We start from the raw sequence: 72,089 nt of genomic DNA, 5'->3' as shown, positions 1-72,089 counted from the left end.
AAATACACTCATGACAGATATTCATAGCAGTTTGACACCCATGCTTCCACACAGTTAAGCTTCTGTGGAATTATCAAGGTGAAGAGTGGGGCAGAGGGAATAGCTCCACATGAAGGGTGTAAAGAGATGAAACATAGAAATTTATTTTCCTTTATTTTATTTCTTATTATTTAATGGGATAGAGAGAAATTGAGAGGGGAAAAGGGATATCTATATCTATCTATCTATCTATCTATCTATCTATCTATATATATATATATAGAGAGAGAGAGAGAGAGGAACTAAACTCACTAAGGGCCATTCACTTGCCAGAGAACTCTGCAAGTCCAAGCACTTAGAGAGACAAGTCCAGGGAAAGGCCCCTCTGATATACACAGCTGCATTCCCTCCTCAGATCCAGGTGGCATGGAAGGTATCTATTAAAGCCAATTCTGTGCTAGAGTCGACAAATTACTTGTCAAACTTTACAAAAGATATTTGAACACACTAAAGATTGCCCCCCCAAAAAAATTCTAGTGAAGTTTGTAAACCAAGCATGCCCTCTCTATGAACTCCAAACCTCACCAGCTTCTTACTACACTTATAATAAAGGCATCAAAAAATAAAGAATAAAGGCATCGATATTTACCATTCATCTACAGACATATGCCTGCCATGGTCCTTTCTTATCACTCCAGCTATCTCCTCCATATTATGTTATGCTTAAAATGGCTTTTTAAAATGTTCTTTACAGGGAATGGGAGGGTGGGATGGCACGCTAGGTTGACCATGACAGCATAGTGCCTGAAGCTCCAAGGTCCCAGATTTAACTCTCTGAACCACCATCATAAAGCAGAGCTTAGCAGTGCTCTCTCTCTCTCTCTCTCTCTCTCTCTCTCTCTCCCTTTTGTCACTGAGTTATTGCTGGGGCTCAGTGAGGGTACTATGAATTCACTACCATTTTAAGTTAAAAAAATTACTAGGTTGGAAAGAGAAAAATTAAGGGAGGAGGGGGAGGTAGAGAGGGAGAGAAAAAGACACCTGGGGGCCAGGTGGTAGTGCACTTGGTTGAGCACACATGTTACAATGTGCAAGGAACCGGGTTTGAGCCCCCGGTCCCCACCTGCAGGGGGAAAGCTTTGCCAGTGGTGAAGTAGTGTGAAGGTGTCTCTCAGTGTCTTTTCCATTCTATCACCCCTTTCTCTCTCAATTTCTGGCTGTCTCTAACTGATAAATAAATAAAGATAATATTTTTAAAAAGATAGAAACCTGCAGACCTGCTTCAACAGCTAATGAAACTTCCCCCAACAGGTAGTGATAGTAGGGGTGGGGTGTGTGTGTGTGTGAGCAAACAGGGTAAGAACCTGGGTTCTTGCACATGGTATATGTACATTTAACCCACTGTTCCATGGCCCACCCCCAGGAGTTGTTTCTTTTTTTGTATCCTCCTGCTGTGAGTGTGTGATCTTCATTATCTATGTGCTAGCCAAACAGTTTGACCTGTCCTGCCTATTAAGGAGATGTCTTGTGAAATTAATTAATTGATATTTTCATAAATAAAACATTGACTCCTGTACAGGTAACAGAATGGAGAGGCAAAGGTGGCTTGGGGAGACAAGTCTAAAGGAGAAATCATGACCCTTTCTTTGGGTTAGTTTGCTGCTTATAGGCACAAATTACTGTGCATGACCTGAGATCTAGTCGAGAGGTAAAATAGAATTAACAATGGATTCCGTTCAAGAGGGAGCTGGGAAATTCTTCTTCTTCTAGCGTTTGCCCTTCTTCCGTAGCCAGTCAACAGCATCAGGTTGAGCCTGATGTAAAGTTTCGAGACCTCCTTTGAATCTGGAGAGGTGGCAGTCGTTGACTATGTGGGTCATAGTCTGTCTGGAGCCGCAGGGGCAGTTCGGGTCGTCTCTGGCTCCCCCAGCGCACTGGCCATGGCCTGTTCGATAGTGATTGAGGAGGGTCCAATCATAACGTGCTAGGTCAAAGCCGGGTTGACGCTTGCAGGGGTCTGTGATGAGGTGTTTGTTCTTTACCTCAGCTGACTGACTGCCAACTCTGTTTCCAAGAGTCTGGAACAGAGAAGTTCAGTGTAGGCGTAGGGGACCAGATTGGGTGACGAGAAGTCAAGCGTTGGACAGGGTGGGCGAAGATATCCGCGTATATTGCGGATATCTTCGCCCACCCTGTCCAACGCTGGGAAATAATGCAGGGGAACTTTCAGAGTTGTGGGTAAAGTAGTGCTGGCAGGGTATTGGTTACATCTGAGTTAATACTTGTTCAGTGAGTGAGAAAAAGGTAGTTACAGTGACAATGCTTTACAGTTGTAAAAGATTTAAGCCTCACGTGTACGGTATTGTTAGGGCAGGGCTTCTTATTTTGCCTTCTTTACAGATAAAGAAAAGGAAGTTGACCCTCTCACAGTTCTGCCTTTATCAATCTAGAGACTGATCAAAGACAAAAGATAAGGTAGAAAATAGGGGACTCCGGGAGTCGGGATGTAGCGCAGCGGGTTAAGCGCAGATGGCGCTAAGCTCAAGGACCAGCGTCAGGATCCCGGTTTGAGCCCCCGGCTCGGGTACAAAGATGGTGTGAGTTAGGCCCAAAGATGGCAAGAGTGTGAGGACAGGACAATCTCTTTGTTCCACTCACATTTAAGAGATGGTGAAGTAGTGGGTGTGCCTCTGTCTGCCAAAGCCAAGGCTTGGGCAGTTAGGCACCTACTTAAGTGCACACATTGCCATTCATAAGGACCTGGGTTCAACCCCTGCTCCCCACCTGTGGGGGGGGCACTTCAGGATGAGTGAAGCAGGTTTGCAAGTGTCCATCTTTCTCCCTCTCTATTTCCCCCTTCCTTCTCAATTTCTCTGTCTAGTCAAATAAAATAGGGGGGAAAATAGCCATCAGGAGTGATGGATTCATAGTGCCAACATCAAGTTCCATCAGTAATACTGGTGGCCAAAACAAACAAACAAACAAACAAAAAACCACAACAAAACAAAAACCAAACCCAAAATAAGCCTCAACCAACCAGGGCAACATTAAACTGCATTTCCAATCAAACCAGGCTTGTTTTTTTTCTCTCCACTTTCAGTAAAAAAAAAAAAGGGGGGGGCAACTAGTCAGATTGACATCCGAAACTGTAAAGGAAATCTATGTCAAGAGACTGAAAGGTAAGCCACAGGACAGGAGAAAAAGACTTTAAATAGTACCTCTGATAAAGGATTATTACTCAAAATACAGAAAGCTGAACAACAGAAAAATGAAAAAGCCAATTCTCAAAGGGACAAAAGACCATTCTATGTTAACGACTGAAAGACCTGCCATTTAAACTGAACAAGGAGATTCTTCTCAGGTAGTCCCATAAATGAAAAGAAATAATTGCATGTTCCAATAACAGATGATGAGCATTAAGAATGACATTAGCAGTTCTCCTTACAGTGGTCGTCAGACTGTCACCTACCTCCACATTAGAATATACTCTGTGTTGGAATTTCAGTGAACACCAGTATCTGGGTTTCTTTCAATCCAGACCAATTATATCAGAATATCTGGTGACTAGAAATAGATATCCATGTTTCCTTAATCTCCATAATTAGAGGAGAGGACTTAAAAGGAGCTGGAAGCCCAATGTCCTAAGGCAGAGGGAGATGACACTTGACTGCTGGTTGAGGTGTGCTCACATGTATTTGGGAGAGATGTGACCTTGTACACTGATTCAACAACTGTCTTGTTCAACATTTCTCAAAAAAACAAACACTAAATTTAAAAAATAAAACAGCCAGATACATTTTCCCCTTTAAATAGAGACAAAGAGAAATTGGGACGGGGGGCTGGGGAGATAGAGGGAGAGAATGAGAGACACCTGAAGCACTGCTTTACTGCTTGTGAAGACTCCTCTCCGCAGGGGTAGGGACTGGAAGCTTGAGCCCCTATTCTTGCACTGGTGGTGTGTGCATTCTACTAGGATGCACTACCCACCTGGCTCTCCTGAAAAGTCACAGTTTAAAGGCAGAGGAAGGTCAGAGCGAGAGGAGCTATGACCTAGGGAAGAGATTAGAGAGTGAAAGGTTGGAAGATATGACACATCTGAATTTGAAGCTGGAGGAAGGAGTCATGGGTAAAGAAGTGAAGATAGCCTCAGAGCTGAACAAGTCAAGGGAACAGAGTTCTCCCCTCCCCTACACCCACCTCCTGCCCCTCCCCTGAGCACTCTGAAGAAATATAACTTCCACACACATTATACTATGCAAGGACCTGGGTTCAAGTCCCTCATACCCACCTGCAGGGGGGAAAGCTTCAAAAACAGTGTAATTCTGCAAGTGTGTCTCTCTCTTACACTCTCACCCACTTTTGTCTCAGTTTTTCTCTGTCTCTATCAAACACACACACACACAAATAAAAATCAAGGACTTTTTTTTTAAAAAGAAATACTACTTTATAGTACGATCTAGAGGGGGTTGAATTCTTATATGGAAAACTGGGGAAAGTTATGCATATACAAACTACTGTATTTTACAGACAGCTGTAAACCACTAATCCCTCAACAGAGAAATAAAAAAAAGAAATACTACTTTAAGAGTTTTGACATCCAACACTGAAAGATAATGTATCTGTGTTGCTTTGTTTGTTTAAAATATTTAATTAATTAATTTTAATGAAGCTAGATAGGTAAGTAAGCAGATAGATGGATGGACACATCAGTGGTGATAGATAGATAGATAGATAGATAGATAGATAGATAGATAGATAGATAGATTATAGATAGATTCTAGAGCACTGCTCAGTCCTGTTAGGCTGTTAGGTGCTGGGGATTGAATTTGGGACCTCAGAGCCCTCAGGAATGAAAGTCATTTGTATAACCATTATGCTATTTCTCCAGTCCAAATATGTGTTGCTTTAAACCAAACGTACACACCATCACCACCGCTACCACACAATAAACAATTGGATGATAGAAATGGACAACTATTGCCAGAATGGGTATACAGAAACGATGCTTATCTAACAGATTCCTTCCTTCCTCCCTCTCATGCTCCCTTCCTCCCTTCTTCCTTTCCTCTCTTTTGATCTAAGCCCAGGCCTCCTCATGCGTGCATTTCACCACTCTGGGCAATGAAGAGAGACGGAGAGAGGAAGAAGTCCCACAGCATGGAGGATCCTTTGATGTCATGGCAGCCCATGTGGTGCTGGAACTCAAACCTAGACTGTGCACAGGGCAAGGCATGTGCCCTACTGGTGAGCTATCGCTCCAGCCCCCTGCTAACCTCTTAGTCTCAGGTTATTAACCTATAGTTAATACCATCACTGCCAGTAGAAGTTCCTCCTCCTCTATGTTCCCAACTGTCCTCTCAACCTCTTCTTCTAGTGCCTCTGGGAAACGTCACAGGTGCTTCAAGTTTTCTGAAAACATGAGAGTGTAAATCAACAAAGATGTAAAGTACTCACTGAACTCCTTTGTCTGAAAAAAATCTGTTTTATATATGAAATTTCAGGGAGTCCCCCCACTCCTAGTTTTTTTGTTTGTTTAAGATTTATTTATTTTTACTAAAGGGAGGCACAGTGACCAGAGCACTGTTCAACTCTGCCTTATGGTGGTGCTGGGGCTTCAACCTGTGGCCCCTGTAACTAACCTCAGGCATAAGATTCAGGTGTGCTTCTGTGGGAATGTCACACACCAGATAGGACAGAAAGAAAAAATGTTGGAGAGGATAAAAAAAAGTATAGGCAGGCCCCATTTTCTTCTTAAATTTAATTTTTTATTGGGGAACAGTTAGAAGACATGTATCATCTCAGTTACATTATTGTGGTCTCTTTCACCTCTCTTGGCCAGCCTCTGTGCCTTCTCTGTCTCTATTAGGAAAAAAAAATGTTTGACTTTTTTGGTGCCATTTGAATATAAAGGCATATATGTTCAATATTGCAATGCTCAATTATTTTCTGAAACATATTAATATCATGCCCACTAGAGTGTGTAGATGTTTCTTTTCAAAAAAATATTTATTTATTTATTTATTCCCTTTTGTTGCCCTTGTTGTTGTATTGTTGTAGTTATTATTGTTGTCATAATTGTTGGATAGGACAGAGAGAAATGGAGAGAGGAGGGAAGATAGAAAGGGGGAGAGAAAGACACCTGCAGACTTGCTTTACCGCCTGTGAAGCAACCCCCCTGAAGGTGGGGAGCCGGGGGCTCAAACCAGGATCCTTATGCTGGTCCTTGTGCTTTGCGCCTCCTGCGCTTAACCCGCTGCGCTACAGCCCGACTCCCAGATGTTTCTTTTAATACACATATTATCTACAACTGAGCATACTTACCCATCTCTTAACAAAGTTTCAGTCGATGATAAAGTGCATATACATAACTGTGGCTCCAATAGGCACCACTCCATAGCCTAGGTTTGCACTAGGCTATACCACACAGTTTTGTGTAATTATATTCTGTGGTGTTTGCACAAAGCGAAAACCACCTAGTATCACGCTCCTTTGTTTGTTTGTTTGTCATCACTGTGGCTTTGCCACTCTGGACTAACTTTTTCAGAGAGAGAGAGAGAGAGAAGCACCTAAGCTTCCTCCAATGTGGTAGGGGCCATACTTGAACTTGGATTTCTCTCACGGAAAGGAGGCACACTACCCAGATGAGCTATTTTGCTAGTTCCAAACACTTTTCTTAAACTTCATTTTCATCATCAAATGGTGTATGACTGGATTGTCAGATTTTTTTTTTTTTGCCTATCCAGTGGACATTATTTATTGTAGCCTTATTTATATCTCTCTGATTTTAAAATGATTTGGGATGTGTTTTCACCATCTGTATTTTCTATTCTGTGGAATACTGACTCATTAATTTGAGTGATTTGTTGACTGGATTATGTGGCTATTTCTTACTGGTTTATAGCTTTTATATTTATAGATACAAACAAGTTTTAATTACATATGTTGTAAATAACTTATGTTAGAAAGTTCTTATGCCTGTCTTTCCACTTTCTTCATCATGGCTTATGCAAAGTTCAACTGTCATAAAATTAAACCATCCTATCTTGTGTTACTATCTATATCTCCTTAAAAATAAGTCTGTACCTTTAGAAATGAAAGTTTACATCTGAAATACATTCTCCCACTTTTTATTCTAAGGATTAAGAATTTTTTTTCACCATATCAAATTCTTAATTCATCCAGGAACGACTTTTTATGTTGTTTGTACATTAGAATTTTGATATGATTTTCTTGATTTATTTACTATGAAAAAATTACTTGTCCTAGAACCATTATTAATAAGTCCCCTAATTCCTTCAGTTAGTCTGAAAACTATTTTGGTTCCTATACATTTGTCAATATGTTTCAGAATTCTGTATGAATTCATTGGACATTGTGTTCACCTCAGTACGAATACCACAGTGTTTAATCACTACATTTTCTAATAACTGAAAAAAGAACAAATCTTTCAACCTTATTATTTTGTTATTTGTAGCCCTTTTAATTTACACATGAATTTTAAAACCAATCTGTCAATTTCCACTCAAGATATTGCTGAGATTGTTTTATTGAAATTGCATTGTAAATCAGTTTGAGGGAGAGTCGATATTTTTATATTACTGAGTTTCTGTCAAAATTTACAGTCAAATTTTATCCTCTCCTCCATAATACTGTTAGGCATTTGGTGATATTTATATCAACATACCTGTAAATACTTTTTGCTTGCTGCTGAGACTTTTATTTTTTAATGTTCTTTTTCTAATGCTTTGTGGATAATAAATATATAGAAGTACATACAATTTCTGCATATTGTTTATTAACCATGCACACAGATAAACTCATTATTTCAAGTACCTTTTCAATAAATTATTTGAGTTTTCTGTAGAGTAATCATTGTCTCTGAAAATGTTAGCAGCTTTGCTTCCTATTTCTAATCTACTTAGTGACATTCCACTTTCTTAAGTTCAATACCTGGCATCTGATAAGCCAGAGTGATGCTCTGACTTCTTCATAAACAAATAAGTCTTTTAAAAAAAGCATTTGTAAAAGGATGAAAAGGAATCCATAAGACTATGGTAGATGGGTATAAATACTTTGGGGGTTGGTGAGGTGTGAAGAGATGTGAAGCTGTACCCCTCAAATATATAAAGCATTGTAAAATAATGTTACCTCAATAAAAATTTAAAAGATAGATAAATTTAAAAGATAGATGAATGCATGAATGACTATTTCCAGGAGGTTAAAAAAAGATACTATGGACCAGGTGGTGGTACACCTGGTTGAGCATATTCATGACCATGCAAAAGGACACAGGTTTGAGCTCCTGCTCTGCACCTGTAGGGGAAAGCCTCAAGATCAGGGCTAGCAGGTCTGCAGGTATCTTTCTCTCTCCCTCTCAATCTTTTCTCCCCCTTTGTCTACCCCTCCCATTTCAATTTCACTGTCTTTTCAAATAAAATAGAAAGAAAAAGATGGCCACCTAGAGTGGCAGATACATAGTTCTAGCACCAACCCCCAGATATAACCCTGGTGGCAATAGAAGAAATAAAGAGAGAAAGAAAGAAGAGATATATATATATATATATAAAGAGAGAGAGAGGATGGAAGGAAGGATGAATGAATTGGTAATCTGTGGCTTCATGTGCTAATAATGATATATAAAATGTCATTATCGTATATTCTTAATCAAATACTTATAAAGAATGAGGTATTGGGTGACTGTGTTTGGTACCTACATCAAGACTGACTGCTCCTAAGTGCACTGGAAAAACATAAGAAAATATGGGAATTGGGTGGTAGCACAGTGGGTTAAGTGCACATGGCATGAAGCGCAAGGAATGGAGTAAGCATCCCAGTTCGAGCCCCAGGCTCCCCACAGGCAGGAGAGTCGCTTCACAGGTGGTGAAGCAGGTCTGCAGGTGTCTCTCTTTCTCTCCCCCTCTCTGTCTTCCCCTCCTCTCTTAATTTCTCTCTGTCTTAACAATGATGACATCAATAACAACAATAATAACTACAACAACAATAAAAAAACAAGGGCAACAAAAGGGGAAATAAATTTTAAAAAATAAAGAAAGAAGAAAAATATAACAAAATCTAAGGATGAGATTAGGGCTTTTAGTTCCCAGATAAAACTCAGAATAAATTAACAGAATGTATTTATCATCCTGAAAAAAATCTGAATGTCTTATTGCTTAAGAGGTGTGATTTCTGAAAACCAGACTCAGAGTCCTACCCTACAAAGCAAGTTGAACTTTCACTGGTGTACCATACATTGAAATCTTTGCATTTGTTGACAATGTCCTGAGCTTCAAAAAGTGGAAAGGGGACATCAGGAATATCCTGATGAAGCTGGGTATCTTGAACCTTGAAATTCTTCTGGTGTGCTTTGCTGGTAGAAACAGTCCTTCCACACCTATCTCAAGAGGTTAGTTTTGCTTTGCCCAAGAAAACTGGAATGGTCTTTCCCAAGAGAGCTGCCTTGCATGATACTGTTGATTCTTCTAAGCCACCCATGCCCCCAACACACACACACACACACACACACACACACACACACACACACACACACACACACACACACACACACACCTTTGTTTCTAGATACAAATTCCTATTCCAGCCAGCCCTAAAAAGTGACCCACTCGGGCATGTAGCACATTCCAAAAAAAAAAAAAAAAGTTTTTTCTAATTTACACATTCCTCCCCATCCTGACAACTGGGTGATACAGATTGGAATACATATTAGAAAAAAACTTAAATTGAATCAAGTCAGATTCACTGAGATGGCTTACTATGTTAGGATTGTAGATTCAATGTTATAGCTAGCAAGGCTACAAAGGAGTCTCACAGTTTTCAAGGCTAACAGAAATATGGACCAAAAACTGACCATCACTAAATGAAATTAAAATGTATTAGTACATTCTAATCTGGTTAGTTTCCAGTCACAATTATGGTATGTAAGCCCTGCTCAATCAGTGTGAGAGATACAAGTGACATGCATTTATATATGTATATGCATATGCATATGCATATGTATATGTATATGTATATGTAATTTAGACAAATCAAGAGTGGAAGAGGAACTAGGGAAAGACACCTGCAGCCCTGCTTCACCACTTATAAAGCTTACCCCTGCAGGTGAGGACCAGGGGCTTGAACCACAGTCCTTGTGCCTTTAACATGTGCACTCAACTAGGTGTGCCAACACCTAGCCCTAAGTGACATGTCTTTCACAAGAACTACATAACATAAACTGTGAGGGACACCCAGCCATGACTCAGACTGAATCTTACCATTGTTATTCCCTAGTGATCAGTTTGAACACTGACGTACCTAGGACTGTTCAGTCTCACTGTCAGGAGCTAAAACTTTTTTTTTCTTCCAGGGTTATTGCTGGGGCTCAGTGCCTACACTATGAATCCATTGCTCCTGGAGGCCATTTTTTTCCATACTGTTGCCCTTGTTGCCGCTGTTATTGTTGCTGCTGGATAGGACAGAGAGAAACCAAGAGAGGAGGGGAAGACAGAGAGGGGGAGAGAAAGACAGACACCAGCAGACCTGCCTCACTGCTGGTAAAGCGACCCCCTGCAGGTGGCTCGAACTGGGATTCTTACACTGGTCCTGTGCTTTGTCCCATGTGTGCTTAACCCACCATGCTACCACCCAACCCCCAGGAACTAAAACTTCTTAAGAAATCTACATAATATATTACAATGTGTGCATATATACTTACATATGATTGGTCCTATTTGTCCGGAGAAGTCTGATTAAAGGGGCCTTTATAAAAGTGATTAGGGTTCAGTGAGATTATATGTATATGTCCTGATCCTACATGATTCATGGCTTATAAGGACAGAGACACCAGAAGGTGAATGTACAAGGGAAAAGCCACATGAAAACCCAGCAAGAAGATGCCCTCTGGTGCCAAAGAGACAACTCACTGGGCAGGGTACATATTCATGAATCAGGTTCAAGTATCAGCACCACATGGGAGATACCATGATACCAGAGGAAGGTCTCCCCCACCTCAATGAATAAGTTGGCCTACAAGTAGTAAACTTGAACATGTGAGAGACTTCAGCTTCTCAAAAAAAAAAAAAAGAAGAAGAAGAAGAAAAAGGAGAAAAGAGAAGAAGAAAGGAAAGAGAAGGTGGTCTGAGAGGTGGTGCAGTGGATGGGACATAGGACTCTCAAGTGTGAGGTCCTAAGTTCAGTCCCCAGCAGCACATGTACCAGAGTGATGTCTGGTTCTTTCTCTCTCTCCTATCACTTCTCATGAATCAATAAATAAAATCTTAAAAAAAAAAAAGAGGGGCCAGGTGGTGGCACACCTGGTTAAGCACACACACTGCAGTATACAAGGACCCAGGTTCAAGCCCCTGGTCCCCATCTGCAGGGGGAAGGCTTTATGAGTGGTGAAGCAGGGCTGCAGATGTCTCTCTGTCTCTCTCCCTCTCTATATCCCCCTCTCCTCTCAATTTCTGTCCGTCTTTATCCAATAATTAATTAATTTTTTAAAAGCATTTAAAAAAAAGAAAGGAAGGAAGAAAGGAAGGAAGGATGGAAGGAAGGAAAGAGAAGAAGTAGTCACTGGCAAATCAACAGAGGGTTCCAGGAGAAGCCAAACCCATCAACACTAAAATAATAAGTAAAATAAGTTTCTGTTGTTTAAGCCTCTCAGTCTGTGGCATTTTGTTATAATAGTTCCAGCAAACTAATTGCAGGCACTTACTCTGCATTTCTTGCATTTTCCTTGACATTGATCTGTTGCTCTTTTCTTCGTGGAAGATTTAACTCATCCCTCAAAGTCCACTCAAATGTCACCTCATCTGTGAAACTTTTCCTAATTCCCTTCATCCCCATATTACAACAGAATTCTCTGTAGTGCTTCTTACATTTTGTGTCAGCATCTGTCTCTTGTCCTAGATTGTGAACTCTTTAATAGAGCAACTTTATAAACTCTGTCTCTGAACTGCCAGTGCCTGACGGATGAATGGATGGGTAGAGATGTGAATAGCTGTAAGGAATGAAATGTGGCTTCCTCTTAAATTGTCTTAACTCCCTGCTGCCCTCTGCAGGCTACTGATTCTCTGCATCTGAAGCTGGTGCTGGAATGCTCTGGGTAACACTCTTATCTCTTCTGGGCTTCTCTCACCTGAATCATTTTCCACCTCACCCAAAGTTTTCTCCTTTAAGTTTTTTATAACCATATTCTACTCTTCTTGTTACATCATTTATCATCTTCCTGGTCACCCCTCTCATGTATCAAGAGTTTTTATACCAAGACCCCAACCCTTGTAACTTCCCATCCTTTTTTAATCTTGCCTCGGAAACTTACTACTGGACCAACAAGGCAACTCACCGGGAGGGTGCCTGGGAGAAGCATCAGTGCTGTGGTGTCTTTCCTGCGTTCCTTTTTTCTGTCTCTTTCTATCTGGAAAGAAAAAATAGCCTAGGTTAAAAATCCCCAACAACAGCAAAGAAAGAAAAAGAGAAGGAAAAAAAAAAAGAAGAAGAAAGAAGGGAAGGGAATTGGAAAAGGGAGAAGTAGATGGAGAGAAGAGAGGACAGAGAGGAGAGGGGAGAGGGAAGGAGAGGTCTGGGAAGACAGCATAGTGTTTCTGCAAAAGACTTTCATGCCCCAGGTTCAACCCTCAGCACCACCATAAGCCAGAGCTAAGCAATGCTCTGGCCTCTCAATCTCTCTCTCTCTGAATCTTTCATTAAAATAAAAATTTTAAATGGTCAAAAATGAAAGAAAGAGAGAGGGAGGCAAAGAAGGAAGGAAGGAAGGAAGGAAAAGAAAAGAAAGAAGCACCTTACTTGGTCACATTCGAACTTCACCCCCCCCACACACACACGTTTTATCTCTAGACACACTGAGTAATAATGACCCTCCCCCTCAAGATGTCTCAGTCCCTTGACCTCTGCCTCCGTTGCCTTAATATGCTATGCAGTTTGAGATGGAAAGATTGCCCTGCATTGCCTGGGAAAACTCAGTGGAATCACAGGGAGTTTTATGAGAGGCAGGCAGGAGGGTAAGGAGGGGAGAGGAAGGGGTGACAGCAGGAGCAGAGGTTGCTATAATGTAGGTCACATGAAAGAGGATACAGAGCCTCTGGAATATGGAAAGGTCAAGAACACGGGCATTCCCTTACAGCCCCCTGAAGAAGCAACCCTGCCAGATAACCTTGACTTCTGGCTCCCAGGATAGTAAGATAACACATCTGTATTCCTGTACACCACTGAGTCTAGGACTTGGCAGAGCAGCACTGGGAAACTACCATCAGCTCCAACAGAATAGCCGTTACCAAAGCATTTGTTCTCACTCACCTACTCTCTCCCAGTTCACAGTCTTAGCTTCCTTTCCTTCCCCAGCCACCTAGACAGAGCGAAGTGCAACTTTGAGAGCTCTATTCTCAGGATGCCAAGGCCCGACCCCTTCACTTCATCTACCTTGACAGGTCAAGCTGCACCAGCCAAGCTCCTGCTGTCTGGTCCCTGACACGGAGGACAGCACACAGCTTACAGGGGAAAGGGCTCAGTGATAAGTACAAGAACCAGTGAAAACTCAGGACACCTGACCTAGTCTAGGCCTCTGTTTATTCTTTCACACAACCTTCATTATCAACTCCTCTTTCTATCTTCTTTTTCCTTCCCTTCCCTTCCCTTCCCTTCCCTCCCCTCCCCTCCCTTTCCCTTCTCTTTTTTTTTTAATATTTATTTTATTTATTTATTCCCTTTTGTTGCCCTTGTTGTTTTATTGTTGTAGTTATTATTGTTGTTGTCGTTGTTGGATAGGTCAGAGAGAAATGGAGAGAGGAGGGGAAGACAGACAGGAGGAGAGAAAGATAGACACCTGCAGACCTGCTTCACCGCCTGTGAAGCGACTCCCCTGCAGGTGGGGAGCCAGGGTTCGAACCGGGATCCTTATGCCGGTCCTTGTGCTTTGCGCCACCTGAGCTTAACCCGCTGCGCTACAGCCTGACTCCCTTCTCTCTCTTTCTTTATTATTTAATAAAGACATAGAGAAATCAAGAGGGAAAGGAAGGATAGAGAAGGACACACACACACACCTGCAGCACTGCTTCACCACACATGAGGCTTTTCTCCTGAAGGTGGGGGCTGAGGGCTTAAACCTGGGTCCTTGAGCATTGTAACACATATGCTTTACTGGGTGCTCCCTGCCTTCTATTTCTCACAGCAATGGCTTCCAATCTGTCTCTCTTTTCAGGTCAAATACCCTCACCCCGTTTCCTTAGTGAGTCTCCTGGACTTCTGTTTGTTTATTTGTTATGTTTCTGAGAGGGATATATGTATATAAATATATCCCTTTCAAAAACATATCTATCACTCATTAAAATAAATTTTAAGAAATGAGCAAAAATAAAGGTAAGAAGAAAGGAAGGGTATAAACACACACACACAAATGAAAGGGGATTTAAGCCATTTTCCCTCCTTTCTTCTTTTCTTCTTTTTTACTCAGAGCACTGCTCAGCTCTGTCTTATGGTGGTGCGGGGACTGAACCTAGGACTTTGGAGTCTCAAGCATGAGCCTGTTTGCATAACATTTATGCTATCTCTCTCTGTCTCTTTCTGTCTCTCTCTCTCCCCCCCACCTGTGTATTCATAGCAACAGTATTTAGAAGATGGAAAAATGAGAGAAAAAAACATATTCAAAAAGTTTGACCCATTTTCTTAAAATCACAGGTGACAGTTAAGCCACAGCTATCTGTGTCAGCATGTTTTAATCTGAAAACACAATGACCAGTGAACGGTAGCAACTGCTTGGTACTATCCTTATAAAATAAGGGGGGAAAACCTATGCACATTAGATAGATGGGGAGTCATGATATATTCGTCTAGAATACTTTTTTTTTTTCTTTAAACACAGGAGTAGTGCGCAGTTGCCACTATCCATCTTAGAGATGCTTTTATTTTTTTAAAACACAAGCAAGGCAAAATAGTAAAGTCAATAACCTAGGTGATAGGAATGCCACAGTTTATGTGCCAAGATGAGAGAGGGATAGTATCAGAGGGCATGTACTCAGACAATCTGGGAGAGGGAACTAAGTCTCTTGCTGAGGTCCCCTTTGCTCTCACTGTTCCAGCCTGTGTCTCAAAGCCCCTACAAGACCTCCCCTCTCTCCTTCCCCTGCTCTCTCTGCCCTGCCTTCCCTTTATGCACCTGACTTCCTTTTCACTTCCCAACCTGAGGAGTTAACTCCCTGGGAAGGCTTTCTGGGCACACCCCACCCCCATTCCCCCAGCTGACCATCCCTTTTTGTGTGTGTCCCCACATTACTGTACCTCTGTTCTTCTGTTTACTACAACTGTTCTGTTACAAGATGCTGGATTATACATGAATGTTTAATTACATACCTCTCACTATGTGCGTCTTTCCTTAATGAGACTGCGAGGCCCCTGGAGGCCAATTACAACGGCTCTTCTCTCTTATTATCCCCGGATATCCTGCAGTATGTTTGCAATTTTTGGAGGAACCATAAACAGGAGAGTAGGAAGCTCCTGGTTTGAGTTGTGATCTGGCTGTCAGCCCCCTACCACCACAGAGAGGCACCCTCAGCAGCAGCAGCATCAGACACCCCCTGCCCCGTGATGAATCTGTTTGGAGACTGAGGCCTCCCCCAGACCCCAGGATGGAGCTCACATTGCTCAAGGTGAAAAGTGCCCTGGCAGGTTCATCTGAGAGTCCTGCTTCATCAAGTCCACTTCAGAATCAAGTGGACACCCCTGGCTACCTCCGTGCTCCAGACCATCTGGTCAGGTGGCAGAATGCCCACTCACAAGGGCAGCTTCTCCCTGCCCTAGACAGTTCCAGGTTACATTGCCTGGTAAACTTTCTCTCTGAACTGAGATCTTCAAAACCGTCACTTGTCCCTCCCTCATTCACTCCTCCAGCTTTGTCCTCAGCCATTTGGCGGGTGCCTATGTGTCCAGAGCACCACTCTGTGCTTATAACTGCCACCCCTAGAAGAGCAGAGTGTTCATTTTGGTGGGTAAAAAAAGACGGGAAAGAAGCAATATTCATGGGGGTCGGGCGGTAGCGCAGCGGGTTAAGTGCACATGACGCAAAGCGCAAGGACCAGCAGAAGGATCCCAATTCGAGCCTCCAGCTCCCCACTTGCAGGAGAGTTGCTTCACAAGTGGTGAAGCAGGTCTGCAGGTGTCTATCTTTCTCTCCCCCTGTCTTCACCTCCTCTCTCCATTTCTCTCTGTCCTAATCAACAATGAATGACACCAACAACAACAGTAATGACCACAACAAGGCTACAGCAACAAGGGCAACAAAAGGGGGCAAAAATGATGTCCAGGAGCAGTGGATTCATGGTGCAGCCACTGAGCCCCAGCAATAACCCTGGAGGAAAATATATATATATACACACACATATATATATATATGAAGCAATATTCACTAGTCATTCACAACTTAAGACCCATTTCTGTGGGAATGAAAATAGCAGTGAGGTCAACTGTGTCCTAAAAACATTGGCCAGCAGTCATTCCTCAAGGATGTGTCCAGTCATATTCCTGGGCATGATGATCCTAAATCATAGGTTCAGGGGTGGCTGTGGTGCAATTGGTTGAGGGCTTGAATTCAAGACCCCAGCTCCCATCTACAGGGAGGAAGCTTTATGAGTGGTAAAGCAGTGCTATAGGTGTATTCTTTTCTCTCTCCTTAACTATCTCTTGTTCCCTCTCAATTTCCTGTCCTATCAAGTTAAATAAACAAAAAAAAAAAAAGAAGAAGAAAGAAAAAGAAAAAACTGCCACTGGAAATAGTGGATTCATTGCAAAGGTACTGAGCCCAAGCAGCAACTCTAGTGGCAATAAAAACAATTAATTTTTTTTTAAAAGTTATAGGTTGATGTGAACTACATTCCACAGCAAAATTATGGTCTTGTTTATACTCTAAAAAAATCACTGACCCAATAGTATAAACAGAAAGAAGAGGATAAAATCCAACAGTTTTGGAACAGTTTGGAACAGTTTTGGGTTGGAGTTTACCTGGAAGTTCCTGGTAACAGATATTTAGAAGAGGTGTGCAATTGCATCTCTAAAACCCAATGTTAAAAATTTATAATAGAGATGGGAGTGGTAGCAACCTGTTTGAGCACACCTGTTACAATGCACAAGGACCCGAGTTCAAGCCCCCAGTCCCCACTGCAGGGGGAGAGCTCACAAGTGCTGAAGTTGTGTTGCAGGTGTCTCTCTGTCTCTCTCTCTTCCCCATAGTTTCAGGCTATCTCTATCCAATAACTAAAGATTTAAAAAAATTTAAAAACCTTTAAAAAATTGATAATAGGGGACAGGTGGTGGCATACCCAACTGAACACACATGTTACCATGTGCAAAGACCTGAGTTCAAGCCCCTGGTCTCTCACCTGCAAGGAGGGAAGCCTTCATGAGTAGTGAAACAGTGCTGCAGGTGCCTTTCTTTTTCTCTCCCTCCCTATCTCTCCCCTCTCCATTTCTTTCTGTCCTGTCAAATCAAATCTAAAGAAAAAGTGATGGTGATGCTGCTGCTGCTGATAATGATAATAATAATAATAATAATAATAATAATAATAGGCAATTAATGCTATAATCATTAAAGGGTGCCTGAGTTCACAGAGAATGCTGAGCAACCAGGAGTCGCTCTGGCCAAATGATAGACATTCGGTATCAACATGACCAAGAGGGCTGCAGTGTATACAGATCTCCAAGGGAACAACATGGGGAAGGAAGCTGACACGCTCTTAGCCATGGTCGGTGCTGGTGACAGATGCCCTGTCTTCCTGTAAGTAACCCTGCCCGTGTTCACAACGAAGGCGAAATTCACTAAAACCAAACACCAGGAGGTATGCTTCAAAATAAACGCATTAGAGGATTATCTGAAAACACAGCTGTTCCTTGACATTCTACATATATATATATATATATATATATATATATATATATATATATATATATATATATTTGGGGAGGGGAGAGGAAGAGATGGAAGATGATTGAAAGAAACAATCACTCTTGAGGATTTAACATAAAGGCTACTTTCTTTATGGAGCTGCCACCCTCCCTCAACTGTTACACCCGCTCGTCGGCTTTCCTTCCCCTGAACCCCTAAAGGATTCTGCATTTGCTATGTTGGTACTGACTAACATGACGAGAAACCCACTCTCGACCTCAACATTCGTTCTCCAAATAAACCCCAGGGCTTCTATTCCTCCACACCACCACCACAGTGGCTGAATAAAGCAGATGTGCAAAAGATTCAGCTGCTTGTACAATGCCACCAGTCGATGACCCCAAATCACAAATATGATTTTGCCGTGCAGGGTATGAAATTTAAATCAATCTCGACATCGCTTTATACCTTGTAATCTGCAATTCCTGAGAGACAATGCCCAATATACTGTGGATTAAAGGTGGCAGCGGGCCCCTGTGGGAAATGAGGTAGATATTTAAAGGTATCAGGTCCTGGGAAACATGCCCACGTAGGATTAAAACAAACTAGATTTCTGGGGGCCTGTTTAAGCAGTAAAGGCTACGCTGCAAACTCTATTTACTACAAATAATTAGAGCTGGGAATGTGGGTCCCCGAAGGGCTAACATTGGTGAGCATGCGCACTGCGTTTACCCAAAAACCGGAGACCCGGTGGATTGGTGCTGCCGCAGCCGCTGCTCACCACCAGGGGACGCCGGGCAACGCCGCATCACTGGATATGCGACCGCTTTCCCAGAATGCCTCGCTCCGCGCACGTCGACCCGGAAGCTGTCGCCGGCGGCCGGCCGGGGCCGGCAGCCCTGACAAGCTGGGCTGCTGAGGGGCAGCGGCCGCCTCGGCCAGGCTGAGGGTTTCTCCCAGGCGGGCGGGCGTGCGGGGGAGAAACTCCTGTTTCACCGCGCATCCCGCTTCGTCTGCCCCCCCCCCCCGGCGCTGTGTGGCCGGGTCCTGCCGCGCCCGATCGCCGGCGTCTGTAAGTGTTGGATGAGGGGGGAATCCCCTCCGCAAGGCCGGCACAGCCCTTCAGAGGCAGCGAAGTGGCTCTGGACGCGGGCGGGATGGAGGCCGCTCGGCAGCTTTGAGAGCAGCTTCGGGGCGACGCGGAGCCGCCGGGGTCGTTCTGCAACACTCGTAGAACTTGCAGGGCCCTGGAGGGCACCTCGGATTTCCCTCATATCCGGGGCACAGTCCATGCCCCGTCCCCTACCTCGGAAATAAAGTGGACGGAGGGGACGGGAGGTCTGACTTGGGCGCCATGAAGGCAGAGACGGCGACCTCCTCGGAGACGCCGGGGGCGTCGAGCTGTGGCCTCCTGAGCCAGCTGAATAACCGGAAGCTGGTGGTGGCCGGGGTCGTGCTGGGGTGGCTCCTGATCCTTCACTTCCTGGTCAACGTGTGGCTCCTGTGCCTTCTGTCCGCGTCGCTGATGGTGCTGGGAGGATGGCTGGGCACCGGCGCCATTGTGGGGACTAAGGGCCGGCTGCACCTGGAACGCTTCATCCCCGTGGCCCACTGTCCCCCGAACCCGGAGGCGGAAAGACAGCTGGAGCAGGAGATCAACCGCACCATCCAGATGGTTATTCGGGACTTTGTGTCTTCTTGGTACCGCTCAGTGAGCCAGGAGCCGGCCTTCGAGGAGGAGATGGAGGCGGCCATGCGCGGCCTGACGCAGGAGCTCCGCAGGAGGATGGGTAAGGTGGACAGAGCCGGGCTCACCCAGAAGGTGCTGACGCTCTGCGGCTGCCACTTGCAGAGCTACATCCAGGCCAAGGAGGCCATGGCAGAGAAGCACAGTGGTGTCTCGAACCCTGCCAAGCTCTGGGAAGCTTACTGCCAGATCACCAGCCCACACCCCGCCATGCAAAGCCCCAGTACTGAAGTCAGCTATACACGTGCCATTGTCGATGTGCTGCTTCACGGTCTGGTGCCAAAGCCCCACTTGGAGACACGGACAGGACGCCATGTAGTGGTGGAACTCATTACCTGCAATGTCATCCTACCGCTGATCAACAAGCTGTCAGATCCCGACTGGATCCACCTTATACTCGTGGCCATATTTTCCAAGAATAGGGGTCATGCAGCAGTCGTGGCTAAGCCACTCTGCCCCACCACTGCCCCGGAACAGCGCTCAGAGCCAGCTTCTCTGCCGCTGTCTGGCGAGGGCCGCAGCCCACCAGAAGCAAGAGCCCCTTCCTCAGCAGTGGCAGCCGCCCCCGTCCTTCTACATTACAGTGACCCCGAAGGGCCTTCACGCCCCTCCCTAGTGGTTGAAGGAAACCATGAGACTATCGAGGGAGATTCAGGAAGGGTTTCTGAAGAAAGAAAAGTAGAAAACAGCTCAGCTCACTTCCTACAGCCAGCTTCCAGAGGCCCCTTGTTCTTATGTGAAGATACAGAACTGGAATCTCCACTATCAGAACTGAGCAAAGAAACCATCATGCTCATGACCCCAGGCAGCTTCCTCTCAGAAAAGGTTCAGGATGCCCTGTGTGCCCTAGAAAGTTCTCAGACCGAGTCTAAGTACAGTGAGAGATCTGAGGGGATCAGAGGAACAGAAGTCGAGGAGGCACCAAGAATAGAGACAGAAACGAACTTGCTGGACTCCATGCTGCTTCCCTGCCCAGAGATTCAGATTGACACCACAGACACGGAAATAGAACAAGAGGATGTTACCTCTCTTCCAGCTTTCCTGCCAAGTCCAGAAACAACTTGTCCAGCACGACCCTCATCCTTAGAGAAAGATCTCACTGATAGTGTCAGCTCCCTAGATCCTAGTCTGTCACAAGTTCTGCTTTCCTCCTCTCTACCTGATCCACCTGGCCCTCCACCTGGTCCTCTCAATTCTGCCACCTTCAGCTTTGAGCCTTTAAGCAGTCCAGATGGCCCAGTTGTGATCCAAAACCTTCGTATTACTGGCACTATCACTGCTCGAGAACATAGTGGCACTGGGTTCCACCCCTACACCCTCTACACAGTGAAGGTAACAGGATTAGAACTCTCTGGGCTGAAGATGGTTTAAAGAACAGTGTTGATGAACTAGTGCTTTTAAGGAGAGAACTTACTCATAGGTTTTTTTTTTTTTTTCTGTTCAACAGGCATGTCAGTCTCTTTTTAATTTATGTATTATTGGATAGAGACAGAAAGAAATTGAGAGGGGAGGAGGTGTCAGGGAGAGAGACAGAAAGACACCTGCAGCCCTCCTTCATCACTCCTGAAGCATTCTCCCTGCATGTGGGGGCCTGGATCCTTGCACACTGTAATATATGTGCTTAACCAGGTGTGCCACTGCCTGGTCCGGCATCTCAATCTCTATGTGACTGGTCTGCAGCTTATCTATAAAGAGAATAGTTGCATCCATTAACCACATAAGCAATCCTAGAATCTCAGGGCCCTGAAAAAGCCGAGGGTTTTATTTTTCAGTGCCTTCCAAATCTGGCTGTATTTCAAAATCACTGGAGCTATTTTATAAATATACAGATTCTGATAAGAATGTGATGGATTCCAGCACTACATACATCTTTTTAAATACAACTCTCAGGGCCCTGGCAGTGGCACACCCCGTTAAACCCACTCGTTATCATACTCAAGGACCTGAGTTCAAGCCTCCCAGTTCCCACCTGCAGGGATGAGGGGGGACGTATCATGAGTTAAGAGGCAGTGATAAGGTGTCTCTCCTACTCAGTAAAAGAAAAAAAGGGGGGGCGGTGGAATGTCTGCTGGGAGAAGTGGATTTGTAGTATGGACACCAAGCCCCAGAAATAACTTTGAATTCAGAAAACAAACAAACAAACAAAACTGTGCAGGCAGCCTGTCCTAGAACCAATTAATAGGGAGCTGTTGGAAGCAACACCAACCATTCAACCATCTGATAAATGCACCTCCTCCATTGCTGAGAATTTGGAACTTAGTACATTCTGAGGTATGTGTGTGTGTGTGTGTGTGTGTGTGTGTGTGTGTAGATAACTGGCCTCCCTAAAACAAAATGTAAATAATAGTAGTGTCTGAAAAAGAAAAAAAAAAAGAACAAGAAAACAAGTTTAGAAAATATTTCTAGACAGATATTTATACATTGGGTTTTACTTTCTCATCCTAAATCCAAAAAAACTACCCACACAGTCTAAGTACTGTACTCTCCCAGGCTATCCTATCCATGAGAGCGAGAACTTTCCTGATCTGATTAGCACAGTTGTAGCATAGAGCTAATATTTGGAAAGATCCCAACATTTTCAAGTAGAGCTGAATGGTAATAATCAGAAGCATGCATATGCATACACATATATGTACCCATTGTAACGTAGACAAGTTTTATTTTATTATTTTTTAAATATTTTTATCTATTATTGGATAGAGGCAGAGAGAAATTGAGAGGGGGGAGAGGTAGAAAGGGAGAGACAGAGACACCTGCAGCCCTGCTTCACCACTCTTGAAGCTTCCCCTTGCAGGTAGGGACCAGGAGCTTGAATCTGGGTCCTTGTGCACTGTAGTGTGTGAGCTCAACCAGGTGTGCCACCGCCCGGCCCCTGTAGACAAGTTTTAAAAGTACAAAAGTTTGGTCACAGAACACTCAGTTTAATTTGGAAGGATTGATAAAACATGGCAACCATTTGTTTGGATTTTTATTTTGTTGTTCTCCTGTTCATAGGATTGGCATCTTTCTTGCATCTAAGAATTAACTTCTGGCTGTAAACCATTAATCCCCCAATAAAGAAATTAAAAAAAAATAAAAATTTATGGGGCCAGCAAATTGCTCACTTGGATAGTGCATAAACCAGGTTTCTGCCCAGCCTCCACTGCATCAGAGGAAGCTTTGGTGGTATTTCTTCACTCTCACTTCTCTGCCTGTCTGTCTCTGTCTTTACAAGGAAAAAGAAAAAGAAAAACAGTGTTGATTTCTGCACCTTTTATTTTCTATTTATGACATAGTCCAACACCGAACATACATTCTTTTCACTAGCAGTACAATTAAAGTTGATGGATAAAATTTTTAAGTTCATAGTCTTTCACCCACTATTTACTTATTGTTGCTGAATGTTGACACTTGCTACTCACCCCCAAGTAAACATTTGGAGAACAAAGGTGACAAGATATTATAGCTAAGTTTGTATAATTTGAGATTGGATTTTGAACGTTCATGGGGGCATATTATAGTGATGATCTGAAATTGTTTATTACACTTTCTGATAGTAAAATATAGTTATGTAAAATAGTTATGTAGTAGATGTGAACGTATCAGTATTGACTAGTGTTCTTTAAACAACAGTTATTCCACAGAAAACATCATAACTCCTAGGTGTTCCAAATTTGAGATCTGTAGCCTGAATTCCAACTCTGTCTCTCACCCAGAACTTTCCTTCTGACCTACCAGCTTGAAGGACCACTTTGCACAAGTCAATTATCATAAATACTTCTTCTTGGCTCTGGCAGACTTTAGAATACCAGCCTCAAGCCCAAGCCCTATCATTAAGGAAATCATTTTCTTCTATCACTTGCTATAATATAAATCCTTGAACCACAACAAATCTTGCTTCTTCTGGAAGGAACACATATATGGTTCTTCAATAGCATTTCATTATGTCTTAACTCCTTTGCCCCCAAATCTTCCCCCTTGTAAGTTGTAACTTTCCTGCTATCTGGAGTGCTCACTGTGGTGAAAGCATATAGTGAAGATTATCCTTTCTCATATACTAGTCCTCCAGACAAATGAATAGAGCAAGTCGTCTTTTACAGTGTCTCCAATATTCACATGACTTTTAATCTCATACTTAGTACTTAGGGGAAAAAAAAAAAAGAAATCAGTTCAATTCTAAGAGGAACAGTCTTCCCAAAGCAAGATAATAAAACACATCCATGTCCTTGTAATACCCCCCATGCAAACAAATGGTTTTTGTACATTGGATGTTTTGGATTATTCTCCCCTTGTGCCTCCAAAGTAATAAGGTCACTAGATGAGTACAATGACAAAATGTTTATCCCCTTAAAATATTCCCCTCTATAACTTAGGGGGAGAAGAGCTGGTGTCATTTTTGTTCCTGTTCTGTTTTGTTTTCTACTCTTGAGTTTTGAAAAAAATAGTGATACCACCCTCCTTGTAAGTAAAGGAGGTATATGCAGAAGAGGACTTCAAGAAGGAAGAAATTGTTTAGAGCAGTCAAAATCATTGTTCAGTTTCTGGACTACCTGTGTTGGGAAATGCATCTTATACCTAAAATCAGGCACTTTGGAAATTTGATATTTTCATTGTCACGTAGTGTAATACTCAGAGATCATAGTTTGAGGAGCAGAAAGGGGGCATCTCCCTCCCTGTGTCTCTACACTTCTTCTAGACTGTGAGCTTTGGAACTGATTCCTAAATCAATGTGTTCTTTCCACAGTATGAGACCGCACTCGACAGTGAGAATAGCAGTGGCGTGCAGCAGTTGGCCTACCACACTGTAAATCGCCGCTACCGCGAGTTCTTGAACCTGCAGACCCGTCTTGAAGAAAAATCAGATCTCCGAAAGTTCATCAAAAGTCCGAAGTTGCCCCAGTCCCACACTGCTTACTTGTTTTTTCATGTATTTAGCCACCCTGTTCTGAGGCCTGTCTGATTGTGAGGAGAAGTAGAGGAGGGAAACAGAATCAAAAGGTCTTTTGCTCCCCTGGTATGCTTTCAGGAGTTTGAGGTTTTAGAACTGGACAGCACTGGCTACATTCTTTCAGTAGTACTCTTGTGTTGCTGTGTGCTTTGTTTGTGATTATATCTAGTTTGTTTAAGAGAGAAACTTTTACATATCCAGAAAACCTTTACACCTTTCCTTTTTATTTTTATCTTTTTATTGCCACCGGGGTTATCACTGGGGCTCAGTGCCAACACAAAAAATCCATTGCTCCCAGCGGCCATTTTTTTTTCTTCTTTATTTATTTATTTTTTTTAGGACAGAGAGAAATTGAGAAGGTGGGAGGTCGAGAGGGAGCGAGAAAGACATCTGCAGACCTGCTTCACCACTTGTGAAGCTTCCTCCTCTGCAGGTGGGGAGTGGCATCTTGAACCTGGATCCTTGCACATTATAATGTGTAAACTCTGCTGACTGTGCCACTGCTCAGTCCCCTCCACCTTTTTCCCCCCTCCCTTTGTTGCTCTTGTAGCCTTGTGGTTATTGTTGTTGATGATGTCATTCGTTGTTGAATAGGACAGAGAGAAATGGAGAGAGGAGGGGAAGACAGAGACGGGGAGAGAAAGATAGACACCTGCAGACCTGCTTCACTGCCTGTGAAGCGGCTCCCCTGTAGGTGGGGAGCCGGGGGCTCAAACCGGGATCCTTAAGCTGGTCCTTGCTCTTTGCGCCACCTGCACTTAACCAGCTGCACTACTGCCCGACCCCCCACCTTTTCTTTTAACAGCTAGATTTTCTTTTTCTTTTGGAATGTGCTGTTAAGACACCACCAAGATAGGGTAACAGTAAGGATATATAATAAAAATTTACTCTTAAAAAAACATTTCAAACCTAAGCAGATACTCTGTTTTATAGCTAGTGCTAATAATCACTCAAATGAACATTTTAGAAGTTTGGGCGTAAATTGTAGGTTTTCATTATACATTTTCTCTCTTATAGCAATAGTTAATACCAAGTCAGGCTTAAAAATATATACCAGATTCTCTAGTAAGTAATGTATATTTGCTGACTCATTTAATTCTCTTAAGTTTAAGAGATAGGTGTTATTATTATCTCATTATTCCCATTTTACAGGAAAGACACAAAGATTAAGCAACTTATTCCAAGGTTATTATATAGTAAGAATTGGAACCAAAACTTAAATTTGGATAGTAGTACTTAAGAGCACTCATTTACAACCACAATGGTGTAAGGTCTCTTACACTTTAATATTTGGTATGAGTTTAAGTTATTTAGTGGGTATATTGAGAACTCTGGAAAAAAAAATAATTTAAAAATATTCCATGGAAATGCATTCACCAGTTCTGAATTCATTGCATATATGACCATTTTAATATGAGGTAACTCCCTTGAGTAGTAATCATATAAACTTTTTTTTTTTCTTTTTAAGATGTGAAGGGTCCTAAAAAACTCTTTCCAGATCTTCCATTTGGAAACATGGATAGTGATAGAGTGGAAGCCCGCAAGAGTCTCTTGGAATCATTCCTAAAGGTCAGTATCTGTATGCTTTGACTCTGCCATCACTCAGGTCACCAAATAACCAAGCCAAAGTGGAATGATCTAGGAACTAGAATTTTTCTTTGAAACCAAGATGTCTTCTGTCTTTCGCAGCAACTCTGTGCCATTCCTGAGATTGCTAATAGTGAGGAGATGCAGGAGTTCCTCGCTCTGAACACAGATGCTCGCATTGCCTTTGTCAAGAAGCCATTCATGGTCTCCAGAATAGACAAGGTACAGCATTATTATTTTTTTTTTCCATAAAAATGCAGGAAATGCTTGAAAAACAAGGGTGGTGATGGTGGGTAGAGCCCGCACAGAGACCATTATTGCCATGTAAGTTGCTGAATTATTATGGCCAACTCTGAGGAAATAATGCCCTGACACTATAAGCATGCACAGATCTCTTGAGGACATCACGATAATGTCATTCTAGTGGGAGAATTTAAGGAAAGATTTGTACCTTCATACATAGGTCTTGGGGTGGGGGGGTGCGCTAAAGCTGTTCCCTGTGTAGATCACATAGAGAAGAGCCTCAAGACGGAGTTAAATTGGGTTTAGATTGGTATAGTGACTCTTTCCTGGGGAATAGTGTGGGAATGAGTTACACTGTCTTCAAGTGGGTATCTGAGAACCTTTGGAGCCATTTGTGTTAGCATATTGGTGCCTGTAAACAGTGACTACAAACTGGTTTTAGGACCTTCTGGACAAAAACATCAGGTTTGTGTTTTAGCCAAGAGTTGACATGTTCTGAAAAGTTAGAAGACACTTAAATGGCAGAAAAATTACTTCCCTCTTCTAATGTGTATTTCATGGAATAAAGTTACAGAGCTCTATTTTCTGTGATACAAGTGAGAAGATATTCACTACTATTAGGAAAAAAAAAAACCCTGCCAACTGATCATAGATTAACTAGATAGAATTCCCAGAAGTCAAGGCAGGTCTGCTCAGTAGTGATTTGTTTCAGTATCTGTTTTGTCTTTATCTGTTTAGAGTCATGTTCTATCCCATTTGTAGAATGAGATAGATAAAAAATAAAAATAAAATAAAAAAACCTTCCCCTTGGGGCTTAGTGATGGCACAAATGGCACATATTACCATGTTCAAGGATCCAGATTCAAGCCCCTGGTCCCCAACTATGGGCAGGGGGGGGTGGGGGCAGAGTATATCAGCAGTGAAGCAGTGCTACAAGTTTCTCTCTACCTCCCCCTTCCTTCCAATTTCTCCCTATAAATAAATGAAAAATAAAAGATCCCTGCCCACAGACTAGAGAGATTAGGAGACTAGAGAGCAACTTATATTTTCCAAACTACATTATCTACACTGATTCCATCCTGTATGCAAGTAACATAGTTCTTTGTATAGTTTGTTACCACCTAGCCGTTTCTAAACATACTGAGTCATTTCAGCCTTGTCTTGAGTGTGCTGATTGTGTCCCTTTGAAAGGGTTCACACAAAAATGACTTAAAACAGCACCGGCTGTTGGCTTCTGCTTTGGATCAGCAATGTTAATTAGCAAAAAGCACCAGAGGAGAAGCAAATGTTTCCTTCCACTTCTTTACTGCTTTAGATGTTCATTTGTACATTCTCCTTCTTAGGAAATATCTTTATGACACTACTTCATTCTGAGAAATTGAGATAGTTCTTATTCTTCCATGGGGATTGCTTTATTTGGTCTTTTTGTAGAGAGAAGTTTATATTAACTCAAGACTCCTTAATTTTGACCTGAGCAATTTTTTGGTTTCCTTTCTATATTTAAGAAGCCTGTGTAAGTTACTCGAGCATGTTTATATGAATTATAGACTATAATTTTTATTTTTTATTACCACCTTCACGAGTTATTTTCTCTGTATATTTCCCTTTGTATTATTTTCTCTTTACTTACCATTAGGAAAATAAAAACCACTCTTTTATATAAAAAGAAAGAAATGTATGATGAAAGAGTATTTCACCCGCTTACAGACCTCCCAGAGTCTCATTTCCCCACATATTTATCCTGGCGTTTCTCCCCATGCCATTGTTGTCATAATGGTAAGAAAGGAGGTTTTAAGGGGAATATAGAATAATGACAGACAGTGTCACTAGATCATTGGCTAGTATCTGACTGTCCTGAAGGATCAGACATTACTATCTGGCCTAGCTGTCTACACATCCTAGTTACTTGCCAAACAATTACTTGTTGAATGGTTTCTGTCTGACTCTGTACCGATAACCTCTGCAGATGGTGGTGAGTGCTATCGTGGACACTTTGAAGACAGCATTTCCTCGCTCTGAGCCCCAGAGCCCTACGGAGGAGCTGAGTGAAACTGAAACAGAAAAATCACAGACAGAAAGCAAGAAGACTAGCAAGTGAGAAATACTTCTATCACATAGGGACCCTCCCAAACTCTCAGATGGATCCCAGCCCTCAGCCAAAATCCATCTTCACTTTCAAGCTCTAGAAGAGAGGAGGCATGGCATACACACCAGAGTGTATTTAGAGATAGACCCCCCAAGCCCAATATTCCACCTAGTGGAGCCTGAGCATCTTTCTAGACAGCCCAGATAAATGCACTGGGAACCAGAGCCCAGAATGACCGAGGGAATTTTCATAAGAAGGAAAATTCCAAAATATGGATGTTCTCATTTTCTGTTTTCTTGGAAAATTGACATGGTTCTTCCCTGTTTGGAGTGAAGGCTTGTGATTGATTTCAGTTTGCCATGATTTCTGGAAGTCTTAGCTCAGGAATTGCGTGTGCTAGCAGTAAACAGGAAAAAGCCAGAATGGACACCTGCAGATCTATTTTCGTAACTGGTTGTTGCTACTCCCCAGATGTTCCCTAGCAGCATAGAAAGCCAATATGTGGGAGGGAAGGCACCACCCTTACCAGAAACTTCATCTGTTTCTGGGCCATTGTGAAATGAGAGAGAATGTATGCCCCAAGAAGACCAGAGGGCAAGAAGGAGTAAGGGGTATCTGTACCTGTCTGATTTACAATTTCTGTCTTTGTACTCATGTTTCATGGACCAGCAATAGCAGACTCATAGTTCTTACCCCATATATATTTCTTTTTTCTTTTTTTTAAAAATTTTAAATATCTATTTATACCCTTTTGTTGCCCTTGTTTTTTTTTGTTGTTGTTGTTATTGCTATTGTAGTTATTATTGTTGTTGATGTCATTGTTGTTGGATAGGACAGAGAGAAATGGAGAGAGGAGGGGAAGACAGAGAGGGGGAGAGAATGACAGATACCTGCAGACCTGCTTCACCATCTGTGAAGCGACTCCCCTCCAGGTGGAGAGCCGGGGGCACAAACCGGGGTCCTTGCGCTTTGCACCACCACTTAACCCACTGTGCTACCACCCGACTCCCAGTCCATATATATTTCTACAGTTCATTCATTACAAGAAAGGAGGGAAAGGAAGAGAGAAGGCACCAGACCACTACTCATCTCTGGCATAAAGTGGTACCAGTGAATGGCCTATCATTCTCTGGGGCCCCAGGCAGCAAATTGGTCCTCTAGCAGGTTGAGCCGTCGCCTTAGCCCTCTGTTGCTGGACCTTGTACATGCACAGTTCCACTGGTCCTGGGCCTATTTTATTGTATTAGTTTCAGAGAAACAGGAGAGAGAAAAAAAGGAGAGAGAAACAGACGAGGATTGACAGAACACAGCACTACTCCCCCTCCCATGGAGCTTCACCCAGAGCCATGATGAGCCCATGTGGCGCTGGAATTATAATTGAGGGCTTCATGTACAGTAAGTCATGTACCCTATTGGGTGAGCTATCTCCCAGCTGCCAGACATTGATCCTAGCACTCATAATCTTTTCCCAGTGATAAGCAATTGGTTTTATTTGGAACATTAAGAGAATAAATGTATGTACAAGAAGTGTCCCACTAACAATAGAGAAACTTTTGACTCTGCCATTTGTCTATTTAATTTTCAAAACCCTTGAGTCTATAGCTATGAGGATGTAGCTGTGAGAGGCTGATTTGTAGTTGTCATTGCAAGAGCCCCCCTCACCCCCCCATCACAAATGCAATGTAGACATTGCCTGCCACAAAAGTTGTACTATATATTAGAAATGCCTAGCTGGCCACTGACCATAGAAAGCTCCCAAAATATGTATGGGTAGTTTTGTTTTAAGGGATTAGTACTTTTGAGCCCTTTGTCTGAGAATCAAGACCATGAGTTACATTTTGTATCCTTTCTTTGCTTCTGTATTAGGTCCAGACTGAGGTTCTCATCAAGTAAAATTGCCCCATCATTGAGTATGACTGAAGCACATGCGAAGATTCTCTACTGTTTTCAAGAGAGCAATGTGGTAAGAAGTTCTCTCAGGATCGGTAGCTGGGATATTGCCTCTGAAGGTATAGGCAGTGGAGACATTATCCAGAATCAGAAAGAACTCAGTGCCTTCCTAAAAGATTTAGCCAACATCTGTAGCTCTACTTTTTATTCTTAAAGAAGTCTCTCTGAGTGTTTCATAATCTCTGCCAGTCTGGGTTGGCAGATTGGCTTGTCAAGTGTCATTGGTTTGGGCTAATGGATAACAGAATTAGAAGGAAGTCTTGGGCCAAGGAAATAACGTAGTGTTTATATAGACTTTCCATGGCTGAGGCTCTGGGCTCCATTGTTCAGTTCCCGGAACTGCCATAAGCCAGAGTTTGGCAGAGAGAAAGAGAAAAGAAAAGCCAGTTCCTGGAAAAGTGTGAATGACTTAGAAGTACCTGTCATAAGTGAGAATCCATCAGCACTGTTTATTTTCCTTGCAACTTGGGTTAACTTTTTTTTTTAATTTAAGATGTTTACAGAGGTGGTTGGGTTCTACACTCATCATACTCTTACAGGGCAGGAATGGGGAAAGCCTGATGTGCTGCAGGTGCTCTCCTGCTTTCTGCATTCTTTATGTGACTGTGCCACTGACTCTTTCTTCAGGAGACAGAAGTCTTATCCATGTCTGGAATGGAATCCTTTATTGAAAAACAGACTAAGTCACTAGCAATACGGCCGACAGATATCCCAGCAAAAGATCCTGAACAGATCCCCCAACCATGTGAGGATTTTCCAGATGCAGGCCTCAAAAGTGATGATCCAGGTAAGTGACAAGATATCTGCTCCCACAGAAAAGGGAGCCAAGGGCTTGTGGTAGTTGGGATTTGTCTCTTTAATTTCTCTTTGAAGCAAGCCATGCATTAAGACAACACAGTTCTGGGGGCTGGTGGTGGTGCACCTGGATGAGTGCACATGTTACAGTGTGCAAGGACCCAGGTTCAAAGCCCTGGTCCCCACCTGTAGAGAGAAAGCTTCATGAGTGGCAAAGCAGGGCTGCAGGTGACTCTCTGTCTCCCCTTGTGATTTCTCTCTGTTTCTATCCAATAATAAATAAAGGTAATAAAAGATGTTTTTTTAAAAAAAGAATACAACACAGTTCCCAGAACTGCACTGAACAGAGGAGCAGGCACAAAACCAGGAAATTACAGTCCATTAATATTAAACATTCAGGCTTATAATTTCATTTTGTTTTTCTATAATGTGACATTTTTTGTCACCAGGGTTGTTGCTAGGACTCAGTGCCTGCACAACAAATCCTTTGCTCTAAGTGGCCTTCTTTTCTTTTTATGAAAGAGACAGAGAAATTAAGAAGGGAAAAAAAAGAGAAGGAGAGGGAGTCGGGCTGTAGCGCAGCGGGTTAAGCGCAGGTGGCACAAAGCACAAGGACCGGCATAAGGATCCCGGTTCGAACCCCGGCTCCCCACCTGCAGGGGAGTCGCTTCACAGGCGGTGAAGCAGGTCTGCAGGTGTCTGTCTTTCTCTCCTCCTGTCTGTCTTCCCCTCCTCTCTCCATTTCTCTCTGTCCTATCCAACAACGACAACAACAATAATAACCACAACAATGAAACAAGAGCAAAAAAAGGGAATAAATAAATAAAATAAATATTTAAAAAAAAGAGAGAGAAGGAGAATGAAAGACACCTGTAACACTGCTCCGCCACTTATGAAGCTTCACCCCTGCCGGTGGAGACAGGGGCCTTGATCCTGGGTACTTAAGCATGGTAAGAGGTGCCCTTTACCCAGTGTACCACCACTGATATCCAGATTTAGTGTATGTTTGAACTATTCCTTTTATCTAGAAGCTTTCTTCCATTAGCACCCGTGGTACCACTCACCTGCTTTTCTTTTGGCCTTTTATGACCCCTTTTCTTTTTCCTTTTTCTCTTTTCTTTTTAATTTTTTATTTATAAAAAAAAATTAACTAAACCATAGGATAAGAGGGGTACAATTCCACACAATTCCCACCAACAGATCTCCATATCCCATCCCTTCCCCTGGTAGCTTTCTTATTCTTTAACCCTCTGGGAGTATGGACTCAAGGTCATTGTGGGTTGCAGAAGGTGGAAGGTCTGGCTTCTGTAATTGCTTCCCTGCTGAACATGGGTGTTGACAGGTCGATCCATACTCCCAGCCTGTCTCTCTCTTTCCCTAGTGGGGAAGGGCTCAAGGGAAGCGGAGCACCAGGACACATTGGTGGGGTTGTCTGTCCAGAGAAGTCTGTTTGGCATCATGCTATCAGCTGGAACTTGGTGGTTGAAAAGAGAGTTAGCATACAAAACCAAACAAATTGTTGAACAATCATGGACCTAAAGGCTGGAATAGTGCAGATGAAGAGTTGGGGGGGTCCTCCATTTTGTAGATAGCTAGTAGGCATATTTTAGTTATATTCCAAAAGGCCTGTTGCTATACTAGTTTTTTTTTTTCCTTTTTCTTTTTTTCCCGTGAGCCAGAAATCTGATATGCAGGTAGATCCAAGTTATTATATGGGGAGATGATGTCATGGCTGGAAAAAGGACCAGAAAGCTGGATCAGGGAAGAAAGTAGCTCCCTAATATGGGGAAGGGGTATAAATATTGTTGACTGTAGACCCCATCAAGTTGATGTGATCTGTAAACCCCATATTGAGCTTAGGAGCCTGTGTGACCTCAGCATCCCTATAGATCTGAGCTCACATTCTGTGATCATGAGTAGGAACATTCCAAGCTGCCCCAATGTTGGCCCATCTTCCTCAGGTGTAGCATAGAATATGTTGTCCAGCCTCCCTTCAGAGGATGGTACATTCTCTACCATTATTGATCTGAGTTGAGTGCAAGGTCCTATGGGGGCTCACAAAGGGATATGACCCCTTTTCTGTGTCCTTTATTGACTCCAAAACTTTAGTTTTGACTTTCTATTCTGACTTGTATATTCTCCCTACGTCATCTCATTCATAGTACGGGACTCAGCTGTAACACGTGTTTTGATGATGCCTAAATATGAAATAGATCATCTCTACTTGCCTGCTGGAAATCTATACTTTGAGATACCATAATACAACTCATTTTTCCCCTGGACTATTTCTTCTGTTTTATTTACTTCCAAAGCAGATGGCACTACCCATTTACCAAGTTAAAACAGGGACAAGATCTACACTCTCATTACTTATAAACATTTAAGTCATAGCAGGGTTTCATCTCCAATATATATATATTCTACAGAGTGGAATGTGTGAGTCCTGGATATTAAAAGTATTGCTGAGCTAGAATTTATAAGAAGAAAATTTTCATTAGAAGAAAGCTTTTCAGTTTCACTAGGGTAGAAGCCTCGACTGAAAATAAATGATCAAAAAATCTTGATTTCAGAAGGAAAAATGATTTCACCTTTACTCCTTGGGTACCCAAGAATAGTCATCTGAGTTCTTCCTTACGAACCCTGTCAGAAAAAATGAAGTTTATAGCACCATTTCTTCATATATGCCTCACCGGTTAAGTAAGGACAGTATGAAGATAGTGAAGTATTGGGGGACAGTGGCGGCACATGTTCCCACCATGTGCAAGGATAAGGATCTGAGCCCCACTTTCCACCTGCACGGAGGACACTTCACGAGAGGTGAAGCAGGTCTCCTAGTGTCTATCTTTCTTTCTCCCTCTCTATTCTGTCCAATTAAAAAAAAAAAAGAAAAAGAAAATATGGTCACAGGGAGCAGTGGATTCACCAAACCCCAGAGATAACCCTGGTGGTGGTGGAAAAAAAAAGTATAAGAAACTGTATAAACAGTGGAAAGATAAAGTAAAACCTGTACATTTTGATGATCATATTGTTAAAGGAGTAATTTGTACCTAATTCCTTCTTCTCATCCTGAGAGAATCAGAATGTTTATAGGATAGAATATTGAACTTTTTTTTCCCCATAAGAACTCTGCCCTATTGCTGTACTTCTTTCTGCTATGACTAACTATTGCCACATGATGGCGCCTCTTAAATGCTAAACCTGAGCAAACACAGCAGTTACCACTTGCAGGCTTTCCAAGACCCTTACTGGATTCCTACAGCTGCCTACAGTACTGAGCCTGATATATGCTGCATCTCCTATAAACGCCTGTAATCAGTTTCAACTTAGAAATTAGGTACCATATTAACAATAGTAATAAATCAGATTATAACAAACTACACTCTTAGTAAGAGTTGTGTTGACTATCAACTTTCCCCCAAATTTTCTTTTTTTTTTTTTTTTCCAAATACTTACATATTGGAAGAGAGAGAAAGCCAGACCATCACTCTGGCATATGCAATGCCAGGGATTGAACTCAGGACCTCATGCATGCAAGTCATGCACTCTACTGCTGGGCCACCTCTCTGGCTGCCCAGATTGTTGTTTGTAATATTTCTGGACCACATCTGACTTTGGGCAATTGAAACCATGGAAAGTAAAATTGTGGCAAAGAAGTGACTACTATAGTAGAATTGAGTTGTACTGTAATAGAACTGAGACTCAAGAGAATGCTATTTCCTAAAAGAACTGAATATCCCATTTGGGAGCAAATAGTTAGAAAGTACATGCCACACTATTCCCATGGCTTCTTGAAGCACATTGAGAGAAAAGAAAATACATATTGGATAGAATTTAGAGGAAAGTACAGTTCAGTTCTAGCAGACTTATCTAAATCTAAACTCATTCATGTGCTAAAGAGCCTTAAGGAAGAAGAGCTTGAACAAACCAACTTAGAGATTGTCCATTTGATCCTAGACTAACAAAATTGTATTGATAATTGGCTATAATATTAACCACAAATGTATCACTAGCCAGGATTATGTCTAGGAATATATATATCTGGGAAATCTCCCAGGAAACAGGTCAAAGGTGAGATGGGACCCCTATGAACAGTAATAGAGAGCAGGTGCCTTCATTTATGGCCTTTTCAGTCTTTAAACAACAACAACAACAACAAATCAGTAATTATGAGAGTAGTGTAGCAGTGGTGTGATGCTCTTCCTGGCACCACATGTAATCTCAAAAATTAAACTGATGCCTCTTGGATCCCAATCCAGTAGCTTTGTGTAATGGAGATGATTTCAAAGCAATTTTTTATATTTTTGACAGGAGGATGTGAAGCCCAGATCTGCCCACCACATTTCCATTCTAGATGATAGTTTGTGGAGGCGAGTGGAATAGAAGGATAAAGTGAAATATCAGAATGGAAGAGGCTTGCCCTTGCCAGTTCTAGTTAGTCACTAGTTGGAAGCACTTACTCAGAACAAAACATTTTTAGCTCCCTGGGGAAATACACAAGAATCAGAAATTTAGGTAGGCAAAATAATTTTATGCAGTATTTTTTTTTGAAAAATGAAAATTAAATTTAAAAAAATGAAAATAGTTTCTAATTGATTAAGAGACATAGAAGAACTATATGGCCAGGGAAAATAGCATTACTAGTAGTGCACCAGACTTATATGCCAGAGATCCCAGGTTCAATCCCTAGCATTACCATATGCCATAGATAAGCAGTTCTCTTATTTCTCCCCCCACAAATAATAAACAGATTTTTTATAGAAGATGAGAAAAATTATTTAAAATGGCAGAGCCTATAGCTAAACATGTTAAATATCTCTTGAATGATTACAAAAGTGCAAAAAGATTTATCTAAATATAGAGAAAAATCCAGTGCATTGAAATCTTTTCCTCAAGTATGGGTTGTTTCTGAGTTACTTTTGATGCCTTTTCATTCTCCAGGATCAGAGACAGAGTTAGCTGACACTGCCCTGGATCTGCTCCTCTTGCTGCTAATGGAACAGTGGACATGGCTGTGTACAGAAAGCATGCAGAAAATTCTTCATCTCGTATTTGGGACTCTAATTCAGAGGTAAGACAACTCTGTTCTCCATATTAAAATCTCACATTGGGCAGGGACTGTAATATGAATTTGCATTAGATAGAACTTACTTAATGCAGACTTCAGATGTGATGCTGAATATTGCATTAGATAGAAAGTGTAGAATCCAGGGAACTATTACAGTAGTTCAGAGATGAGGAGTCCCTGGAGAGTGGCAGATAGCTTTCACTAATCACCTTGTTATCTAGAGTTTGAGTTATCTTGAGTCTGCTTCTGTAAGACTTCTGACATGCTTCTGAGGTGAAGTCACTGCTGGTGACTTTAAAATACTTCAGCTGAACTCTTTGTACTTCAGGATTAGTTCTCTACCTAGTATTACCCCCAAGTCTAATACCTTTCACCTTGTCACAGTGACAGCTCTCTTATTTGACACTTTATAGTCACTATGGTTATAAACATTGAGAAAGCATCAGTGCTCTCGAAATAAAGATTGTTTTCTCCATAAGGGCTGTCAGTATGCACAACTGAAGAAGTTCTTGCTGACCAAGAGTGTAAGGAATAGAAACATACTTGAATTTAAAATTTTGTATTTCTCTATTCAAGCTTTATGATTCCAACATCACTTGAGCAACCTGAAAGATATGGACACAAATGGACATATCTGACATCCTAACCATGAAGCTAATGCAAGTTTGGCTAAGCTGAGGGAAACCAGAAATAGTGTATCTGAACCAGATTGACATGCATGGTGCTTGATCTTTGGCCACTCTTGTTTTGATCTCTCTTTTGTGGGACATTCTGACAGATCTCAAAGTAAGAAATCCAATCCTCCCCTCTTCTCTCCAAATATTGATAGGTCCCTCCAAAAGTAACAACTTTTGCTTAAAAAAGTGAATTGTGTATTTGCACCAGTGTGTTGCAGAAACAAAATGGTGTATCTGTTGGTTGTATTCTACATTAGAATATCCCTTAATAAAAAGAAGTTGAAATTCCTTTTCCACCCTCAAAGTTACAGAGCATCAGAGAATAATAATAAACTTTAGTCATAAAGGGAATAAATAAATGAAAGAAGATAATACACATTGATACTTGCTGAGTGTTCGCAGTAAGCTAGTATCTGGCCTCTGTGCTGTTTGCATTGTGTTTCCTCACAGCAACCAAGAGAGGTTGGTAGCCCCATTTTACAGAATAAGTAAATAGAGCTTGTCAAGGCCAGCTGTCATACCCAGCATCATAGTTAGTAATACACCTGCAGTTCTAAGCTGAATATATGCAACTTTAAAGTAAATGTGTTTTTTTTCTACATGCTGTAGCCTTAAGATTGGTGTCTTGGTGAAAACTCAAAGAAAATACTAATACGTTTCTGTGCGTTTAGGCCTTTCCCCTTTGTCTCACCCTCATTAGCACTGCCATGAGAGTGCTTTTTCTGAAAAGCAAATATAAACATATATTCTGAACTTAATAGCCTTTAGTGGTACCCGATTGCCTACAAAAGTGATTTTTCCAATATGTCTCCCAGAGTTCTAGGGTTCCACAGAGGTGCTTCAGAAGCCAATTTAGAAGCTAAGGGGAAAACTGAATGAACCATGAGCCAATCAAAGCAGTTCCATTTTATCAGTTTAATAGACTGGGGATCTAGGTAAGACGTTGTTTGCAAAAGGGTTCCACTGTATTTGAAATGTATATGTGCATATTCATTTATTAGCATTTCAGTTCCTTACAAGATCTGATCCCAGCCTTATTTTCCTTCCTCTCCCATGTTATCTCTCAATTTGGAAAGTAAAAATAAAGCATTCTTTTATATAAAAAGAAGGAAATTTAAGATGAACAGGTATTTCACCAGCTTGCAGACTGGCTAGGTTTTTATTTGTCTCACATATTTGTCTTGGTATTGTTCATTATAACTCTGTGAGGAAGGAGATTTTAATGGAAATATAGGAAAATAAGTCAGTGCTACTAAGTCACTGGCTAATATCTGGATAATGCTAATGGATGAGACTCCACTAGTTAGCCTCGCTGTTAAGATCCTAGTTATGGCAAAACAGCTACTCTTTAAATTGGTTTCTGTCTGAACCTGCATCTCTGACACTCCATTATGTCCTGAACACTATATAGATCATCTTCCCTCAGGCCTTGGCTCAATCTCTTGTCTCTGCCTGAAATGTCTTTCTGAAATCATTCTGCTACTACCTACCTGCCTATGTAGCTAACCCCCTCCAAATTAAAAAATATATATATATGACAATAACTGGAGATATTTTGGTTGTCACAACTAGGAAGGAGGATGAGAAATTATGTCTTCTAGTAGGTGAAACAATTGCTGCTAACAGTCTTATACAACACAGAGGATAGAGGAGTGCCCCCAAACAACAATGAATGACCCTACCTGAAATAGAAATTGTTCCAAGGTTGAGAAACTGTCTTAAACTGTCAGTTCTTTAAGGATCAGCAATGACTTTGTTTCCCCAACAGCTTCCAAGGGCCTGGGACATGGAAGGTACCAATTACATAAAAAAGAAACGAATAAGCATTTCCTTCCTTTTTACTTTTATACTTGAAGGTATTATTCAATCACTTGCACATGTTTCTATCTAAGCTTTCATTTCTCTTCTTCCTCTACTGGACTTCTCTTTGCTAGCCTTCCAATTACTTTCCAAAGATGGGAAGGTCTTAGAACTAGCTATTACGTAATAATCACTTACCCCTTTCTTAGTTAATTTACACAGTGAATTAGTTTCAAAGTATAAAACTACACAGTAAAAACAGAAAAGCACATCTGAGTCGAGAAATTTTAAAATTGAGGTTCATAGGGGTCGGGCAGTAGTGCAGTGTGTTAAGCACAGGTGGCACAAAGTGTAGGACTGGCATAAGGATCTTGGTTCGAGCCCCGGCTCCCCACCTGCAGGAGGGTCGCTTCACAAGCGGTGAAGCAGGTCTGCAGGTGTCTGTCTTTCTTTCCCCCTCTCTTCCCCTCCTCTCCATTTCTCTCTGTCCTATCCAACAACAACAACAACAATAATAACTACAACAATAAAAGTACAAGGGCTGAGCTGTTTCCTGGCTCTAATCCAGATGCTTTGTAGCATTCATCCCATTTTTTCTAATTCACTATTCATCTGAGGAGTTGTCTTTATTCTTTTATTGAAAAACTAATAAAAATAATTATTAAAATCATTGAGTAACCTCAGTACTTAGTAGTGAACAAAGTAGACATGGTACCTACTTTCCTATATTTTACATCTGAATGGGAATAAGGGAAGAGAAGTGAGGGCCATACTCGGAATCATAGAGTGAGAACATGCTAGAGTTCAAAGTCAAGTACAGGTATCCCAAAGCCCAAGTCTCTCTGCACTAATTTGATACCTCTATTAAGCTATATTTAATCTCTCTGAGGTTTGGTTTCCTCATGTAAACAGTAATGATAGTCATAACCCTCCCCTGGAAAGTGCATGCCTTTATCCTCCATAGTTCGGATTCCCGTCCCGGCACTGTATGGCAGTGCCATAGCACTATGGGTCACTTCGGCGATGTGCTGTCTTTCCTTTCTGTGTTGCTGTTGTTCTCTATATGTCTGAAGTCAAAGAATGGAAAAAAGACTGGGAGCTATGAAATCACACATATGCAAGGCCCTGACACTGCCAAAAAAAAAAAAAGAAGAAAAGAAAAAGTGTTGTTTTGCTCTTTAGAAAAAGAAATGGAAAAAAGCAGGGTCAGTAAAATAGCTCACTTGGATAGTGTGTTGCTTTGTCATGTGCACACCTGACTCCCACCACAATACTGTGATGTCTCTCTCTATCTCTCTCTCTGCCTCTGTCTCTAGCTTTAAAAAAATACATATATATGTGTGTAAATATATATATATTTCTAATTCCACCAGCTAACAATCCCAAATTTGCTCCACTTTTTATGTATTTGGGATGCTTGATTCATACTATTTTCTTCCTATAGCTACAACTATCCCTATTTTGGCTTTTTTTAAAAATATATTTTTTTAAATATTTATTTTTATTTATTTTCCCTTTTGTTGCCCTTCTTGTTTTATTGTTGTTGATGTCATCATTGTTGGATAGGACAGAGAGAAATGGACAGAGGGGGGGAAGACAGGGGGAGAGAAAAGAGACACCTGCAGACCTGCTTCACCGCCTGTAAAGTGACTCCCCTGCAGGTGGGCAGCTGGGGGCTCGAACCGGGATCCTTACACCAGTCCTTGTGCTTTGTGCCATGTGCGCTTAACCCGCTGTGCTACCGCCTGACTACCAGGATTATATATTTTATGAGAAATAACCAGAGCATTACATGGACATATACAGTGCCCCAGGGTTCCTTCTTGGGAACTCATGTTCAAATCCCCTGTTCTACTGCTGAGCCACCTCCCTGACCACAGGAATAAGTGAGTATTTGGAGAAATAATAGCAATTCACCCTCCAAAGGTTGCAAGAATCTTATGCCTATGGGCCATGGTCTTATGCCAGCATGGTGTATATCCAAAAGACAATCCTTATTTGAGGTTGCAGAATGTAGACACTGCTAATCTATCAGCTTTGGGGTACTTACTATCTAGCAAACTTTTGTTGCGATCCCACATTATGTAAACACTTTGTTGAACACACTACTAGCACAGTATAAAATTTAATCTCCTTAGAAACCCTTTGAAAGAGGTATTATGATCCCCATTTCAAAGATGGGGGAACTAAGGCTTATAAAGACTTGTGAGTTGTTTGATCTATATCATAGAGCTAATCAGTAGCACAGATAGAATTTGAGCCCAAGAATTTTTCTGATTTTTAGCTATGATCCCTCTCTAACTCTCAGGATCAGACTTCCCCCTGTGATTAAGGGGATATAAACTACACTGAAAGCCATTGATTCATGCTCCAAAAGATTATGTCTGCTTGTAAAATGCAGTCTGCATCTCTCTCTCTCTCTCTCTCTCTCTATATATATATATATATATATATATTTTTTTTTTTTTTTTTGGCATACAGGATTATCACTGGGACTCGGTGCCTGCAGTACAAAGCCACTGCTCCTGGAGGCCTTTCCCCCTCCCCTTTTGTTGCCCTTGTTGTTTATTGTTGTTGTTATTGCTGTCGTTTTTTGGATAGGACAGAGAGAAATCAAGAGAGGAAGGGAAGACAGGGAGAGAAAGAGAGACACCTACAGACCTGTTTCACTGCTTGTAAAGTGACCCCACACACACACTGCAGGTGGAGAGCTGGGGGCTTGAACCCAGTTCCTTAATGCCAGTCCTTGTGCTTCACACCATGTGCATTTAACCCACTGAGCTACCGCCCGGACCCCTGTATCTCCGTGTATTGACATGTGTACTCTCATAAAATACAGAGGGCACTAGAGTATCCTAAAGTAAGCTCATGGCATTTGTCCCCTTGTATTTTTTTAAATTATTTATTTAAAAAAGGAGACATTAACAAAACCGTAGGATAGGAGGGGTACAACTCCACACAATTCCCGCCACCACATCTCCATATCCCATCCCCTCCCCTGAAAGCTTTCCCATTCTTTATCCCTCTGGGAGTATGGACCCAAGGTCATTGTAGGTTGCAGAAGGTGGAAGGTCTGGCTTCTGTAATTGCTTCCCCGCTGAACATGGGCGTTGAAGGTCGATCCATACTCCCAGCCTGCCTCTCTCTTTTCCATAGTAGGGGGGTCTCTGGGGAAGCGGAGCTCCAGGACGCATTGGTGAGGTCGTCTGTATGGAAGTCTGGTCGGCATCATGCTGGCATCTGGAACCTGGTGGCTGAAAAGAGAGTTAACATACAAAGCCAAACAATTTGTTGAACATTTATGGACCTAAAGGCTGGAATAGTGGAGAGGAAGTGTTGGGGGGTACTCACTACAGACTATTGTGTACTTTTGCTTTCAGGTATATATTTTGCCCTAGTTTATGGATACATGTGAACATATGCTCTATCTCATGGGATCTGGTCTATATCTAGGTTTTGGGACTTCGTTAGGAAGTGAACCGCCTGGAATGGAATTAGAGAATACTATGAAAGGAAAGGTCTCACGCGAGTAATGAAGCTGAAGGGTTGTCATTTCACACCTGAAGTCTCTGGACACAGTCTGAAGTGAAGCATGCTGAGGTGGCACTCATTGCATTAATTAGGTTGGGATCGGCAGATGCAATGTTATTTGATATGAATTGAGAGAAGCATGCAGGAAAGTGCCCCCCACCCTAAGGTTCCAGGATTGGGGGAAATATAGGCTCTGTAGTGGAGATGTGAGGTTCCTGCTGTCTTAGGGTTCAAGAAGACAATAGATAGTTATTATTATCATCACATTATTTGGTAATTGGGTTAACTTTGAAAAGTCCCTTTGTTAGGATTTGATATATATATAATATATAAAATAAATATATATATTTATTTTAAGAGATTTATGCAGTGCAACAGATTTGGCTCTGTTTGCTTTAGTAAGTAAATACACTGAAATTTCATCTCTCTCCAAAGCTACAGCCCTCCCCCTCCACTACTTCTGCTGCAAGTGTTGTGATGTGCCCCCAACCAAGTCCAGTGTTGCCCTGCGACTGTCACCATTAGTGCTACCTAGGAAGCGTATGCTCACTTTCTCTCTCCCGACCACAAGTATCTGAACAGTGTCCTTTAATTCTGTGTTTTAAAAGAAGATAATTCATTTTGCTATCATAGGTAACTACTGCTACTTCTTTTATTATGCTAACACTGCAATTTGGACATCAGGAACAGTACAGCCATCTGGGTTTAGATGCATCTTTTGCTGAAACTCTCATCTTCCCAGCTGCTTCCAGCATAATCATCTCTAAGAAGAGAAGTTAATTTTTTTTCTGCTTCCAGCTTGATCCCTTAAAAAACCAATATACATAGTTGGCTTGGTAGCCAGGGACTTCTGCCAAATCATAGTTCAAGTGTAAGCTCTCTCACTCTTTTCTTTCCCTCTCTCCCACCCAAACCCCCCTCATCTCTCTCTAGCCTACAAAGAAAAAAAGAAAAGAAACTCAACTTCATGACCTCTCCTAATCCAAAACTGGAAAAGTTCTGATCTGAGCCAGGCTTCATAAATCTCCCTTGATTGTTGCTGGTGTGGGGAGGAGCATGGGGGAGGCTGAAGACAAGCTAGATGCCCAAAAAAGGCATAGTTAAGTCAAAGAGAAGTCTTGCACGCATGTGTGCCTGACCTCGTATGTCAGCTTCTGTGCTGGGAACATCCAATTATGTAAGAAGGAGAACTCCTTATTTGGAATTAGAGACAAAGGGAGGGGAGGAGGGTTTGGGGGTTAGCCAAGGAGTAAATCCAGCTTGTGCTAACTACTCATGTCTGAAATCAGAAGAAATCTGACAGTATTCTACTTTTATGAGAATCAAGTTTAAGAAATTAGACAAGTACTCAGATGTAGGCTGAGCTAGAGGGGAAGAGGAGAGATGTACTGTGCTTCATTGATGATGAAGGGCTTTGGGTAGGAGATCCAGCCAAAGTAAGGGGTGAGATTATTATGGAGACCTGATGTTGAGTAGAGGAATGAGAAGACGCTGGACTGGTTCCCTGGCTGGATTCTCAGAGCGATGCCAAGATAAAAATATGAGCCAGGCTAGCAGTAGAGTACACAAATGCCACGTCCTGTGGCTCTGCCCTCCACATGGCCCCTAAGATGACATCAGATTCTGTGTCAAAAGGGCAGCAGACATATTCCTGGCATCAGAAGGTGTGTCTGTGTGTGAGTAGTGAAAAGCAGGTTCTGTGATCTATGGGCAAATGAGAGTAGAAAAATGTGAAGTCAGGAAAGTATATAAAGAGGAAGAAGAAAATAATGATAGAAATTTAAGCAAGCGATGGACCCAGAAGAAAAATCACTGTCAATTTCAGGATCTTCTATCAGCCCATGGGATACTTTTTAGTCTAGTGCTCTCCCAATGAGATATTTCGGCACGGGCAATGGGATACTTTTCTTAGAAAAGAAGACTTTCTAAAAACCATCTTCCATAAAAAAGGTCAGGAGAATGTATATAGACAGCTTGACCCTTAGAGACTGCTGTGCTATGAAGTAAGAGGGTATACCCTCCTGAAAAGACAGGGATGCCTAGATGACCATGAACTCTTTGTCTCTTGTCTCCACTGTTCTTATAGGTCACTTCTCAATCTTAGGTGTTCTCTGCATGGAGTTCATTCAAGGACCTTTTTCTTGGTTTACATGTCTAAGTAGCAGATAGATAAAGGGTCCTTTTGAAAGTAGTTTTATCATCCAGGAAATTTCAGGCCTACCACAAAAGAGCACAGGTAATTACAGCAAAACAGAGCTGGAATTTATTAAAATACTAACACTACCAGGTCAACAGCCTGTATGTACTGATATGCAGTGCAGTTCTGTGAGATAGTCATACATTTCCATATTTTGCAAGTGAGGAAAATGATTTAAATCATCTCAAAATCAGAGAGCCTGCAAGTGCTAATCCTAAAATTCTACATATGTTATCTTTTTTTATATTTATTTTATTTATTTATTCTCTTTTGTTGCCCTTGTTGTTTTATTGTTGTAGTTATTATTGTTGTTGTCGTTGTTGGATAGGACAGAGAGAAATGGAGAGAGGAGGGTAAGACAGAGAGGAGGAGAGAAAGACAGACACCTGCAGACCTGCTTCACTGCCTGTGAAGCGACTCCCCTGCAGGTGGGGAGCCGGGGTTCGAACTGGGATCCTTATGCCGGTCCTTGTGCTTTGCGCCACCTGCGCTTAACCCTCTGCGCTACAGCCTGACTCCCTGTTATCCCAACACACACACACACACACACACGCAGAGTCTACTAATCTCATGCATATATGACAGCTAATTAAACACTTTCCTATATACAAATTTTGATCTTATTTTTACATACTCTGGAATCAGAGGTTGTACAATTTCAGTCGAGTATCTCCATTTTACATTCTGTCCCCAATGAAGGAAAGATTATCAGAATTAAGATTTAGAGTTTTATGGCAAACAGATTATTTTTGTTTCCTTTGCTCCATAAAGTTTCTTTCAATTAAACTTTAGTACCTCATGGTATCTTCTACCTGATCTCTTTCTGTGTATAGCTTCTGTGGAAAAATGCATGTCTGGGTAGGGGAAACAACATAATAGTTATGCAGAAGACTTTCGTGCCTGAAGCTCCGAGGTCCCAGATCCAGTCCCTAGCACCACCATAAACCCAAACTGAGGAGTACTCTGGTCTTTCTCTTTTTATATCTCTCATTAAAATAAAATATTTAAGGGAGTCGGGCTGTAGCGCAGTGGGTTAAGCGCAGGTGGCACAAAGCACAAGGACCAGCATAAGGATCCCGGTTCGAACCCCGGCTCCCCACCTGCAGGGGAGTCGCTTCACAGGCGGTGAAGCAGGTCTGCAGGTGTCTATCTTTCTCTCCTCCTGTCTGTCTTCCCCTCCTCTCTCCATTTCTCTCTGTCCTATCCAACAACGACAACAACAATAATAACTACAACAATAAAAAAACAAGGGCAACAAAAGGGAATAAATAAATAAAATAAATAAAAAATAAAATAAAATATTTAAAAGTGAAAAAAAATTCATACTTACAAGAATCCCAGAAGCAAAATCGTCTAAACACAAATCTTAGATCTTTCTACCAAGTTATTTCCTGACCTTTTAACTGTTGACTTAGGATGTTATCATTTGCTCAGATTGTATTGTGCTTCTGAAGGGAAAGGCGAACTACTTATGTCATGCCTCTTCATTAGACCTCAACAAAGGAGAGCTACTGACTTCAAGAAACTGGACCAGTGTAGGCTGTAGTAGCCTGCTCTTGTATGACTGGCCTCCCTATTATATATCTTAGCAGTCACTTACTCTATTATTCATCTTAGTATAAAGACTTCATACTTTGCCTGTGTCGAATTTCTTCTTGAATACAAGTAGGTGTCAGCTGGTTTGCTACTTGCTATGTTGGTTTGTTTTTTATACTTGTTCTTGGTGGGTGCTCTTAAGTTCTTAGACCCTCAAATGAGAGAGAGTCAGACATTGTAGCAGTTAAAATAGAGCACTGTGATGTATTTAAACCTCAACATATTCTCCAAGTCAAGCTCCTGATATCTCTTGCCTATTGGTAATTGCAATTAGGAGCCTTTAGAGCTTAGATTTCTGAGGACAGTTTCTGACAATAATCACCTTGAGGTCAGGGTGTATGTCTTATTTACTATTCTGTTTGTAGACGCCTAGCTAAATACATGGAAGACACTGATTTCGAATGAAGGAGCATCATATGCCATTTCAGTTGAATCAGTCTCTCTGCTTATCACTAGTTATGGCTTAGGGGGAGGCATAATGTGAACCAAATCTCTTAAATCCTTCTTCCACAGCTCTTTAGCTGGGCAGTACCAATTTCCAGAGCTATGTTTGAGCCTGAGTAAGTAAACTTTTTCGGGCCCTTTAGACCATCTGCCATCCTATAGACACTTTATTTTCCAAAAGGACCATCGCCTCTTCTGTTGTGGGCCTCTCATAGGACAACTAGAAGCTTGTCTTCTCTAGAAACATCTTCTGCTATTGTGCCTTCTTAGCCTCTTTCCTCCCATAAGGAGAATTAAGACTATGGACTTTGAACTTAGGCAAATCCGAATCCTGATTCTGCTTTGGGGCTCAGCAAGTTAGAGTAAGTTAGTTAACCTCCTTCTGCCCAATGGGAATAGCAATATCCAATAATAACTCATACAGTTGTTAGAACATAAGAGAGAGGGAGTCGGGTGGTAGCGCAGCGGGTTAAGCACACGTGGCGCAAAGCGCAAGGGCCGATTTAAGGGTCCTGGTTTGAGCCCCCGGCTCCCTGCCTGCAGGGGTTTGCTTCACAAGCGGTGAAGCAGGTCTGCAGGTATCTTTCTCTCCCCCTCTGTCTTCCCCTCTTGTCTCCATTTCTCTCTGTCCTATCCAACAACCACTACAACAATAAAACAACAAGGGCACCAAAAGGGAATAAATAAATTTAAAAGAAAAGAACATAAGAGAAAATGAATGTTTCTTGATGCTTATCTGGCACATGGTAGCACTCAGTGCAAATGAGTTCCCATTCACCTTTATGAGCTCTCACTTCCATTTCCTTGACTACTTTTGCCTGCTAAGAAACTAGCATTTCTGTTTAATTTGTGTGCATAATACATTTGGGAGCAGGTCTTTATAATGAACTTGCTTGGTGCTCTATTAATAACCAGCAGGAAGTCTTTTCTGCATCCATCAAATCAGGACCTCTTCCATTAATTATATCATCTATCTGTACACTCCATTCTGGAATTCTCATCTGTACTCATGTGCTGCTTGATGGTGGGGATACATTCTGAGCAATCCGTCACTAGGTGATTCTGTCCTTGTACAAACTTCAGAGTGTGATATCACAAACCTAGAATCTGTAGACTATACCACTAGGCTGTACAGTGTGGCCTGTTGGAACCATATTTATATATGTCTGTGACTCATTGGAGACTGAAATGACATCGTAAGCACTTGACTGTACTCACTTAGAATCTTTCAAGAGCAGAAATTCAGTCTTCTGAAAAAGGTCCCCCTAGCCTTCTTCCTTTGCTCTCTGAGAAACTAGCTTTATTAAGTTCTCGTTATAGTGACCTCTTTACAAATCATTTTTAAAGCTGTGTGACATACATGCATACTTGTTGCTAGCTCTGGGGATTTAGTCTAGCACTGTTTCTACTCAGATGTAACCCTTAGGAATCAAAAATAGTGAATTGTTTGAAGTCAAATGGAATGGTCTAGGATTCTTGGGATAAATGTTACATAGGCTTCACAGAGGAAAGTAGCTGTTTAAAACTAGACATGGTAAGATGGAAATATACTGGATTAGGATAAAGATTATCCCACTATCTAGAACATTTTTAAAGAAGAAAAGGAGCTATATAAAAATTAATCATTAAACATTTAAAAATATTTTGAATATTTCTCACTCAGCCCCTTTCTGAATATATATGAATATGTATGTATACACAACAGTGAGAAGGGGTAAGGAGTAGAGAACGCCTTCCGTTTTGCCAACAGACTATGGAAAGCCAGTTTATTATTATTTAGTCCCCTGGATTATTACTGGAATTACTTCACTGGGCACCAGATGGCGCTGTAGGTTAAATAATACCCGTTCACCTTTCTAGAGGGAAGAAGCTGTTTATTTTCCAATGTTATAGGTCCTTGTCTTGTCAGTGATGGTTAACAAAAATGTTGACTGCCTTTTATGATTCAGGGGCTACTTACCTGCCCTCCCCTCAGTAGACAAGCCTAGTTTCTTTGATCTCCTGTTCTTCTCTCTGTTCTGAGTGGTTGTCAATGTACACTTGCTTCTCTGCCAGAAGTTGCTACTTTTGATGCATTCTGTGCTCAAGGATTCAGTGCAGAAGGGATTTCTTTGAGAACAGTTTTTGAGTTTGAAGCCCAGACTGACCAGAGAGTCTACAGTGATGAAGCCAGCTGGACATCTGAAGTCGAAAAATCTGCCTGTACTCTAGGAGTTGGTTGGTCCTATAGCAGGCTAAAAGGGAGAGATTGTCATGCTAGTGGGACCGATAAGTGGGAATCTTATCAACCTATTATATAACTTAAGGCATTGCCTATTGCCTTCAGCCCCAGCTAGAGATTGTTTGGCCCTTTTTTTCATCAACTTACTGTTGAGATGCATTAGTTGAGGCTTTAATTTGCTCTTTCCCTCTGTCTTTGAACATAAGCTTCACCAAGTTACCTATGAAGGAAGAGATCTCTTCGGTAATAGAGCAGGGGAGGAGTAGGGGTGAATTGGTGAGAAGTATATTTTAGTCTAACACTGATGGCACCATATGTTTCTTGGAGACATTTAGCTCTCCCACAATAAATAGATCGTGTTTATAAACGCAATATGCTTGTTGTGTAAATGTGGTTTGAGATAAAGTCCCTCATCCAACTCTTCCACTGACTTTTTAATCACCAGTCCTTGACATGTGGAGATCAGGGTTACCTCTGCTCTCTCATAGCTTTACTGTTAGAACAAGATTTCTGTTGGTAAAACTCAGCATATAGACAAGAATCTGGATACAAATACTTCCAGGTAGCCCTTCTACCCCACCGTGAGTTCATTGATTATACTCTTCCTTCTTCCTCCTATTCCTCTCAGCATTTATCCTGACAGCTCCTTTTCATCTTTAGCCTTTGTTCACTTCAACTATAGTGGTTGTTTTCCCACTTTCTCCCAACTATTCACACAGCATAATTTAGAACCCTAGTATGTGTGGTTATTTAAGTAGATCCCCAACTCTTTCAAATCACGACTGAGCATACATTACAACCTATAACCTCTAGGGGCTGGTTAGTGGCACACCTGGTAGAGCACACACATTACCATGCTCCAGGATCCTGGTTCAAGCCCCTAGTCAGTCCCCTCCTGCAGTGGACAAGCTTCACAGGCAATGGAGCAGTGCTGCAGGTATTTCTTCCTTTCTCTGTCTCTGTCTCTCACTCTCAAGCTCTATCAAAAAAAAAAAAGCCTCTGGGAATGGTGGAGTTATGTAAGCACTGAGCCCCAGTGATAACCCTTATGGCAAAATAAATCAGTTTATATATCTGTAGGACTTGGAGCCAACCCTATGTATTTAAATTGAGCACACACTTCTATTCCTCTAGCCCTGCTCTCTGTCTTCTGCTGCCATCATGGTTTACATCCAGAGCAGAGCTTGAGGAAACTGCTAAAGATCTTGTTGTGGAGACCATGAAATCCCTACCTTTTGCCATCCTTTGTGTCTTGTCTTTCTCCTTGATACTCCTGCTGTTTCGCTCCTTCTCCATATATATATTTACCAGTGGAATGGGTGGCCTTTTTAAATTGCCTGCCCTTTTTCCACCTGCCTCCCAATGAAGGAGTCAGGGTAACTACCTAGTGACCAAGATGAAGCCAGGCTTGCCAACCACATTGATCCAGTGAAAGAAGGGGGATGAGGGGGGGGGGGGCAGACATTTTTGGATCCTGTAGTCTCTACAGTTTAAGCTTCGTTGCTTAGTCTTTGTAGAGGCCTACGTTTTTGGAAAGATTCTGAAATGCAATCTTCAAATGGCCCATAATTTCATGGGGTCCTTCCTATATCTTTTTAAACAACTAACTCTCTTCACTCCCCTCCCCTACCCTCCCTCCCTTCCTTTCCCTTCTCTCTCTTCTGATATTTACTTCTCAACTTTCCAGCAGGAGAATGGGCTTATGAAAGGGAAAACTGAAGCCAAGACTCATTCAAGAGGCTGAGGAAACTGTTGGTTGTAAGAAAGCTATCCTGCTCCTGCTTTTTTATAGGGCAGACAACTCTTTGTCAGTCATCTAAAAAAGCGTAACTTTGATTTGCCTAGCTATAGTCTATCAGGCCTGATTTTTCAGTGCTGGATTCTGCTGCATTGGTTAGCAATTTTATATGGGGCTGAAAAAGGTTGATCTCAGGGATTCAGAGGGGCTCAAGATTTGTGTCCTAAGTTTTCAAGTTGGAACTGTAAGGGTGTCGCAGTACTCAAATCTGGAGCAGATTTCCAGAGTCCTCCTTTTGTAGTAAGTTTTGTTTTCCCCATGAGCCAAGAACCCCCAAAAGTTCCCCTCTCCTTCTATCCTCATTTGTAAGAAATGTAATCTTTGTTTTGGTCTTTCTCTCTCTTTTTTTTTTTTCCTCAAACATTTTACTACCTTCTTTTCTTCTTACTAATTTTCAAGTGATATGTTGGAATCAGTTTGATGCCGCTCCATCCATCAGGGCCACTTCCCAAAATACATGTGTGATTCAGTCTTCATTTCCCCTTCACTTTTGTTTGATTTTCAGTCTCTTCTATTCCTGGGCCTATTTCCCAGGAAAACTGACAGAAACATAGAGTGCTAGTGACTGTCTCTCTTCTCTAGGATTTGCAGAGCATGCCGGTATAAAGCACGAGTAACCCATCCTCTTGCCTTCCATCTCTCTTCCCTGTCAGAGAAACATATAACCAAGTGAAAATTGCCCACTTGATGCTTTTTGCCAAGTGAATTCTTAATTTTAGTTCAGCTGACTTACTAGCCGTGTATACGTCACATCAAATCTACCCTACGGCTGGTATATATTAACACATTGTTTAATTTTAATTTTAGCCTAAACAAAAGATCGTTAGGAAAATCAGTCTTCCAGATGTTTATATAAATACATACAAATGCCAAATACAAAGGGGTGTTTTGTTCGCTCTACTTTTAGATGTTCTTATTAACGAGTTAGCATTGTTTTATGAAATCATCAGGCCTCAGAAATACTTTCATACCCAAACTGGGTGCATGTGAGTCACCACACACATACCCACCAAAGTTCTGTGTCCCTCCCCATCTTCTCCTCCTCCAACATCTTACTCCTCACATTGTATGTCCCTTGCTATTATTATTTACTGTGTTATCTTCCTCCTCCCGAGTACCAGTAATGAAGAGCTCACTGTTCTGCTCTTTTGCTCCTTTAAATACTGGGAAGTTTGGTTTCTACACGATCACTAAGAAGCATTCATCTGGAGATGAACAATTTTTTTTTCCCTTAAAAAAAAATAAATAAATGTAGTTGGTCCTGACATTTATCTCTGGAAGTTTCTGAAGCGAAGTATCAACTAGGTGGTTTGTGAAAAGTGAGGAAGAGAAATAGTGAGCCCTAGATAGAAGTCTGTGTGCCCTGTCTGATTAGCGTAGTTTTTCTCTTTAGTAGTATTATTAGACCATTAAACAGAGAGAATGCAGTGATAACTTTCTTGTATAAGGCTTTCAACAAGCTTTTGCCGTGTGCACATCTGTTTGAACACAAGACCTGAACTATACTTTTCAGTAATTTGTGCCAGTTTAAAGTACAGTTGAGGCCTTGTGTATACACAGGCAGTGTTCTACTGGTAGGCATTTTTCTTCAGGTAAGGAAACTTAAGTCATTTGTGCCAGTTGGACATTGCTCACTCCTTCTTTGTATTTTTTTGTTTTTCAGATAGAAACTAGAGGCAGAGAGAGTGAGCAGAACCACACCACTGAATCTTCCTCCAGTGCTGTGAGGACCAGGCTGATACCTGGATTGTGCGCACGGCAGAGCAGCACACTCTCCAAATGAGCCGTTGGCTTATCAGAAAAGGCATGATGCCTTTTTGCATAGAACTAGACAGAAAAATAAGTCATGACTTTTCTTGCAACCCAATATTTTGCTCGCCCTAATGCTCATGTCCTTATCATGTTTGTTCGCCTTTGCTGATGCCTCCAGGTTTACCACTGGGGCTTAGCGCTGTCACAAGTTCATTGCTCAAAGCAGCCATATATATATATATTTTTTTTTTCTTTTTAATTTCCTTTCAATAGAGAATGAGAAACAGGGAAAGAATGAGGGGCCGGGTGCTGGTGCACCTGGCTGAGCACTATGTTACAAAGTGCCAGGACCCAGATCGAGCCCTTGATACTCTCCTGCAGGGGGAAAGCTTTGTGAATGGTGAAGTAGTGCTGCTGGTGTCTCTCTTTCTCCCCATCTCCCCCTACTCTCTCGATTTCTGACTGTCTCTATTTAGTAAATAAGTATAATTTAAAATTAAAAGAGAGGGAGAGAAAGAGAGAGGGAATGAGAAGGACAGACATTGCAGTTGCTGCACAGCTCCCTCACCTGAGAAGCTTCCCGCTCCCCAACAGGCACTGCCATGTGGTCCTTACAGTGAGCCACCTAACCCCTCCCTCATCACCTCCACCCACCCATACAGTTTTTATCAGTAAGTTTGTAAGTAAGGAAATCTCACTGGTGTGATTGATGCCAGGGATGAGACATAAGACCGAGATTGTACAAAATTTAGCAAGTTTAAAATCAAAGGCACAAAAACAACAAGATGAAATTAACAAAAGCAGATCATTTAAGATTGGAATTTAGATTTTTCTAAAAACATTGCCCACGTACAAAAGAGGAAGATCAGGTTATAGGGTCATATGGGGTGTGTGTGTGTGTGTGTGTGTGTGTGTGTGTGTGTGTAGATATATTAGATATATGTACGAGGATTTAGGGTTCTAGTTGATGGCAAAAACTATGAGTCAGTGCTTTGAAGTGTGTGTTCCTTACAAGCCAGTACAGTCTTTGTATTAACAGAAGTACAGTGTTTAGATCAAGGAAGAGTCTAATCCTCCACATTCTTGGTTGACCAGGACATATCTGGAAGTTGTGTTTGGTTCCTGGTACTTCATTTCAAGGGAAAATAGTAAAGCCGCACACAGCCAAGGGGTGGAACCAGGATAGAGAATTCATTTCACTACTTCACTTCTTAGACATGTATTATATAGTTTTTTAATGAGTTAAAAATGAGTTAATAGTTTTTTATAGCTTATAAGGCTGGCAGAATTAAGGATGTTTTCCTAATTGTGAAGAGCTGAGTTGAAGTATGCAGAGTGCTGTCTTTGGGAAGAGATATTTCACCGTAGCACTTCAGTACCTCCTGTTAGCTCCAGAGGATCCACGTGGAGTCAATGATCAGAACTTACAAGGAGGCTATTTTGGTGCCTATATGTATCTATAACTTCCAGAATTAAGCAAATTCTTCAGGTCCACATTCTGCTCCCCCACCCCCATCTTTCACTTGATAGGACAGAAAGGAATTGAGAGGAGAGGAACGAAGATAGGGAGAAAGAGAGCCGCCTGCCCCCCTGCAAGGTAGGGACCAGGAACCTGAACCCAGATCCTTGCACATAGTAATGTCTATACTCAGCCAGGTGTGTCACCACCCAGCCCACCCACCAACCCCCCACCCCTGCCCTATCACATTCCAGATTGACAGCAGAGCTAAAATAAAAGCCCAACTTTCCGGATTGAGAGGCAGACCCCTTAGCTATGCCATAACACTACATGGGCCTGGGGTTGACTTTGAGAGGAAGTAATACTATGATAACCTCTACATCTCCTTCCAGCTCTAAATACATATGTTCCCATAGATCTCTTGTTAAGAAGTGCTCACTTTTGGTTCTTGGTGTGAGAAGTATGAATTGGTGAGAGTGGAAAAAGATAAATTCTTGGGGCCAGCTGGTGGCACACCTGGTTGAACGTACATGTTACAAGGACCCAAGTTTGAGCCCCCTGTTTCCACCTGCAGGGAGAAAGCTTAGTGAGTGGTAAAACAGTGTTGCAGGTGTCTCTCTGTCTGTCTCCCTCCCTACCTCCCCCTTCCCTCTAGATTTCTGGCTGTCTCTATCCAATAAGTAAAGATAAAGGCTTTTTTAAAAAAGTAAAAAAAAGAAAAAGATAACCTCTCAGGTTCAGCAGGTGATTTCTTTTAACTCCCTCTCTTGATTAAAAATGCTACCATTCTCAATATATTGTTTGAAACGTCATGCCACATTTTACATTCTAATACATCATGACTTTTCCAATAACCCCATAAATATACTGGCTCTCTATATATAACTTGTACATTACTAACTTAAAGAAAAACTGTCCATGTAAAAGAATGGAACTCAGGCTCTTAAACTATGATATTATGCTGTTAGTATATTTAGTCTTCCCTGAAATCACATGTGGGTTCATGATTTAAACTATGGGGGAAAAAAAGAATTGTTTAGACATCGTAGTGCTTATTTAAAGAAAGAAACAAAAGTTTCTCTCCCTTGAAATTTGTTTCCTCTTCATTCTTCTCCCAACACAGGGCAGGAAAGGTTAGTGACATCAGAGGGCAACTTGCTGAACTTTCTCAGACGCAGCTGAGTACATGGGTTTGGGTAGTTATGGAGTATGAAGGCCAGGAACCTCCCCTTTGCAGGCAGAAGGACTGAGGGCTTGGACCTGAGTCCTTACACATGGTAGCATATGTACTCTACCAGGTGCAGCATCTATCGGGCCTCTGTTTTTTCTAGTCTATAATTTATTTAGATATTTGTAAATGTCACCAAGTGCAAAACTGATTACCTGGCCTCTTCTGGCATTCAAGCCCACAATTGAAAAAAAGACTGCCAGAACCAACAGTTTTATTTTTTTAATTTTATTTATATATTTTTTATTTAAGAAAGGATAAATTAACAAAACCACAGGGTAGGAAGGGTGCAACTCCACACAATTCCCACCACCCAATCTCCATATCCCATCCCCTCCCCTGATAGCTTTCCCATTCTCTATCCCTCTGGGAGCATGGACCCAGGGTCTTTGTGGGTTGCAGAAGGTGGAAGGTTGGCTTCTGTAATTACTTCCTCGCTGAACATGGGCATTGACTGGTTGATCCATATTTCCAGTCTGCCTCTCTCTTTCCCTAGTAGGTTGGGTCTCTGGGGAAGCGGAGCTCCAGGACACATTGGTGGGGTCTTTAGTCCAGGGAAGCCTGGCCGGCGTCCTGATGACATCTGGAACCTGGTGACTGAAAAGAGAGTTAACATACAAAGCCAAACAAATTGTTGAGCAATCATGGACCCAAAGCTTGGAATAGTGGAGAGGAAGTGTTAGGGGGATACTCACTGCAAACTCTAGTGTACTTCTGCTTTCAGGTATATATTTTGCAGTAGTTTATGGATACGTGTGAACATATGCTCTCTCTTACAGAAACTGGTGTATATCTAGGTTTTGGGACTTTGTTAGAAAGTGAACCACCTGAAATGGAATTAGAGTATACTATGAAAGGAAAGGTCTCACCCGAGTAATGAAGCTGAAGGGTTGTCATTCCATACATGAAGTCTCTGGACACAGTCTGAAGTGAAGCATGTTGAGGTGGCAATCGTTGTGTTGGTCAGGTTGTGATCGGCAGATGCAATATTATTTGATATGGATTGGGAGAGGCATACGGGAAAGTGGGCCCTATCCAAGGGTTCCAGGACTGGGGGAAGTAGAGGCTCTATAGTGGAGATGTGAGGTTCCTGCTGTCTTAGGGTTCCAAAAGACAATCGATAGTTAATGTTATCATCACATTATTTGGTAATTGGGTTAACTTTGAAAAGTCCTTTTGTTAGGGTTTGCTGTACAGTATCCAGTATCTTGTATATAGCTGTGCTATTGGTTGCTTCTGAAGAACCAACAGTTTTAAATGATGGTGTCCCACGTACCCCGAGTCTAACATGATTGCCAACTTGGGTTGATTTTTGTTCGTCAGTGGACAGACAGCAGAGTCTGGAAACATTTTTTGATTGTCACATGACAGTCCTCAACAACAAAGAATTAGCAGTCCAGAACAGCACAGCATTAGTGCCAAGGTTAGAAAGCCCTGTAAAGAAAAACAAAATGAGTTAAGCTTCTACTCTGCTGTAGTTCTAGTTAGAATGATGGAGGCTTTACCCTAATCTTTTTCTTTTTTAAAAAACCTTTTTCTTTGAACTGTATTTAGTATGTTAAGATAAACCCAGTGGATAAAAAGAGTACAAGGAAAAAGTCTGTGGTGTTCTTTCATAGACAACACCAGGTATTTTTGTTACACTACTCTTTTTGCCCTTATGAACATTTTTTTTAATGTTATGATTTCATCTTTCTTCTCTGTTACTCCCAAAAAAACACACTTACTTGAGGCCCCTCCTTAGCTATAGCAGCTCTCATGGGCAAGAGCTCAAGGGAATTTAACTATTTAGATAAACTATGTTCCTTAAAGCTTTCTCCCCTTCCTGGTGAGATTTGATTCTGTTGTTTGACCTTTTGCTAACTTTGAAGTACCATCTTAAGCTCTAGTTTTAAACTATCTCCTTTTTAGTCACAGCTTCATTCCTCTATCTGCAGCTATTTCAGGTCAGGTTCCTCTGAACATGGAACTAGACGTGCGCTCCCTATGTAATGGAGTGCCCTAATCTCCACAACCACCCTCCTTCCATGTCTGGCATCAGAGAAGCTCTTAGATGTCTCAGTGTCAATCTGGTTTTTTTTTTTTCTCCTTTTATTGGCTATTCTTGGGTTCCCTAATCAGACTTTCATGTGCTCTGAATCATTTTAAGATGGACTGACAGAATAGACTTGGTTTGACTTTATTTTACTTTATTTTCCTCCTCATTTGGGTAAAAAGTAAGATGATAGAAGCACGCCTTTCAAAATCAAATATGAGGACTTGGAATCATAGTGGAAAATAGAATAAAACCTATCCTGTTTGAGACAGTTCTCCCCCATGTTTATTTCAGCTCCTTTACCTCATGTGTCTCATATTACGTAAACAGTAGTATTTGTATTTAGCAAATGATTTCATTTATAGTAGTCAAGAGAGGTGTGTGTACCCACTTTGAAATTTTAGCTTTCTGTTAATGTGATACCAGCAGATTCCAGAAACAGATGCTGGAAAAGTTCCTGTAATACACTGAGTTTCAGGCATAAATTCCGCTCTTCTTACTTCAAGAGAACTATAGAGACTCAAATTCCTTTTTAACCTCCCCACTCCTGGTTTAAGAACAGAAAAACGCCATGGGGAATAGAGAGATGAAGAGAACTTACCTCGTGAAGAGGAGTCAAGGCATCAATCTCTCTTTTAACACTGCAATGCCTAATCACTTCATTTTTCCCACTCTGGCTCAGTTTCAGAGTAAGCTGAATAGTAGAACTAAGGGAATTAATAAAGTTAGATGAAGGGCTAGGACTTGTCCATAGAACAGTGCACATGGCCTTGGTTTCAATTCATAGCACTACATGGGAGCACCATAGTATCATGGAAACTATACAGATGGTGGAATTGTGCTGTGATAGCTCCTACCTCTCTACCCCTCTCTCTCCATCGTGAGTATAAAGAGTGGAAAAGAAATGCTGGTCCTGGAGTGGTGGAATCACTCATGTACGAGGCCCAGAAACCACACACAAAAATAATTATTTCTAGATGAAGGCCAGATGGTAGGTAGCACACCTAGGTAAGCACACACATTGCAGTGTACAAGGGCCCAGGTTCAAGCCCCTGGTCCCCACCTGCAGGGGGAAAAGTTTCACAAGTAGTAAAGCAGTGCTGCAGGTGTCTGTCTCTCGCCCTCTCTATTTCTCCCCCTGCCCTTTCAATTTTTCTGTCTCTATACAGTAATAAATGAATAATTTAAAAAAGACATTCTGTGTAATCAATGAAACACTAGTAGTTCACCTGCAGTTCACAAATTGTTGTGTATTTTGTGAGGAGTAGGGCACTCCCAGGAAGGGAGTATTAGAAGTGGTGGTGGTTTACTTCTGTTAGGTTTTATCATAGTTTTCCTTCCAGATTGGGTTGTTCATCATCCATGATGAGACACTTCTGTTTCTCAGAAGTTCTGTCAGTAAGACAGGTCATCTGTCCTTAAATTTGTCCACAAGGTAAGGGATAAGGACGTGAACAGGTTGATCTCAGATGTCTTAAGACAAAGCCTTTGTTTTCTCAGAGGAAAAGGTGTAGGATGAAACTGGGCAAGAGGAGAAACCAGAAAAGACAGTGAATATTTAAATCTGTCTGATACAAATGTGTTTGTGTCTTCAACCTTGGTGTTCTGAATAAGTAAATAAATAAGGAAAATGGAAACTGCAGCACTTGCGAGTAAAAGCCATTTCTATACAGGATGTCTAATTTATTTCTGCCATTTGCATAAGTTTTTTTATTTCAGGAGGCCAACTCAGTTCTTCTGTTTATAATATTGGACAGTGACTTTCTTTTGTCCGTAGTTGATATTTTACTTCAGATGTCTGCCCTCTTTGTTCTGCTTAAGCTTCCACAGTTTTGGGTTTTATTTTTTGTTTTGTTTGTTTGTTGTGTTTTATTTTAGTCACTGACTCTTACCATCAAGGTCTTATTTCTTTTTCCATTTTTGTAAACTTTGGTTCTTCTTCTTCCCAACTTTCCCATTTAAAGTTTGGTAAGTTGTCATCTCTTAGACTTATATAATTTTAAAAATTTATATTTTGCCACATGTTAATATTTGTGTGCACACAGCATGTGTGCATGAGATGCAAAGTCGCCATGGAAGAGAGCAGTGTGGAGGTCCCCATTCCCACCTTGGTGAACTCAAACCATCAGACCTAGGCTCTCACACATACCAGAAGATGGCTGGGGTGCCCAGATAGACCAGTGTGTGTTGTGCTCAGTCTAGGAAGAGAGTTGGGTTGATTCTGAGAGTTCAGTTCAATTTGGAGAGTTCAAGGATCTTTCTTACTCAAGAGGACCAAAATGTGTACAAACTCAGTCTTAACCTGTATCTGTGGATGAAAAACTTAGCCAGAAATAATCCAGATGGAAGAAATTCCTCCTGTTTTCCTTCAAAAATTTAAAGATTTGTTTTTTCAAGTCTGCCTCTCAGATCACTCAGATGAGACCCTAGTGCACATCACTCACCTGATCAAATGTCATACAAGTACTGATTTGAGATGAAGGAGGCGGGAACTTGGATTAAGAGAGTTAGGCCACCTGAGTCCCTGCAGAGAACCTGATCGTGTCATTGGATCCATCTTTCTTTGGTGACTGTCTTCTGTAAATAGGAGCCGGCATTCTTGCTACGGGATCCCTTCCACCAGGCTTCTTGGGCGCACTGAATGAAAAGGTCTATAAAAAGAAGATGTAGCCCTGATAATAACAGATACAAGCATGATAGCTATTTTGAGCAAGAGCAGCTTTGTACCGCTCTTGATCTCCATCGATGTCTGCCATCTTTGCCCTGCCATCACCTTTCAGACTTCCTATTCTTAGAATCGTCTGTGAGCCCTGCACTTGGGCTTGCAGCCCCCAATGCTGGAATGCCTGGTGTGAGCGGAATGCAGACTGTCTGGCAGAGTGGAGGTTAAATAAAGTTTGCCTTGGCAGTCCCTCTACTCTTGGATGGCTGGCAAATAGCTTGGGTTTAGAGAAATGGCATGAGCTGCCACATGTTAGGGGGCCAAGTCGGAGTGTTCCATGTATGGGAAGTGGTTGACTGACCATTCTCTACAGTCATAATTGCTCAGGGCTCAACTACAGTTCACACTGAGGAGACCTCAACAGTATTACACCTCTACTGGTGACCATATATGGCTATGAAAAAGTGTAGAAACAGTGGTCCTGGAGGTGGCACAGTGGTTAAAGTGTTGGGCACTCAAGCTTGACGTCCTGGGTTTGATCTTCAACAGTACATGTACCAGAGAGATGTCTGGTTTCCTCTCTCACTCTCTCTCTCCCCCCCCCATCCTTCTCCTAAATAAATAATTTAAAAAAGAATAGGAACAAACCAGAAGGTGGCACTAAAGAATGAGGTTGAAACACTTTGTAGGCCATATACAGGTAGTACATCACTCCCCTCAAGAGTCATTTCTGGAAGTAAGACAAAATGGGAAATGCTCATTATAAGAACAATTGCAAGTAGGGCTGAGGAGATAGCATAATTGTTATGCCAAAAGACTTTCATGCCTAAGGCAATAAAGGTTCCAGGTTCAATCCCCAGTGCCACCATAAGTCAGAGCTGAGCAGTGCTCTGGTTAAATAAATAAATGTCAGTAAATCAAAAACATTTTGTCAGCACCAAGTTACTGTCACTTTTTATTTTTAAAGTACAAGACATAGAACTCATGATGTTTGTGATCAAGCTCTAAACACAAGAAAATAATTCATATTCCAAAGTTAGACACTAGTGCCAAGCCTGTGCTGTACAACTAAGTAGTGAAAGAGGTCTGAATGGAGAAAGAACATTTCTAGGTGGACGGGTGAAGAAGGATTTCTGGAGGAGGTGTGGTTTAAACAGGTTTTGCTAAGGGCAAGCTTCTGGAGAAGAGAGTACCTCGGTGAGAGGGCTGACTCTTAATAAGAATGAAGGTTAGATATAGAAAATCCTCTGTACAGGTCAACAGGACCTGAAGACTAATTGGACAAGGGCAGAGTAACAAAAGTAATGGGTCTGTGTAAAATCAACAAACCCTTATTGCGAAGGTTCTGCGTGTATACATTATTGAGAAATTGCCATGCTTTCCACAGAGGAGACTAGTATTGATCAGAGACAGGCCACTTTCATGTTCTCTTTATAAATCCACTAATACATGCAGAATACTTAGCAACCACTCGGTAAATAAGAGTGTTGTTATTTCTCTTATTAATATCTTCAAATTCTGTGATTCCTAAACTACTGAGTTGACTTTGTTTCCTGTGTGACAGTTGGTGCTGACTCTGCATTGTCCTGTCCGATGGCTCACATTATTTCTATCTTGCTGTGCCTCCTTCTTTCTTCCAACACAGGTGGCTGGAGGTACAGGTGGCTAATCTGACATGTCCACAACACTGGGTGCAGTACCTTCGACTTCTTCGGGAGTCCATCTGGCCTGGAGGAGTTTTGCCTAAGTATCCAAGGCCTGTAAGGACCCACGAGCAGAAGATGGCCACCGAGAAACAGGCTTTGCAGAGCCTCATGGGAGTCCTGCCAGGTAATTGGAAAAAGGGATTGACATTACTGATAAGTATCCCTTTCTCATCCTGCTTTGCCACCATTGCCCCATATATACCCTTCCTTATGTTTAAAAGGACTGTGGCTCCAAAGTGTGAGGGTCTAATATTTCTCAGGTTAGTTGGGGGATGATCTGGACTATGGTTCTTTGCCCCCTGCCCAAGTATTGCTGGGAAAATACATTTTGGAAGAGTGACCCATTTTACAGAAGATCAGCCTTAATATATTTGGGATCATTAAGTTTTTTCTTCCTCAGCAGTAGAGAAGAACAAACTCTCAAAAGGACTTGTATCTTTGTATAATTTGTTCGAGGGCAGGGGAAGGCAGTATGTGGCCTATGACTATGCTCTGATAACCAGGATACAGTAGTGAACTCTTAGCATCAGTGGACAATTTTATTTACTCTGACTTCAGCACTGTTCTCCAGCCTAAACTGTTATATCAATTGAAGTGTCTGCATTTTAGTGGTAAGTGGTGAGTTATTTCGTGATTTAGACACTTAACATTTTTTGTTTAGTTTTTCCCTGTTTTCTGATGATTTATTTGACTGTGTGGTTAAGAGGTAGACCAGAAATTTCCACTTCATCAAAAGACAGCATATATCCTGAGGAGATAATCTCTAGAACATAAGGCTTCAAAGGTGGCACTAATGTCATATCTGTTTTTTCCTCTTTAGATATCATAGTAGAAATCCTTGGAGCGAACAAATGCCGGCTAAGCTGGAATCTAGTCTTGAAGTCCCTGCAGCAGCCCCTTATCAACAGGTAGGCTGAACAGTGCTGCCCATCATAGTGTCTGCATGCCCCAGGGTGCTTAGTGCGAAACCCACCTTGAAAGGGATGGGGCTACAAGCTTTCATTTCTTTTTCCCCATGAAATTTTAAACTTTATTTAGGAAAATTGAAAACACTCACATGTTGGAGTACCTGTGGGGAGTGAGAGAGAAAGAGAGAATGAGCGAGCCATTCACTTATATGTTGGCAGGCCCACCTAGGCAGAGAGACCAAGCTTTCCTCTCCTGGGCCCCAACTACAGAGCAGATATCCAGGTCCACACTAGCTAATCAGTGCTCATGATTCCAGCCTCTGAACAGCTTGCCAAGTGTTGACCACACCACTGTATGCATTTGGGAGAATTTGATGTGACCCCCCCCACACCCCCATGAAGCACTGAAAATGTCCTGTCACCTTCTGCATAAGTGCCTAATGCTCTATGGGATCTTTGCAGTAGCTGCCAACCCATGTGAATACTCAATATACATCCTCCATGTATATTGAGTATGGCAACCTCGACCGTGGTAGTTGACTTAGGTTCACAGTCTCATAGGAAATCTGCAATTAGGAGGAAAGTTGGAAGTGGTCTTTTATTGAATATAAAGTAGCTGAGATCATGGACTCTGATCAAAGGTTCAGAAGTGTTGGATAAACACTCTGGGAAAATTCAGAAGGGGGCCCAGGTGGTGGCACACCCGGTTAAGTGCACTTAGTACTAAGCCATGCAAGGAACAGGGTTTGAGCCCCCGTTCCCCACCTGCAGGGGTGGTGTTTCACAAGCAATGAAGCAGGTCTGCAAGTGTCTATTTTTCTCTCTCCTTTTCTGTCTCCCCCTCCCCTCTCAATTTCTCTCTTGAAATTGCTATGGAATAAAATTTAAAAAGAAAAGGAAAGGAGAAATGGACTCCAGGAGCTTCATAGTGCCAGCACTGAATCCCAGCAATAACCTCAAGGAAAAAAAAAAAGAGAGAGAGAGAGAGGAAAATCCAGAAGAGATTCCCTGGCTGAGGAATCGAATTCTAAAAAGTATTGAATACTCTTGCTCGTCTTTCATACCCTGTGCCCAAACAGGCTGTATCTGCTAGCTCTTGTTCCTTAATGGTCTTTGCTTCTGCCTTACTGCTTATATGAAGCTACTTATAAGTCTACAGTGAGTAATTCTGAAAAACAACTGTAGTCAGCAGCTCAGAAAATGCCTGTGAAATAGTATCACAGGTATTCTGTCTCCCTCATTGTTCTTCAGAGCTGCTCTAACGAGCTACTGTAACTACATCAATATGGTGTTTCCTAACATCTAGTCACAGGTAGTATTTCTGCCTTCACTGGGGAAGTAGCCCTTGAGAGGTCAACAAACTTCATTAGGTTATTGAGTTTGGAATCCACTAAAGGTATCTGTAGTGGCTGAGAGGGGGGAGGGGGGGGAAAAGTAATGTCATAAACAGGATCTGGTGTCTCTTGACTGAGCCAGACCCTCCTCTTAAGTTATTTTGTCCATTTGTTTCAGGCATTTGATTTACAGCCTTTGGGACATCATTCTGGAATCCCTGGATCTCACTGCCTGTGTTGAAAAGTCAACTACAGACACATCCTCCTCTGAGACCTTAGGCAACCCCAAGAAGATGGGTGTTTCCCCTTAGCCATAAGCTGTTCATTCATGTACATGTCAAAGGTTCGGATTGGAGAGATGCTCTGCTCCCCAGAGAGGAGTCCATGCCTGTTTGCCTCTAGAGCCAAGCTACATGTAGCTCAGAAGGCCAGTCTCAGCAGCTCAGTTCTCCCCATGCTGTAACAGGTGACAGGGTCTGTGTACCAAGTGCATGCTTGTACATTTTCATAGCTCACTCTTGTGGTTTAGACTGTCACTTGTGGGTAGGCCCTGCTTCCTAAGGAAAGTGAAGCTGCGAGGTAGAGGAATGAGCCCCTTTCCCTCCCCCTTTGCCCTCGTCCCTAGGATTGTCCGCCAGCCACCTGGCCTAGTATGTGCATGTACATAATCCACCAGCACACAAGCTCTAGATAGACCAGGGGGAAAAGTAGTTGCCCAATTTCCTTGGAGGAAGAGACAATCTTCTGAGTTCTGTCTCCACCAGGAAGCTGAAAATGCATACACGACTGTTCTTGGAAAGTCTTCCTAGTCTACCAGAATAGGGAAGGGAAACATTACTCAAAGCTCAAGGCTCCTTATTCATTGGCTGTTTGCCAGCACTTCAGCCCTGTGGAGGATGCCATTGAAGGTTGCTTCGCTGCGTGGTTACGCTTTTCCTGTGCCGAAAACTTCAAAGCAGGCTGCCAGCACTTCTAGTAGATCCACTCTACCCTCTGCACCCCTTCCTGAAAGGGAGTTGCACCACAGATTTGATTTATTAGCTCTTCTGTCTGCCCCCTTCCCAAGAGCAATTGAGTGGCCCTTGTGACCTTCTCTCTGTCTTCCTTGAACAAAGTTACGTACAAATTGTGTGTTCTGCCCAGTGCTTCCATTGGGAAGAGAAGCACTTGGCCCACAGCCGAGAAGCCCAGAGAGTAGAAAACCAAGGAGAAGGACAGGGTCTCTCCACACGTCTGTAGTAGAAAATGTTTTACTTTGAACCAGTGATCGTAGCAAACTTGCCAAGACTTGATTATGATTACCCACACAGAATCAAAAAAAAAAAAAAGCTTTTTACTTCCTATTCCATAAAGATCAAATTAATCTTTTAAGAAGACCGGTGGTGAAGCCAAGGTGGCTATATGAGGCTGAAGTGCTTGTTAGAAAGATGGAACAATCAGAAGAAATGTCTGGCAGAGAAAGAGATAGTAAAGTAACAAGGGTAGTGCCACCCATTGGATGCATGTGGGTGACCGGCAAGAGAGATCTGAAGACTGTCACCGGACATCCTTTACTCACTCCTTATCCTTTAGCTCATTTTATATATTAGTGCCCCACTGCTGCCAATTATGAATCCTCCCATTTGGAGAAGGGTTGGACCAACATGGGTGGAGTAGGTTGGAACTTGCATCAAGCTTTGCTTAGTCCCTGAAGTAGGCGATGCACAATTAAAGCGGTTTAACGGAAGAAAGCTGTGACATGTTTTTACTCCCCCACCACCACCTCCCGACACCCCTCCTTTGTAGACTTTTAGCCATAAATTGTGCTCTGATGTAATTAGGTGTTCTATTATTGCCCAAAGGCTAGATGATGCATGAGATAATGTCTAAGGGCACCTTCTAGTCTTAAAAGTTGATTCAGAGACATTACGGCTCCAAACTTCTCAAAGCATCCTCCTACCCTAGACACTCACAGGCAGAAGTCACTCAGTGTTTCTATCTTTGGTAAGTGTTTACGGGAGTGTGAGATTGCAGCAAGTCCAGCCTGACTTAGTGGAGCTGATCCTCTGCCGCATTTAGCTGGAGCCAAGCTATGCCTCAGGATAGGTGTGGGTGCCAGCCCTGCTTTCTGCTCCCCTTTCTTCCTCTGTGAGGTACCCTCAGATATACGTAGCCATTTTATTGTCTTGAATCTCTGCTACTAGTTCTGCCTCAGTTGCAGCACAAAAACCAGTATGTACACTATTCTAAGGAGTCATTTGACAATCCTAAACTCAAAGGAAACTTCATGTGTTTTTTGTGATATGTAAAGGACCCCACCTCTGCTCCCTCTGTCCCAAAAAGATAAGCTTCCTTCACACTCACCTTCTACCCAGAAGGGAAAATAGTGGATATCACCAAGGAAATAATCAAAATCCATCTGACTTTGAAATGCCCTGCCAAATTTGGATAGCAGGTTCAGACAGCAAAGGAGATTAGCATTTGGGAGAGAGCCACAGATAACAGGAAGATATGCTTCTAGCTCGGAGAGTGATACGAGGCCATGAATTGGACTTGTACTGACCCAGAACATTTCTGAATCTTGTTCTGCCGTAGCCAGCTCATAGTACCCAACACCAGATGTGAGTCCTGGGTGGAATGAATATAGGTGTGAATGTGGCCCCTGGCTATATCAGTTAGGGAACTGTGGATTGAAATGAAACTACTAGGAATATGGATTTTCTTTCATGAAATTCATACAAGAGCGGGTAAGCTGCAGAGATTTCTGGGTTCATGAACTCTGCCCTCAGAGAGAGAGTGCTGATGCTTCTTTCTGCTATGCCATTGTCAGTGTGTTAAGTTCATCCCTAGACTTCCTGCCTTCATGACTGTTGCAGTTTAGGACATCACATATATAACAAACTCCAGAAGAGTCCAAGATGGCATTTCATTCATACTTGCTTACAAAGAATAAGAAAACCACTTGCCAGAAGCCCTTTGAGAATCCCTTCTTTTAACTCAGTAGCCTGAACGGCCTGCATGTAAGCCCATCAACTGTTATTGCAACAGTGCTATCATGAGTAGCTTGCTAAGGCTCTAGCCCTAGAGAGAGAGAAGGTCACCTTCCATGAAGATTGGATACCCCCCCCAAAAAATAATAATAATAGCCAGGAAGAAGAGCACAGTATGGGCGTGCCGGTAGTGTATGTTACAGGAGTTATTCAGCCAGCGCCTCCCCTGTGATACTCTGAATGTAACTTGGCACCTGTGAAGCAGTGACATGTGCCGGAAGTGCCACCTGAAGCACTTCACATACATTCACGACCTTTCCGCAACCCTGTGAGGTGGATTCTAGTACTTACCCCCATGAGGCAGAGAAGGGTTGTGACTGGTCCACAGTCACCGTAAGGACATAGAGCCCAAGATAGAAATCATGTGTTCTCCCCTCAAGCATACACACATAACCATTATAGTAGTGGGCATTTTCCTTACAGAGCAAAATAAAGCCAGGCCTCTTACTTGTAAGGAAGCTAGGAGAGGAGTCTTTGTAAAGGACCGGGGAATAATTATTTTAGACTTTACAGCCACATGATGGTGGGTGTCGCTGTTACTCAGCTCTTTCGTTGCAGCGTGAAAGCAGGAAATAGAGGGCTAACTGTGCTGCCGGATATGGCCTTTGAGTGGTTTGTAGATCCTTTGTCTAGTGAATTGGAACAGGGCTTACTTTACTGTACATGTGATCTACTTCAAGTCTTGTTAAAATGCCTATTTTAACCCCAGATCTGAGTTGAGGCCTAGCACGCTGCATTTTTATAAAACTCTCACTGACTCTTGTCAGTGAGAATAGTATCTTCAACCACACTGAGAACCAACGGCATAGATTATAGGGAGATCCTACTGGGTGTGATTAAAGCACTGCTAAATATATAGGAAGGGCACTTGAAGAGAGGGGAAAGGTGCTATGGTACTCATACCTAGGTACTAGGTAATACTAATAGGGAGGCACTAATGTCTAAAATGACAGAATTAACAAAGAATTACCTGGTGAAAAGAAAAAAAAACTGGTGAGAGTGTCCAGCTAGTGGGTGGAGTGAAGGATATGTAGAATGTCAAGGAAGGTAGTCAGGGAAAGACAAACAGCATTTCACCTCCTTGAAGTACCTAAAAACAAAATGGCGGCTGTTGATGTGGAGACCAGGCAGTTGTATGAGGAATGCAGGGTCCCACTGTTGCCAAGTCATGAAGTTCTAGAATTCTTGTTACTAGGGCGAGTATTTTTTTTTAAGGAAGACCAAAGTAAAGCATTGAAAAGAAAAGGGGGGGGGGGGGCGGAGATTCTCAAATCTTTCCCCCCAGTCTAAATATTCTTAACACTACTGAATTATACATTTAAAATCAGTAAAACGGTAGATTTTTGCATATTTTATTACAGTAGAAACATTTTTATTTTTTAAAACTGTATAAGCAGAGGGCTTTTCTACTAAGGTGCACTAAGGAATTGGGGTTACTTACCCACTGCACAATGGGGGAGTCATGGCACTGTCTCCTAAAGGAGTATTTTATCAAAGTCAACAATTTCTGCTTGCAAGAAGCAAAGGGACTTAACTGTACAAAAAAAGAAAAAAAAATTGTCTTATTAGTCTCAACCCTGTGGACTTAATTCCTACCTGAGCCATCCTTTAATTTCTCCAAACTTACTGCCCCTATATATTTTTTTTCTTTACACTAAAGCACTGCTCAGCTCTAGCTTATGGTAGTATAGGAAACTGAACCTAGGACTTTGGAGTCTCAGGCATGAGAGTCTCTTTGCATAACCATTATGCCCTACTATATTTTTTAATTGTTATAAAATAAAAAATATCTACAAGACCATAGGATAAAAGGGCAAAATTCCACACAATTTCCACCACCAGAACTCTATATCCCATTCCAGCTTTCCTATTTTTCATCCCTGTGGGAGTATGAACCCAGAGTCATTATAGGGTGCAGAAGGTGGGAGGTTTGGCTTCTGCGATTGCTTCTTTGCTAAAAATGGGTGTTGGCAGCTTGATCCATACTCCCAGTCTGTCCTTATATTTCTCTGTGATGTGGAGCTTTACCTATATTATTTTATAATCTTGTAACTCACCAATAAATATTGAAATGGACAAGAACAAGTACAGGGACAAAGATGGAAGTTTCGATCTGAGAAACAAAGCCACAGTGCATTTCATGGCAAACGCTAGAAGAAAAGTGCATTTCATGAGCAGAAGGAGACGCTAGAGACCTAGTGCTTGGGCCCCACATCATCCGCATTGGGCCTGCCCTCCAGGGGCCACATCTGCCACGGAGTGAAGTTTGTTCTGTGCACCTGTACAGAACATATGTGTCACAATCCTGTAGCCAAGCTTGGTTCCCGTAGCCACTCTAAAGCAGGCTGGTTCATCTCTAGTATTGATCTCCTTGGGATTAAACACTCTCAGCAGGATAGAACACTAGGTAATTAATACCAGATCTGTTCCTGAAAGATCTACACCCTAAATATTGGATAGGAGTCCAAAATGTTCCTTGCAGGGGATCTGTTTAGTTATGGTAAAGTAAGCTGTTGCTCTAGTGTTTGAAACAAGTTGTCCCCATGTACAGATGTGTACCTGGCACAGATGTGGACTTGGAATTAGCTTTTGGCATTTATAGGGCATTTATGTCTGGGCAGATTGTGTTTGTGTGTGTGATGTGGGCGGGGGGAGGATAGAAGGATAGAAAAGGGGCTAAACAACCTTTTAGGAGTCCAGAGGGATAAAGATAAGACTTCATGTTTCAGAATCTCTGAGTACTGGGATTTGGGATATGGAAGAGCACCCAGCATAGGGGCTGGACATGCTGTGGTGGTTTTTGTTGTTGTTGTTTTGTTTTATAAGATTTGGGTGCATGTGGGTTTTTCCCAAGTGATAGAAATTTTCCTCATCTCATCTCTTTCCTAGCAGTCAGACTTGGACCAACAGTTGGCCTCACCCAAATTCTGCTCTCTGTGTTTATTTCTGAAACTGGTTTCTTAAGAACAAACCAAATTAGTATTGGGGTGGGTGAGGGGAGAGGGCGCCTGGGAACAAAACTTTGTGTCTCTGGCATTTCCCCTTTTTAGTTTGTTTGTTTGTTTTGTTCTGCTTTGCTTTTACAGTCCCAGTCTGCTTTCTCTCCATCACTAGTCTTTTCTCCTGTATCAGTTTACCAGTCTTTGAGAGCTGACTTGGCTGCCCCACTCGTCAAAAATTTATATGGGACTCAAGGCTGCATGCAAACCTCAAATGTATGTGATTTCTTGTATTTGGCTCCAAATGTGACATTCTGTAAGGCAGGTTGCCATAGCATTCCCTCTGAGAAATCAGGGTACCCATCAACCCCAAGATTAAACATTGTGATAAATGTTTCAAAGCATTCACAATATTTTGGAGTCAGTGTGTTGTTCCCCCAGAAATGGTATGTGGAGTTTTGTCTGGTGTTCATTGTGTTAGGGGGTGGGGCCTTGGGGGGGTGGAGGACAGTAGATTTAGATGATGTCCTGAAGGTGGAACCCCCATAGTGGGATCATTGTCTTGAGAAATGGAAGAGATTTAAAGTGATAGAGGGAAGTGAAATAGGAAGTAGGTGAGAGAGGGTATCTAGGTCTTAGAAAATACGTGATTAAGTACTTTATGCTGTCTGTCAATGCCCATGTCCAGCAGAGAAGCAGTTACAGAAAGAAGCCAGACCTCCCACCTTCTGCACCCCATAATAATTCTGGGTCCATGATGCCAGAGGGATAAAGAATGGGGAACCTTTCAGTGGATGGGAGGGGATATGGAACTCTGGTGGTGGGAACTGTATGGAATTGTACCCCTCTTATCCCACAGCCTTGTCAATCATTATTAAATCATGAATAAAAAAGGGGGAGGGGAACCCAAGCTACAGGTCATGTGAGCACATATTGAGGAAGCTGCCATCTGTAAATCAAGAGGCCTCCCAAGGGCCTTAATCATAGATTTCTCAACCTCTAAAACTATGAGGAATAGAATTTTGTCATGTAAGGCATCCCGTCTGTGGTGTTTGTTACAGCACCCTGAGTAACTGGATCACACAATTAGCAAAATTTGCCATTGTGAACCTCTTGCCCTGACTTAAGTCCAGATTCTGAGACTCAGAAGGTTAATGGCTTGCTGCCTTTCCATGGCCAAACTTGTCAAAATAATTCAGAGACGGAAAACCACAAAACTATCTGGAGAGAGAATTGCTAGAACTTTCCTCTCCCCCTAAATCATTTATACTTGTTCAACTGCCCTAAGAACATTTCAGACAGCTGGTAAGAAAATGTTGAAAGCTGGAGGTCGGACAGTAGCGCAGCGGGCTAAGCGCACGTGGCGCAAATGCAAGGACTGCATAAGGATCTGGGTTCGAGCCCCATGCTCCCCACCTGCAGGGGAGTTGCTTCACAGGCGGTGAAGCAGGTCTGCAGGTGTCTGTCTTTCTCTTCCCTTCTCTGTCTCCCCTCCTCTCTCCACTTATCTCTGTCCTATCCAACAACAACAATGACAATAATAACCACAACAAGGATAAAACAGCAAGGGCAACAAAGAAAAAAAAAAAAAGCTTCCAGGAACAGCGGATTCATGGTGCAAGCACCGAGCCCCAGCAATAACCCCGGAGGCCAAAAAAAAAAAATGTTGAAAGCTTCATGTGCAGATGGGAAGATGCTCTATAAAACCAAAGACCTGTTGCTGATTGCTTCTGTTCAGAGTCTTCTGTCCTGTTTACCACCCTGTGCTGACAGTCCATGTGTAATAAAGCTCATCTTTAAATAAATAAAATGTGGTTTTTATTTTTTATTGCCGCCAGGGCTATTGGGGGGCTTGGTGCTGACACTACGAATCCACCGCTCCCAGTGACCACTTTTATTCCTTTAAATTTTGTTGGCTAGCACAGAGAGAAATTAAAGTTGGGGGGGGAGCAGGGGAAACGTGAGAGAGAGACCTGTTTATTGCTCTGAAGGATCCCCCCCTGCAGGTAGAGAGCAGAGGCTCAGACCTGGGTCTTTATTCACAACATGCACTCAACCAGGTGTACCACCACCCAGCCCCCGTGAAATGACCTGGTTGAGCGCACATGATACGATGTGCAAAGATCCAGGTTCAAGCCCCTGTGACCCACCTTCAGGGGGAAAGCTTTTCAAGTGGGAAAGCAGTGCTGCAGGTGCCTCTCTTTCTCTCTCTTTCCCTCTACCCTCTTGATTTCTGGCTGTCTCTATTCAATAAATAAAGGTAATAAAATGATTTTTTTTTTTTTTAAATGTGATTTTTCTCACAGCCAGGGAAGTGACTCAGCAAGCAGAGTGCAGGACTTCTATGGGTTCAATACTGCCTGCGCCAGAGCAGTGCTGATTCTTTCTCTCACATAAGTTAATCGTTCTTTAGAAGAGCTCTCTCCAGACAGGAGACCAGCACGATGGTTCTGCAAAAGACTTTCATTTTTAAGACTGAAGTCTCAGGTTCAATTCCTGGCACCACTAGA

General features: G+C 42.1%; 1 protein-coding gene across 2 annotated transcripts; it reads left to right on the top strand.

Annotated features, from left to right (window-relative positions):
- The first annotated feature begins 18,724 nt into the window (after positions 1–18,724).
- Positions 18,725–65,341, top strand: SNX19 (sorting nexin 19). 2 transcript variants are annotated; one of them, XM_016185039.2, is made up of 11 exons: positions 18,725–20,942; positions 24,334–24,472; positions 26,006–26,106; positions 26,227–26,346; positions 28,334–28,461; positions 30,320–30,416; positions 31,031–31,190; positions 36,137–36,266; positions 61,309–61,493; positions 62,190–62,277; positions 63,790–65,341. In XM_016185039.2, the coding sequence occupies exons 1-11, from the start codon at positions 19,218–19,220 to the stop codon at positions 63,920–63,922; spliced, it is 3,006 nt and encodes a 1,001-aa protein (XP_016040525.1). In that variant the 5' UTR covers positions 18,725–19,217; the 3' UTR covers positions 63,923–65,341. The 2 variants fall into 2 exon arrangements, 1 of the variants encoding a protein (XP_016040525.1); XR_009546806.1 differs by lacking the exons at positions 62,190–62,277; positions 63,790–65,341 and adding an exon at positions 36,840–37,049 and having other exon boundaries at positions 61,309–61,432.
- The last annotated feature ends 6,748 nt before the right edge of the window (positions 65,342–72,089 follow it).

The sequence above is a fragment of the Erinaceus europaeus genome, chromosome 20, assembly GCF_950295315.1.
Source record: "Erinaceus europaeus chromosome 20, mEriEur2.1, whole genome shotgun sequence".
Taxonomy (NCBI): domain Eukaryota; kingdom Metazoa; phylum Chordata; class Mammalia; order Eulipotyphla; family Erinaceidae; genus Erinaceus; species Erinaceus europaeus.
The sequence above is the reverse complement of the archived record's forward strand: the minus strand, read 5'-3'. Positions and strand labels throughout refer to the sequence as shown.

What these genes read in the sequence shown, in the direction of transcription:
- SNX19 (XM_016185039.2), top strand. Translation starts at nt 19,218, where the DNA reads ATGAAGGCAGAGACGGCGACCTCCTCGGAGACGCCGGGGGCGTCGAGC. An exon ending in CCTCAAAAGTGATGATCCAG is followed by an intron (nt 31,191 to 36,136) that starts GTAAGTGACAAG and finishes TTCATTCTCCAG; the next exon opens with GATCAGAGACAGAGTTAGCT. An exon ending in CAGCAGCCCCTTATCAACAG is followed by an intron (nt 62,278 to 63,789) that starts GTAGGCTGAACA and finishes CATTTGTTTCAG; the next exon opens with GCATTTGATTTACAGCCTTT.